This window comes from Triticum aestivum, chromosome 1D (assembly GCF_018294505.1).
Source record: "Triticum aestivum cultivar Chinese Spring chromosome 1D, IWGSC CS RefSeq v2.1, whole genome shotgun sequence".
Classification (NCBI taxonomy): Eukaryota; Viridiplantae; Streptophyta; class Magnoliopsida; order Poales; family Poaceae; genus Triticum; species Triticum aestivum.
In genome coordinates this window covers 26241535-26295958 of record NC_057796.1, presented here as the reverse complement: position 1 = coordinate 26295958, position 54424 = coordinate 26241535, and the positions used below count along the sequence as shown (strand labels likewise).

At 44.9% G+C, this 54424-nt stretch overlaps 1 protein-coding gene, 4 non-coding genes and 1 pseudogene across 5 annotated transcripts; 5 read left to right on the top strand and 1 right to left on the bottom strand.

Moving 5' to 3' along the window:
* The first annotated feature begins 10242 nt into the window (after positions 1-10242).
* On the top strand, positions 10243-10352 carry LOC123183763 (small nucleolar RNA Z118/Z121/Z120). The gene has a single exon (XR_006492790.1). It is a non-coding gene; the product is annotated as a small nucleolar RNA Z118/Z121/Z120 (small nucleolar RNA).
* Positions 10353-10521: 169 nt separating this feature from the next.
* On the top strand, positions 10522-10627 carry LOC123183762 (small nucleolar RNA Z118/Z121/Z120). Its single transcript, XR_006492789.1, has one exon. It is a non-coding gene; the product is annotated as a small nucleolar RNA Z118/Z121/Z120 (small nucleolar RNA).
* A 169-nt stretch (positions 10628-10796) lies between these two features.
* On the top strand, positions 10797-10902 carry LOC123183764 (small nucleolar RNA Z118/Z121/Z120). The gene has a single exon (XR_006492791.1). It is a non-coding gene; the product is annotated as a small nucleolar RNA Z118/Z121/Z120 (small nucleolar RNA).
* Positions 10903-10924: 22 nt separating this feature from the next.
* On the top strand, positions 10925-11027 carry LOC123183765 (small nucleolar RNA Z118/Z121/Z120). Its single transcript, XR_006492792.1, has one exon. It is a non-coding gene; the product is annotated as a small nucleolar RNA Z118/Z121/Z120 (small nucleolar RNA).
* An 11695-nt stretch (positions 11028-22722) lies between these two features.
* On the bottom strand, positions 22723-23535 carry LOC123163912 (citrate-binding protein). Its single transcript, XM_044581319.1, has 2 exons — positions 23257-23535; positions 22723-23154 (listed from the first exon to the last, which is right to left on the bottom strand). Exons 1-2 carry the CDS (start codon positions 23518-23520, stop codon positions 22771-22773), a joined length of 648 nt encoding a protein of 215 aa, XP_044437254.1. The 5' UTR covers positions 23521-23535; the 3' UTR covers positions 22723-22770.
* A 10204-nt stretch (positions 23536-33739) lies between these two features.
* Positions 33740-37412, top strand: LOC123180054 (protein transport protein SEC13 homolog B-like; annotated as a pseudogene).
* The last annotated feature ends 17012 nt before the right edge of the window (positions 37413-54424 follow it).

The following is a 54424-nucleotide window of genomic DNA, read 5'->3' as shown; positions in this document are numbered from 1 at the left end:
AATCATACATACAGATGTATGTGGTCCGATGAATATTGAGGCTCGTGGCGGATATCGTTATTTTCTCACCTTCACAGATGATTTGAGCAGATATGGGTATATCTACTTAATGAAACATAAGTCTGAAACATTTGAAAAGTTCAAAGAATTTCAGAGTGAAGTTGAAAATCATCGTAACAAGAAAATTAAATTCCTACGATCTGATCGTGGAGGAGAATATTTGAGTTACGAGTTTGGTCTACATTTGAAACAATGCGGAATAGTTTCGCAACTCACGCCACCCGGAACACCACAGCGTAATGGTGTGTCCGAACGTCGTAATCGTACTTTATTAGATATGGTGCGATCTATGATGTCTCTTACTGATTTACCGCTATCGTTTTGGGGTTATGCTTTAGAGACGGCTGCATTCACTCTAAATAGGACACCATCGAAATCCGTTGAGACGACGCCTTTTGAACTATGGTTTGGCAAGAAACCAAAGTTGTCGTATCTTAAAGTTTGGGGTTGCGATGCTTATGTGAATAAACTTCAACCTGATAAGCTCGAACCTAAATCGGAGAAATGTGTCTTCATAGGATACCCAAAGGAGACTGTTGGGTACACCTTCTATCACAGATCCGAAGGCAAGATATTCGTTGCTAAGAATGGATCCTTTCTAGAGAAGGAGTTTCTCTCGAAAGATGTGAGTGGGAGGAAAGTAGAACTTGATGAGGTAACTGTACCTGCTCCCTTATTGGAAAGTAGATCATCACAGAAATCAGTTTCTGCGACACCTACACCAAATAGTGAGGAAGTTAATGATAATGATCATGAAACTTCAGATCAAGTTATTACTGAACTTCATAGGTCAACTAGATCAAGATCCGCACCAGAGTGGTACGGTAATCCTGTTCTGGAGGTCATGTTACTAGACCATGGCGAACCTACGAACTATGAAGAAGCGATGGTGAGCCCAGATTCCGCAAAATGGCTTGAAGCCATGAAATCCGAGATGGGATCCATGTATGAAAACAAAGTATGGACTTTGGTTGACTTGCCCGATGGTCGGCAAGCCATTGAAAACAAATGGATCTTCAAGAAGAAGACTGACGCTGATGGTAATATTACTGTCTATAAAGCTCGACTTGTTGCGAAAGGTTTTCGACAAGTTCAAGGGATTGACTACGATGAGACCTTCTCACCCGTAGCGATGCTTAAGTCTGTCCGAATTATGTTAGCAGTAGCCGCATTTTATGATTATATGGATGTCAAAACTGCATTCCTGAATGGATTTCTGGAAGAAGAGTTGTATATGATGCAACCAGAAGGTTTTGTCGATCCAAAGGGAGCTAACAAAGTGTGCAAGCTCCAGCGATCCATTTATGGACTGGTGCAAGCCTCTCGGAGTTGGAATAAACGCTTTGATAGTGTGATCAAAGCATTTGGTTTTATACAGACTTTTGGAGAAGCCTGTATTTACAAGAAAGTGAGTGGGAGCTCGATAGCATTTCTGATATTATATGTGGATGACATATTACTGATCAGAAATGATATAGAATTTCTGGATAGCATAAAGGGATACTTGAATAAGAGTTTTTCAATGAAAGACCTCGGTGAAGCTGCATATATATTAGGCATTAAGATCTATAGAGATAGATCAAGACGCTTAATTGGACTTTCACAAAGCACATACCTTGACAAAGTTTTGAAGAAGTTCAAAATGGATCAAGCAAAGAAAGGGTTCTTGCATGTACTACAAGGTGTGAGATTGAGTAAGACTCAATGCCCGACCACTGCAAAAGATAGAGAGAAAATGAAAGATGTTCCCTATGCTTCAGCCATAGGCTCTATCATGTATGCAATGCTGTGTACCAGACCTGATGTGTCCCTTGCTATAAGTTTAGCAGGGAGGTACCAAAGTAATCCAGGAGTGGATCACTGGACAGCGGTCAAGAACATCCTGAAATACCTGAAAAGGACTAAGGATATGTTTCTCGTTTATGGAGGTGACAAAGAGCTCATCGTAAGGGGTTACGTTGATGCAAGCTTTGACACTGATCCGGACGATTCGAAATCGCAAACCGGATACGTATTTACATTGAACGGTGGAGCTGTCAGTTGGTGCAGTTCCAAGCAAAGTGTCGTGGCGGGATCTACGTGTGAAGCGGAATACATAGCTGCTTCGGAAGCAGCGAATGAAAGAGTCTGGATGAAGGAGTTCATATCCGATCTAGGTGTCATACCTAGTACATCGGGACCAATGAAAATCTTTTGTGATAATACTGGTGCAATTGCCTTAGCAAAGGAATCCAGATATCACAAGAGAACCAAGCACATCAGAAGACGCTTCAATTCCATCCGGGATTTAGTCCAGGTGGGAGACATAGAAGTTTGCAAGATACATACGGATCTGAATGTTGCAGACCCGTTGACTAAGCCTCTTCCACGAGCAAAACATGATCAGCACCAAGACTCCATGGGTGTAAGAATCATTACTATGTAATCTAGATTATTGACTCTAGTGCAAGTGGGAGACTGAAGGAAATATGCCCTAGAGGCAATAATAAAGTATTATATATTTCCTTATATCATGATAAATGTTTATTATTCATGCTAGAATTGTATTAACCGGAAACATAATACATGTGTGAATACATAGACAAACAGAGTGTCACTAGTATGCCTCTACTAGACTAGCTCGTTAATCAAAGATGTTTATGTTTCCTAGCCATAGACATGAGTTGTCATTTGATTAAACGGGATCACCTCATTAGGAGAATGACGTGATTGACATGACCCATTACGTTAGCTTAGCACCCGATCGTTTAGTATGTTGCTATTGCTTTCTTCATGACTTATACATGTTCCTATGACTATGAGATTATGCAACTCCCATTTACCGGAGGAACACTTTGTGTGCTACCAACCGTCACAACGTAACTGGGTGATTATAAAGGTGCTCTACAGGTGTCTCCAAAGGTACTTGTTGGGTTGGCGTTTTTCGAGATTAGGATTTGTCACTCCGATTGTCGGAGAGGTATCTCTGGGCCCACTCAGTAATGCACATCACTATAAGCCTTGCAAGCATTGTGACTAATGAGTTAGTTGCGAGATGATGTATTACGGAACGAGTAAAGAGACTTGCCGGTAACGAGATTGAACTAGGTATCGAGATACCGACGATCGAATCTTGGGCAAGTAACATACCGATGACAAAGGGAACAACGTATGTTGTTATGCGGTCTGACCGATAAAGATCTTCGTAGAATATGTGGGAGCCAATATGGGCATCCAGTTCCCTGTATTGGTTATTGACCGGAGAGGTGTCTCGGTCATGTCTACATAGTTCTCGAACCCAAAGGGTCCGCACGCTTAAAGTTACGATGACAGTTATATTACGATGACAGTTATATTACGTATGTTGTTCGGAGTCCCGGATGTGATCACGGACATGACGAAGAGTCTCGAAATGGTCGAGACGTAAAGATTGATATATTGGACGACTATATTCGGACACCGGAAGTGTTCCGGAGAAGTTTCGGATTAAACCGGAGTGCCGGAGGGTTACCGGAACCCCCCGGGGAAGTATTGGGCCTTGGTGGGCCTTGAGGGGAGAGAGAGGGCAGCAGCCATGAGGTGGCGCGCCCCCTCCCAAGGGGAATCCTAGTTGGACTAGGAGAGGGGGGCGCAGCCCCCTTTCCCTCTCCCTCTCTTTCCTTCCCCCCCTTCTTTCCTAGTAGGACTAGGAAAGGGGAGTCCTACTCCTACTAGGAGGAGGACTCCCCCTCTCTCCTTGGCGCGCCTAGGGCAGCCGGCCTCCCCCTTGCTCCTTTATATACGGGGGCAGGGGGGCACCTAAGAACACACTTGATATACGATATTTTAGCCGTGTGCGGTGCCCCCCTTCACCAGATTACACCTCGATAATACCGTCGCGGAGCTTAGGCGAAGCCCTGCGTCGGTGGAACATCATCATCGTCACCACGCCGTCGTGCTGACGAAACTCTCCCTCAACACTCGGCTGGATCGGAGTTCGAGGGACGTCATCGAGCTGAACGTGTGTAGAACTTCGGAGGTGCCGTGCGTTCGGTACTTGATCGGTCGGATCGTGAAGACGTACGACTACATCAACCGCGCTGTGATAACGCTTCCGCTGTCGGTCTACGAGGGTACGTGGACAACACTCTCCCCTCTCGTTGCTATGCATCACCATGATCTTGCATGTGCGTAGGAAACTTTTTGAAATTACTACGTTCCCCAACAGGTTGCGGCCGAGCAGACCCCGCGTAGCCGACCCGTAAAAGAGCATATTCTGCGTATATGCTCTTTTACGGGTCGGCTATGCGGGGTCTGCTCGGCCGCAGCCCGCGTCGACCCGCAAATCAGTTTTTGAACGAACTGTAAACGCATTTTGCAGGTTGGCAATGCTAGAGATGCTCTAAGCCAGCCAGACATTTAGACCTTGTGTATTGCACGCTGCGGGAAGCTGACGGACACACTAACGGACCATAATTCACCCTCCCCCCTTCTCGAGCACGGCCCAGTAGCGAGGAAAGAAATGATTAGAGCACGCACAACCGAATTGTTGTACATAAATTGGCCCATTGTGAATCATAATAGATCAGCGATGCTAAATCTCGTTTATCGCAAGACATACTGTAGCGTCGCCTACATCGATGGAAGTTATGGGTCGGCCCAATTAGCCCAGTTTCAAGAATATTTTATTCCAGTTTGCACGGTCGCGGGGAGTTGTGGGTCGGCCCAGTTTGTGTTGTTCGGGCAAGGTTTCTGGTTGTTTTTTCTTCTAAACGATTATTTGCCGGTTTTCTGTTTTATTTTTATTTTTTTAGGTTTTATACTTTTCTTTTCTTTCATTGTTCATTTTTCTTTTCATGTTTTCCCATTTTCAAATTCATGAATTTGTTTTAATCAGCCAATTTTAGATTTTTCTGAATAATTAACTATTTTATAGAAGAAAAAATAAAATGGGAAAGAAAAGGCAATAAAATATGAAATGGAAAAAGCAGGACACAACGCACCCACATGGGCTGGCCTAAAAGCGGCGCAAGGAGCTAGGGGTGTGCATTCCGCATGCGCATAGATTATATCGGTTATAGCATTTGTAATATATTTACTTAGAATATTTGCAAGTATAAAAAAATAAGAAACAATAGAAAAAAAGTTGAAGAAAAAATAAAAAACCTGAAAAAAACATAAAACCGAGGGTGTGGCCTCCCGGGCGCCTGGGTTGGCCCATTTAGGGAGGCGCCTCTCGCGAGAGCACGCTAGGTCTCGCTATAAGCGAGACATAGCGCTTGTCTTCCGCGTGCTGCACCAAATAGGAAGTCCCTTTACGGATCCACCTCCCTTCCTTCAATTCTTAATGGGCTGGCCCATCGAGCCTTTTATTTGCCTTTTTGTTTCTATTTTTTTTCTAAACTGGGTTTTGTTCTGTTTTATTTTTGCTTTTCCCTTTTTTGTTCTATTTCTTTTTCGTTTGTCTTTTTATGTTCTTTTCAAATGAGTTAAAATTTTCAAAATTCATAAAGTTTTTCAAATTCATGAACTTTTTGCAAATTTGTGAACTTCTCAACTTCATGGTTTTTTTTTAAAATTTCAAGAACCTTTTCAAATCCATGAATTATTTTGAGTTTTTTGCTAACTTTGTAGTCATTTTTTTCCATATTTTGTGAACTTTGCTTTGCAAATTTATGAACCTTTTTTCAAAACCAACTTTTCTCTCATTTTTTTATTTTTGTTTACAAAAGTCAATTGGATCAACAGTCAATGGTTGACTAGTCAACGGTTGAATGGTCAACAACTGACTAGTAAACCATCACTAAGCGAACGAATGGAGAGTACAACTAAGTGGTCTCTTTGTTTTATCAGGCGCTTCAGAGAGTGAGACCCAAGCGAACAAAGGGAGAGTGTGACCCAAGTGCCTTTAGCGAATGAAGGGACAATGCTTGTAGGGCCAGGCACAGCCGACTAGTGTTTGAGCACTAGAGAAGGGAAGTGGCGCTAAAGGCGCTGGGAGGAGCTCCCATGTGCGTCATATAGGGAATTCCGACCCCTTAAAAAACAGGGAATTCCATGGGTGACGAGCGCTAACATGTATCACTAAGTGCGATACACATCAAGTGGGCGTCTACACACGTTGGCACTGGCGTGGTGGCGTGGGCCTGCCCATCAGCGCACATATGGGTCGATAGTTCCCAGCATACATGCAGTTTGGGTTTGGTTTGTCTAAAAAAATATTTTTTTTTACTTTTTACCCAATACATATATTTTGAAAAAGTTAGGAATCGAATAAATGCTAGGGAATTTTAAAAAATGTTCCTCGATTAAAGTAATATTCATGAAAACTTGAAAAATAGTTGTGAACACAACTATTCATGAATTAAAAAAATGTTCGCGAATTTGGGAAAAATAATGAATTTGAAAAAATTCTAGTGAACTAAAAAGTGTTCAAAGATTTGGAAACAATGTTCACAAATTAGAAAATTGTTCCCGAATTTGGAAAAAATGTTCATGAATTCTCAAAATGTTAATGAATAAAATGCTCATGAATTAAAATTGTTTATGAATTCATAAAGTGTTAATGGATATGAAAAAATGTTAGTAGATTAAAAATGTTCAACTATTTGGAAAACATGTTTGTGGTTTTGGAAAAAGTACATGAATTTTAAAAATATTTATGAATTCATGTAAAATGTTCATGGATTAATAAAATCATTAATTTTTAGAAATTTTGACAAAATTGAAAATGGTTTGCAAATTAAAAAATTTGATGGATTTGTGAGAAATATTCATGAATTCAAAATTTCTTCCTGGATTTGAAAAAACTCCCATGAATTTGAGGAATGTTTGTACTAAAAGTTCACCAATTTGGGGAAAAGTCATGAATTCAAAAAATATTAACGGATTTAAAAATTATTTACAAAATTTAAGAAAATGTTCATGAATTAGAATTTCGAAAAAATCATGAATTTTATAAAAGTACATGGATTTAATATATTTTTATTAATTTTAAAAGGGAAAGGAAACAATAATAAAGAAAAAGCAAAAACGGGAAATAAAAAAGGAAAAGGGAAAAGGGAAAGACAGAAAAACGATGAGAAGGCTAGAAAAACAGGAAAGAGAAACACATAAAAAGATAAAACGTCTGGAAGCTTTCCAAAACTGGGTGGAAACTTCCCAAACCAATGACAGAAGTTTCATAAAACTGCTCCAGCGCTTCCACTATGGGCTACCTCACCAAAAGCGTTGCCTAAGCGATCACTCTGTTATTTCTCCCAGTGGGCGATCCTTAGCATTTGTGTTGCCGGTCTCTTCTCGACTAGATAGTATGGCAGCTGTCTCACTGTCTGATCATGATTTGACAGTGTTGACAATTTATACATCAAGCTTAGTATTCACTTCTCTGATCAAGCTCTACTATCCATCGTCTTAATCCCCTTAAAAATGCATCATCTCAATCTCGAGTGCCACTGACAGAGGTTGTTTAAGTAAACATGAATGCCAATTGGTGGACTAGCTAGCTGGGAAAATGACTGCATTTGTCTTGATCAATATGGGTGTTGTGCCATGTATGCTAGCTACTTTACTAGTATCTGTTCTAAGATACCAAAAAGGGTATTTGTTCTAAACTTATTACAATCCTGAAAGCAAACGTGCATGTTGTGCCGAGTAAGTAGGAGGAAACAACATAAGCTACTTATTTGAAAAAGCTTTTCACAATTTTCTCCTTGGAATTCATAACTCACTTATTAAGGATGGTTTTGTTTTTTGACAGTGCTAACACTTTGAACTTAGAAGAAGGATTAGTTTGTCAAATACTATTTGGTGAACAAATCGATAAGCTAGCTGCAGATATGTCAAATATTCAGAACCTTCTGAGGTCTGAGTATCAGCTGGCAACGCAAGGGAAAACTGAATTTGTGTTACATAATTAATTGCAAGGAGAGATTCTTTGGTCAACTCACATCACTGACCATCTTGAAAAAGAAGGGAAGAGAAAACACATTACTCTGCTTTGATCATAGGCCAGGGCATGGCGTCTGGAAGTTTCGATTCTCTGATGATTTTTCTCATGTATAACCTTTAGTATGTGTAATCTCATGTGCTACGATGTAAATATTGGTTTTTTAGGGAACGATGTAAATATTGTTTGATGATCAATAAAGCTAACAATGATGCATTCCCGCCACACATAACTGTGATGCACCCTAGTTCTTTTTCAGACCTCGATGACATGATCTACCTGGCATGCACCTTGATGTCATGAAGAACATCCAATTCCAAGGTGCATACATAAGCCAAACTATGCTCGTTCTACTTAAAATATACTAGTATCGGCCAGTTTGCAGGGAGTGATGAATATTTTATGTGTGGTGTTGATGTGCTCGCCTTTTTGATTCTGTATGGCTCAGGTTATATGCCTGAGAAGCTCGGCGTCGATAAGAGTGGAGCTCTACAACCTCCCTCCTCTACAAGTACAGAACCATCATGGCCGGGCTGCCAAGCAGTGTTGTTGTCGGGCATGCCTTTGGCAACCATGGTGTGGAGACGACACTGTCTGGCATGAGTTTGGTCAGCGAAGCAGCTTTGCCTATGTCGGGGCTCACTCCCCCATGGCGCCTCTGGCGGTTGCATCTTCTTACACTCCGTCATAGGTAAGCCACTTTGGTTCCTCTCCCCTGTTTTTTCTTATGCTCTGGGTGCCCCCACAACTAGTGGCGGAGCTTGGTGTAGTCCAACAGGAGCAATCCCCCCCCCCTTAATTTTTCCAAGTCTAAAGAATATGCTCTATTTTAGGCCTAACCAGTGTTTAAACTAGAGATTAGCCCCTTCCTTCCTATTAATTTGCTTCCCTTCAACTAATGGCCCCCTCTTGGATTATGCTCAAGCTCCGCCACTGCCCACAACCATCTAGTCGTGGTAGCTGTTCGACATTGGTTGAGTTCTGTGACCATAGAAGTTTCACATTGCATGTTGTTTAGTGCAACACTTGTATTTGAGTTAGTGCTCAGTAATTACACTTGGCACCTGAACCACTAATAATGGAGAAAGTGTTTAGGTAGTTAAGTGACGTATGAGGTGTAGCTTTCATAATTTGAATAGATCTTTGTGATGAATCAGGTATAGTGGAGTATGCATTCCGGATATTTGCTCTTTTAGAAAATGATGTACTCCCTCTGTAAAGAAATATAAGACTTTTTAAGATCACTAAAAGTCTTATATTTCATTACAGCGGGAGTACTATTTGTCATCTTTATCTGTCAACCTATGGTGTTCTATTCTATTTTTCTCCTGTTCAGAGTAGACCGTTTGAGCTATCTCTTTACTGACGGCTGGACCGCATCATAGTGCCTAGCTCATTGTTCATTGTGGGGTTTCTCTGACTCATTTCAAAGCTTAGTTGGATCAGATTGACATCCTGTCATCTGAAACAAAAGACTGGCAATCTCTTTAGTTCAGACAAAGAGATATTTCTTTAACTTAAAATTTCTAGTCTGTGTATGTCATAACTTGTAGAGGAACATGATTTTGTTTTTTGAAATAATTTTTTGGCATGGCATTTTGGTTTCACTAGTTATTACCTTGAACAATAGTATTAGCTAACTCTGGATTCTTGGTCTTAACATAATTTATCGTATTGTGGTAGGTTGCAATCATGTTGCTTTACATAATATATTGTTTAGTGACGCTGGTGTTGATGTGCTCATTGTGTATGGCCCAGATCATATGGCTGAGAAGTTCGGCGTACACGCAGCACAGAACCACCATGGCTGCACTGCCGAGCAAAGTTGTTTCCGGGCGTGCTTTCATGGATGATGGCGTGGTCCCGTGGAGACAATGTTGTCCAACATGAGTTTGATCGCCAAAGCAGCGCTGCTTGTGCTGACGCTCATTCCCGCGCGGCACCCCCGGTGGCTAGTTCTTCAAATCTGGAATAGGTAAGCCAATTCGGTTGCTCTTTCCTGCTTTCTTGTATGTATTGTGTGCCCATGGCCATCGAGCCTTGGTAGCAGTTAGGCATTTTGATGATAGCAAGGCATGTTTGGTGTAGGTGTTGTGTATTTCTTAGATGGTCAGGGATGTCTCTTATTGAATTCAAACACAATCTGCAATGTCTTCAGTTGGTTTTCTTTACAATGTTCGTTTTTTTGGTGTGCATCCTTTCTTGCTTGAAATGTAAACCATGTACTTCACTTGGTTTCACAGGTAGCATTAGCGTTGCTAGTTTTCCTGCCTTTTTGTATGCATTAATGTGAATCACGGGGGCGGTATATGTGTAAGTTGGCTCTTGAAAAAGGCCTCCTTCCTTGATTATACAACCTAAACTGATCATATAGTCTGAGCAAACATAATACATACATGAATTCAACAGCCATCTGCAATTGCTTCAGTGGTTCATTTTACAATGTCTTCCGATCTTTTGTTGCATCCTTTATTGCTTGATAGTAAACCATGTACTTGACTGGGTTTACGGGTAGCATGAGCATGACTAGTTTCCATACCTTTTGTGTGCTTGTTTGTTTGCTGTGACGAATCACAAGGACGGCATCTGAGTAAGGTTGCTCTTGGAAAGGCCTCCTTCCTTGATTAACACCCTAAACTGATCATATATTCTGAGAAAGCATGCGAAAATCTAAATTCAACATCAATCCACAATGTCCTTCAGTGGGTCTCTACAATGTCATTTCATCTTTCGCTGTGAATCCTTTCCTTCTTGAAATGTAAACCATGCATTTCGTGGGTTCATGGGTTGCATAAGTATGACTACTTTTTCTTACCTTTGTCTGTTTGTGTGTCTGTTGTGATGAACCACAACGGTATGTCACTAAGGTTAGCTTTTTAAAAAGGCCTCCTTCCTTGATTACACATCCTAAACTGATCATATATTCTGAGCAAACACCCTTCCATGGTTTCCATTATAGTTTTTTTTACTTGCAAGGACGGTATCTGAGTAAGGTGGCTCTTGGAAAAGGCCAACCTCCTTGATTATAAATCCTAAACTGATCATAAACTCTGAGCAAAACATATTCATTGTTCCATTTTCCTGTTGCATGGCTATGCGTTGATTAGTCTAATATATTTTTATGCTATCATGTTGTGTCGTGTCCATTTGCGAGAGATTTGACTTGCTTCTTTGAATATTACAGGAGAGCATTGGTAGACAAAGAAGAACCATGGAAGTCATGGTTGTTACAGTCTGAGGGGATTTGATATGCTCAAGGACCACGTGGAGTTGGTTGTCAAGTTGAAGATGCTTGACACCAAGACCATCCAGCATCCCGTAGACGGTGTGATGATTCAGGCTCCCATGACTGCCTTCTTGGCTACAACTAGTTAGGTGAGTCCCTGGTCTCTCTTTCCTCCCGTGTCTGCTGTAGGAACTAGCTTTCGAGCTATGGCCATTGAGCCGGTGATGTAGCTGGTGTTCTTTGGTGGTGGTCTTCTTGCCACTACGATCTTGCTATTGTGGTCATCTTATGTATGCTGATGCAACACAAGTCATAAGTTTAACACTTGTATCAATTTGTGAGATATGTTTTGTTATGCTCCTTTCATGATAAAATATGGATCTTTTCCTCTAACTTAATTTAATCTCACCTGGAACATATCAATCTCACTACTCAATAAGTTAGTAGTATCCTATTCATCTAGCTCGGAGTCCACTAGACTTTTTTTGTCCTCGTCAGTAACTAATTCGGGGAACTAACTCCTCGATCGCAGTTGTGCTTATTGCTGGTTTTCATTTGATTGCTGCAGTATTATTGACTGGTACGAGACGAATGTTAAACTGATGGGAACTTGGCGAGTCTGTGAGTGATGAATGCTCACAATAGAACTTCGTATCTTGTTAATTTGGAGAGAAAGAAAGCTTCCAACTATGTTGTGACTGTTGTTTTGTGGGAAGAAGGCAAATTTGTATGCTCCCATGTGCACAACAAACATGTATGCTCCTACTGGCTGCCTCCCGCCTCTGCCCGATGCGTGTAGAGAAGAAGGTTAGTTGATGATGCGTACCTTCTTCTGCCCATTGATGTTAATGTTTGCGGAGCATCTGTAAAATTATAACATGTTTCATCCTATTCCCATTTTCAGAAATGTAGTCAATTCTTTGAGGTCATCTAACCTTCTGCAGCCCTGGCTTCTGTTGGGAATCGTAGCATAATTTAAAATTTTCCTACGCTCACCAAGATGCATCTATGGAGTCTACTAGCAACGAGGGGAAAGGAGTGGATCTACATACCCTTGTAGATCGCGAGCGGAAGCGTTCCAATGAACGTGGATGACGGAGTCGTACTCGCCGTGATCCAAATCACCGATGACCGAGTGCCGAACGTACGGCACCTCTGCGTTCAACACACGTACGGTGCAGCGACGTCTCCTCCTTCTTGATCCAGCAAGGGGGAGGAGAGGTTGATGGAGATCCAACAGCACGACGGCGTGGTGATGGATGTAGCGGGTCTCCGGCAGGGCTTCGCCGAGCTTCTGCGAGAGAGAGAGAGGTGTTGCAGGGGAGGAGGGAGGCGCCCAAGGCTGTAGGTTGCTGCCCTCCCTCCCCCCACTATATATAGGGCCAAGGGAGAGGAGGGGGGCGCAGCCTTGCCCCTTCCTCCAAGGAAGGGTGCGGCCAGGGGGGAGTCCTTCCCCCCCAAGGCACCTCGGAGGTGCCTTCCCCCTTTAGGACTCTCCCTTCTTTCTTATCTCTTGCGCATGGGCCTCTTGGGGCTGGTGCCCTTGGCCCATATAGGCCAAGGCGCACCCCTTACATCCCATGTGGCCCCCCGGGGCTGGAGGACCCCCTTGGTGGACCCCCGGACCCCTTTCGGCACTCCCGGTACAATACCGATAAAGCGCGAAACTTTTCCGGCGACCAAAATAAGACTTCCCATATATAAATCTTTACCTCCGGACCATTCCGGAACCTCTTGTGACGTCCGGGATCTCATCCGGGACTCTGAACAACTTTCGGGTTTCCGCATACATATATCTCTACAACCCTAGCGTCACCGGACCTTAAGTGTGTAGACCCTACGGGTTCGGGAGACATGCAGACATGACCGAGACGCCTCTCCGGCCAATAACCAACAGCGGGATCTGGATACCCATGTTGGCTCCCACATGCTCCACGATGATCTCATCGGATGAACCACGGTGTCGAGGATTCAATCAATCTGTATGCAATTCCCTTTGTCAATCGGTATGTTACTTGCCCGAGACTCGATCGTCGGTATCCCAATACCTTGTTCAATCTCGTTACCGGCAAGTCTCTTTACTCGTACCGCAATGCATGATCCCGTGACTAACGCCTTAGTCACATTGAGCTCATTATGATGATGCATTACCGAGTGGGCCCAGAGATACCTCTCCGTCACACGGAGTGACAAATCCCAGTCTCGATCCGTGCCAACCCAACAGACACTTTCGGAGATACCCGTAATGCACCTTTATAGTCACCCAGTTACGTTGTGACGTTTGGCACACCCAAAGCACTCCTACGGTATCCGGGAGTTGCACGATCTCATGGTCTAAGGAAAAGATACTTGACATTGGAAAAGCTCTAGCAAACGAAACTACACGATCTTTTATGCTATGCTTAAGTTGGGTCTTGTCCATCACATCATTCTCCTAATGATGTGATCCCGTTATCAATGACATCCAATGTCCATAGTCAGGAAACCATGACTATCTGTTGATCAACGAGCTAGTCAACTAGAGGCTTACTAGGGACAGGTTGTGGTCTATGTATTCACACATGTATTACGATTTCCGGACAATACAATTATAGCATGAATAATAGACAATTACCATGAACAAAGAAATATAATAATAACCATTTATTATTGCCTCTAGGGCATATTTCCAACAGTCTCCCACTTGCACTAGAGTCAATAATCTAGTTCACATCACCATGTGATTAACATGCACTGGTCACATCACCATGTGACCAACATCTATAGAGTTTACTAGAGTCAACAATCTAGTTCACATCACTATGTGATTATCACTCAATGTGTTCTGGTTTGGTCATGTTATGCTTGTGAGAGAGGTTATTAGTCAACGGGTCTGAACCTTTCAGATCCGTGTGTGCTTTACGAATATTATGTCATCTTGTGGATGCTACCACGCGCTACTTGGAGCCATTTCAAATAACTGCTCTACTATACGAATCCGGTTTACTACTCAGAGTCATCCGGATTAGTGTCAAAGTTCGCATCGACGTAACCCTTTACGACGAACTCCTTTTCACCTCCATAATCGAGAAAATTCCTTAGTCCACTAGATACTAAGGATAAGTTCGACCGCTGTCATGTGATCCATTCCCGGATCACTATTGTACCCCTTGACCAACTCATGGCAAGGCACACTTCAAGTGCGGTACACAGCATAGCATACTGTAGAGCCTACGTCTAAAGCATAGGGGACGACCTTCGTCCTTTCTCTCTCTTCTGCTGTGGTCAGGTCTTGAGTCTTACTCAATACTCACACCTTGTAACACAGCCAAGAACTCCTTCTTTGCTGATCTATTTTGAACTCTTTCAAAATCATGTCAAGGTGTGCGGTTTTTGAAAGTATCATCAGGCGTCTTGATCTATCTCTATAGATCTTGATGCCCAATATGTAAGCAGCTTTATCCAGGTCTTCCTTTGAAAAACTCCTTTTTTGCAACCCTTTATGCTTTCCAGAAATTTTACATCATTTCGGATCAACAATATGTCATTCACATATACTTATCAGAAATGTTGTAGCGCTCCCACTCACTTTATTGTAAATACAAGTTTCTAACAAACTTTGTATAAACCCAAAAACTTTGATCACCCCATCAAAGCGTATATTCTGACTCCGAGATGCTTGCTCTAATCCATGGAAGGATCGCTGGAGCTAGCATACCTTTTAGCATCCTTAGGATCGACAAAACCTTTCTGATTGTATCATATACAACCTTTCCTTACGAAAACTGGTAAGGAAACTTGTTTTGACATCCATCTGCCAGATTTCATAAAAGTAGCTAATGCTAACATGATTCCGACGGACTTAAGCATCGCTACGGATGAGAAAATCTCATCGTAGTCAACTCCTTGAACTTGTGGAAATACTCTTTGCCACAAGTCGAGCTTCATAGACGGTAACATTACCGTCCACGTCCGTCTTCTTCTCAAAGATCCATTTATCTCGGATTTCATGGCTTCTAACCATTTGTCGGAATATGGGCCCACCATCACTTCTCCATAGCTCGTAGGTTCATTGTTGTCTAACAACATGACTTTCAAGACAGGATCACGTACTACTCTGAAGTATTACGCATCCTCGTTGTCCTACGAGGTTTGGTAGTGACTTGATCCGAAGTTTCATGATCACTATCATAAGCTTCCACTTCAATTGGTGTAGGTGCCACAGGAAACAACTTCTTGTGCCCTGCTATACACTAGTCGAAGTGACGGTTCAATAACCTTATCAAGTCTCCACCATCCTCCCACTCAATTCTTTCGAGAGAAACTCTTCCTCGAGAAAGGACCCGTTCTTAGAAGCAATTACTTTTGCTTCCAGATCTGAAATAGGAGGTATACCCAACTGTTTTGGGTATTCTATGAAGATGCATTTGTCCGCTTTGGGTTCGAGCTTATCAGCCTGAAACCTTTTCACATAAGCTTCGCAGCCCCAAACTTTTAAGAAACGACAACTTAGGTTTCTCTAAACGGTGTCGTCTTAACGGAATTGCATGGTGCCCCCTTTTAAAGTGAATGCGGTTGTCTCTAATGCCTAACCCATAAACGATAGTGGTAATTTGATAAGAGACATCATGGTATGCACCATATCCAATAGGGTGCAGTTATGATGTTCGGACACACCATCACACTATGGTGTTCCAGGCGGTATTAATTGTGAAACACTTTCCACAATGTCTTAATTGTGTGCCAAACTTGTAACTCAGATACTCATCTCTATGATCATATCACAGACATTTTATCCTCTTGTCACGACGATCTTCAACTTCACTCTGAAATTACTTGAACCTTTCAATAATTCAGACTTGTGTTTCATTAAGTAAATACACTCAGCATCTACTCAAACCATCTGTGAAGTAAGAACATAACGATATCCACTGCATGCCTCAGCACTCATTGGACTGCATACATCAAAATGTATTACTTCCAATAAGTTGCTCTCTTGTTCCATTTTACTGAAAACGAGGCTTTTCAGTCATCTTGCCCACGTGGTATGATTTGCATGTCTCAAGTGATTCAAAATCAAGTGAGTCCAAACGATCCATCTGCATGGAGTTTCTTCATGCATATATACCAATAGACATGGTTCGCATGTCTCAGTCTTTTAAAAAACGACTGAGTCCAAAGATCCATCTACATGGAGCTTCTTCATGCGTTCCATACCAATATGACTCAAATGGCAGTGCCACAAGTATGTGGAACTATCATTACTATTTTATAGCTTTTGGCACGAACATGTGTATCACTACGATCGAGATTCATTTTAGGTGCAAGACCATTGAAGGTATTATTCAAATAAACAGAGTAACCATTATTCTCCTTAAATGAATAACCGTATTGTGATAAACATAATCCAATCATGCTCAACGCAAACACCAAATCTCGATGGTAGAGGGAGCATGCGATGCTTGATCACATCAACCTTGGAAACACTTCCAACACATATCGTCATCTCACCTTTAGCTAGTCTCCGTTTATTCCGCAGCTTTTATTTCAAGTTACTAACACTTAGCAACCGAACCGGTATCTAATACCCTAGTGCTGCTAGGAGTACTAGTAAAGTACACATTCATATAACGTATATCCAATATACTTCTGTCGACCTTGCCTGCCTTCTCATCTACCAAGTATCTACGGTAGTACTGCTTCAGTGACCGTTCCTCTCATTACAGAAGCACTTAGTCTCGGGTTTGGGTTCAACCTTGGGATTCTTCACTAGAGCAGCAAACGACTTGCTGTTTCATGAAGTATCCCTTTTTTCCCTTGCCCTTCTAGAAACTAGTGGTTTTACTAACCATCAACAATTGATGCTCCTTCTTGATTTCTACTTTCGCGGTGTCAAACATCGCGAATAGCTCAAGGATCATCATAACTATCCCTGATATGTTATAGTTCATCACGAAGCTCAACTAGCTTGGTGGCAGTGACTATGGAGAACCATCACTATCTCATCTGGGAGATTAACTCCCACTTGATTCAAGCGATTGTGGTACTCAGACAATCTGAGCACATGCTCAACGATTGAGCTTTTCTCCCTTAGTTTGCAGGCTTAAGAAACTTGTCAGAGGTCTCATACCTCTTGACGTGGGCGCTAATCTGAAATCCCAATTTTAGTCTTCGGAACATCTCATATGTTCTGCGACGTTTCAAAAACGTCTTTGGTGCCACAATTCTAAACCGTTAGCATTACGCACTGAACTATCACGTAGTCATCAAAACGTGTATGCCAGATGTTTCGCAACATCTACAGACGACGCTGAGGTTCAGCACACCGAGCGGTGCATTAAGGACATAAGCCTTCTGTGCAGCAATGAGGACAATCCTCATTTTACGAACCCAGTCCGCATAATTGCTACTACCAACTTTCAACTAAATTTTCTCTAGGAACATATCTTAAACAGTAGAACTAAAGCGTATGACATAATTTGTAAAGACTTTTGACTATGTTCATGATAATGAAGTTCATCTGATTATGAACTCCCACTCAGATAGACATCCCTCTAGTCATCTAAGTGAAACATGATCCGAGTTCAACTAGGCCGTGTCCGATCATCACGTGAGACGGACTAGTCAAGATCGGTGAACATCTCCATGTTGATCGTATCTTCTATACGACTCATGCTCGACCTTTCGGTCCTCCGTGTTCCGAGGCCATGTCTGTACATGCTAGGCTCGTCAAGTCAACCTAAGTGTATTGCGTGTGTTCCGAGGCCATGTCTGTACATGCTAGGCTCGTCAACACCCGTTGTATTCGAACGTAAGAATCTATCACACCCGATCATCATGTGGTGCTTCGAAACGACGAACCTTCGCAACGGTGCACAGTTAGGGTGAACACTTTCTTGAAATTATTATAAGGGATCATCCTACTTGCTACCGTCGTTCTAAGCAAATAAGATGCAGAAACATGATAAACATCACATGCAATCAAATAGTGACATGATATGGCCAATATTATCATGCTCCTTTGATCTCCATCTTCGGGGCACCATGATCATCTTTGTCACCGGCATGACACCATGATCTCCATCATCATGATCTCCATCATTGTGTCTTCATGAAGTCGTCACGCCAACGATTACTTCTACTTCTATGGCTAACACGTTTAGCAACAAAGTAAAGTAATTTACATGGCGTTATTCAATGACACGCAGGTCATATAAAATAATAAAGACAACTCCTATGGCTCTTGCCGGTTGTCATACTCATCGACATGCAAGTCGTGATTCCTATTACAAGAATATGATCAATCTCATACATCACATATATCATTCATCACATCTTCTGGCCATATCACATCACATAGCACTTGCTGCAAAAACAAGTTAGACGTCCTCTAATTGTTGTTGCAAGTTTTTACGTGGTTTGTAGGTTTCTAGCAAGAACGTTTCTTACCTACGTATGACCACAACGTGATTTGCCAATTTCTATTTACCCTTCATAAGGACCCTTTTCATCGAATCCGTTCCGACTAAAGTAGGAGAGACAGACACCCGCTAGCCACCTTATGCAACTTGTGCATGTCAGTCGGTGGAACCTGTCTCACGTAAGTGTACGTGTAAGGTCGGTCCGGGCCGCTTCATCCTACAATGCCGCCGCAACAAGAAAAGACTAGTAGCGGCAAGAAGAATTGGCAAACTCAACGCCCACAACTTCTTTGTGTTCTACTCGTGCATAGTAACTACGCATAGACCTGGCTCATGATGCCACTGTTGGGAATCGTAGCATAATTTAAAATTTTCCTACGCTCACCAAGATGCATCTATGGAGTCTACTAGCAACGAGGGGAAAGGAGTGGATCTACATACCCTTGTAGATCGCGAGCGGAAGCGTTCCAATGAACGTGGATGACGGAGTCGTACTCGCCGTGATCCAAATCACCGATGACCGAGTGCCGAACGTACGGCACCTCCGCGTTCAACACACGTACGGTGCAGCAACGTCTCCTCCTTCTTGATCCAGCAAGGGGGGAGGAGAGGTTGATGGAGATCCAACAGCACGACGGCGTGGTGATGGATGTAGCGGGTCTCCGGCAGGGCTTCGCCGAGTTTCTGCGAGAGAGAGAGAGGTGTTGCAGGGGAGGAGGGAGGCGCCCAAGGCTGTAGGTTGCTGCCCTCCCCCCCCCCACTATATATAGGGCCAAGGGAGAGGGGGGGCGCAGCCTTGCCCCTTCCTCCAAGGAAGGGTGCGGCCAGGGGGGGAGTCCTTCCCCCCCAAGGCACCTCGGAGGTGCCTTCCCCCTTTAGGACTCTCCCTTCTTTCTTATCTCTTGCGCATGGGCCTCTTGGGGCTGGTGCCCTTGGCCCATATAGGCCAAGGCGCACCCCTTACATCCCATGTGGCCCCCCGGGGCTGGAGGACCCCCTTGGTGGACCCCCGGACCCCTTTCGGCACTCCCGGTACAATACCGATAAAGCGCGAAACTTTTCCGGCGACCAAAATAAGACTTCCCATATATAAATCTTTACCTCCGGACCATTCCGGAACCTCTCGTGACGTCCGGGATCTCATCCGGGACTCTGAACAACTTTCGGGTTTCCGCATACATATATCTCTACAACCCTAGCGTCACCGGACCTTAAGTGTGTAGACCCTACGGGTTCGGGAGACATGCAGACATGACCGAGACGCCTCTCCGGCCAATAACCAACAGCGGGATCTGGATACCCATGTTGGCTCCCACATGCTCCACGATGATCTCATCGGATGAACCACGGTGTCGAGGATTCAATCAATCTGTATGCAATTCCCTTTGTCAATCGGTATGTTACTTGCCCGAGACTCGATCGTCGGTATCCCAATACCTTGTTCAATCTCGTTACCGGCAAGTCTCTTTACTCGTACCGCAATGCATGATCCCGTGACTAACGCCTTAGTCACATTGAGCTCATTATGATGATGCATTACCGAGTGGGCCCAGAGATACCTCTCCGTCACACGGAGTGACAAATCCCAGTCTCGATCCGTGCCAACCCAACAGACACTTTCGGAGATACCCGTAATGCACCTTTATAGTCACCCAGTTACGTTGTGACGTTTGGCACACCCAAAGCACTCCTACGGTATCCGGGAGTTGCACGATCTCATGGTCTAAGGAAAAGATACTTGACATTGGAAAAGCTCTAGCAAACGAAACTACACGATCTTTTATGCTATGCTTAAGTTGGGTCTTGTCCATCACATCATTCTCCTAATGATGTGATCCCGTTATCAATGACATCCAATGTCCATAGTCAGGAAACCATGACTATCTGTTGATCAACGAGCTAGTCAACTAGAGGCTTACTAGGGACAGGTTGTGGTCTATGTATTCACACATGTATTACGATTTCCGGACAATACAATTATAGCATGAATAATAGACAATTACCATGAACAAAGAAATATAATAATAACCATTTATTATTGCCTCTAGGGCATATTTCCAACACGCAACCACGACAATCCTGGTCGTACCTTCCTCGGTTTAGCTGAGCCATTGGTCTCCCTCTCTGTCTCTCTAAGATGGTCCGGCCATCGAGCTGATGATTTGGTGTTCGGATCTGTGGGGGTGTCTTCCGGCCACCACAATCTTGTGGCTGATGAATCTTTCTTGTCGATGAAATTGGTCTCTTGTAAATCTGTGCTGGTTAGGCTCTTTTTCTACTACACGGTACTGTTGATACATATGGTTTGGTATTGGTCCATGTCTAGTTTAATAGGATCACTATGCTCGGTTTTTTACACTTTAATGGCTATCAAGTACTAGAAGAAACTGCTTGCGTATTTTGTGGTGCTGTTGTGTATTGTAGAACTTGCTATCTAATATCAGTTTTTAGGATTTGAAATTTAGTGGACTTGCCAACTTAAGGCAAGTGCACCTGCACACTATGATAAGTGCATCATGTCTTAATCAACTGTGGCAGTGCAAAACTGTGGACTTCTTGTGATAAAAACCTTTGGACTTGCAGGGTTCAGTTTGTGTTTATATTAATAATCGAGGCCCAGTTTGCTCTTTTCCCCTGAGGTAGTCTCCTCACCAGTGAGTTCTTCGGCCTGTTCGCATGAGATCTACTTCAGCTGCTAAAGGTGACCGAACGGTTACTGCCGTGCCCCTTTGTTTTGGGCTCCATCACTGACGGGATGGCGCCGGCTGCGTCATAGCCTCCGTGTTCGGCTACTACGGCTTTGGTGGACTACCTCCTTCTCGGCCACTACTCTGACTTCCCCCGCAACACGATGAGGTGGTGGTTGTCAAGTCCTCGGTTCTGGTGAGTTTGTGGTGTCCTCCCTCTCTCTCTTGTGCCCCTGAGATTGTCCGGCCGTCGAGCCGTGGCTGATTGTGGTGTAGACCATCAAGCCATTGATTGAGGGCTTGGTTACGTGGTCATGGTGCATGTGCCTGTGGTGGTGGTCTTCTGACCATCTTATCTCTTGGTCCCTGTTAAGTAGCAATGAGAACCTTGTGTTTTGAATTATTAATTATTAATCAACAAGGAACAATCTTATTTCGTTAAAAGTTGTGTTGCAGTAGCAGTTCCTTCATGGATTAGAGTCATCCAAATATGCTGTCATTTTCACTGTTTTAGTTAGTAGTATGCATTCCTGAAAGTTGCACATTAGTGCTTTCATGTTTGTTTGGGTCGAGTGTTGCTAAATGTACAAGGACTCCACATGATATATATTTTTCATTCACTGATTTATGATATTGTTTGGACTTTTGGATAAGACATACTTGAGCAAATTTATGTTTTGATTTATTTAGTGGTTGTCAAAAGGATGTGATCCATCATCACTAGTTGAGTTGGCTGATGTTGGACTTGTTCGGTCAGATTTTGAAAATCTAGGCCTTAGTCTTTTAAGGCAAGTGGTGTCGGAATGAAATTGTTGGCCCCGAGGTCCTCGCTTATTAGCATCCTCCTTTCTTTTGCAATGCAATCCCAGTGATTATGCAGCAGCGGCGGTTCTTTGGCTTCATCTCATTGGTTGTTCAACACATTAGTTGATTTTGCTATTTGAGAGCAAGTCGGGAGCACAGAAAACGATGAGTGGCACTTTCTCTTTGATGAGATGGCTATTTTTTTTAGAAGGGAAGATCCCGGCAGGCCGGAGCGTGCGTGCTCGATCGACATTGCAATGGAGGGGAAAAAGGAAAAACAAAAAGATTGATGAGGAGAGGAAGGAGACGAGGACGCCGGCAGGCGGCGGCGGCCGACGTGCACGCGCTGTGGGAACTAGGAGACGGCCGTGATTGCAGAAGGAAGAATAATAAATAATCGCCTGCACGTCATGCCGACGTCACGGAGCTAAGAGAAGCCACGTAGGACTAGTACTTCCTTCCTGCCGGTGCTGGTAGCAGCGAAAGAGAAACGAGTACTGGGTACGTACGTCGTCAAGGCGCGATTGCGTACACCCCACCCGGCGACGTAGAGAGACACCTCAACTATGGTTCCTCACGACTGACTGTGCGAGTACACGCGCTCGGGCTTGAAACAACCAGCACGATGGATACACGACAGAGAGAGAAACAAATAGATATAAGCTGCTGTGAGAGCGATTGGACATATCAGTTTTTCTTGAGGATCCTGACGTTCTTCCAGCGCGACTCCATGCGGCTGGACGCGTCCCTCTGCGTGTAGACGCCGAATTTGAAGTAGTGCGAGTTGCCGCCGCGTCCGCCGACGCTCAGTTTATTTTCGCCATCGATGAACACGGTGAATCTCGACGCGCCGACATCGTGGATCACGTTCACCCGAAGCCACCGGTCGTAGACGTTGTCCTCGACGGGCTTCTGGTTGTAGTACCTCAGCGCGCCATTGTAGACGTGCAGCATCAACGTGGTGGCCGTCTCGCTGCCGCCAAACACCTGCATGATGGACACTCCCGACGTGCTCGATGGCACGTACACGGAGCCCTCGAATTGCCACACGCCGGAAGAGTAGTCGTATCCCTAAATCACAAGAAATGCCAAGACATTTATGTGTGAATATCATGGTCATTTATGACTATGTGATGCATGAGTGATTGTTGATCATGTTAATGGAGTACTCACAGCCATCCTCATCTCTGTTCTTGGCTTAGTGTCGCTCTGTGGAGAAAAGGGCTCGTCGGAGGACAGCACCCAGATCCGCCGCACCGTGCCGTCGAAGCTATACCGCGCGCTGCTCGGCATGTTGTACGGCTTCTGAAGCTGGAAGTTGCTCTCGCTGAGGCTCACGGCCGTGAACCCGGCCGTCGGGTCTTGAGCGCTCGCCGGCGCTAGGAGGACAGCCAGCAGATGCAAAGCAATCCAAGAAAATGTCGTGTGAGACGCCATTGTCTGTGTGCTGCGTGTGGCTTCTGCTTTGCCTCTCTGCGTGTTGCTCTGCTGTTTATATAGACATACAAATGGAGCTGGTCCGCTCGACTTGATGCTATTATCCATATTGTTTTCAGTTCAAAAAAATACGTGACCCCATACACTGGTCTGTTTCAGCAAAAACCAACAAAACAGTCATCTCTGTTCATATCCTTAACTTAATGTGCACGGGGGGCGGCTAGGGAATAAATGCTACACGGGTTGTGGGGACGCATGATCGAGACACAGAATTGCAGCAGTCTGCCGACGTCCCGATGCGCACGGTGTCGATTTCTTCCACATGGTTGGCCATGCATCACGGAAATTCCTATTCGCCTCTTTCTGGCAGATTGATGAAAAAACACACAGTGGTGATGTCTTTTTCCGAAAGAGGCCTCAGCACCTCTTTATAAATAAAGCATAAACCAAAGTAAACGGCTGAACGATACATGTAATGAGGAAGCCTTTTACAACATTCCTTTTTGAGGGAATTTTACAACATTATATTCCGGAGTAATAAACACATACAACTACGTTGCCTAGAAATATCATAGAAAGACCCTAAATACGACGACGCCCTAGGGCACCTAAACTCCATGACGACGCTCTCAAGTTACTCGCACGCTAGAGCGTCAGAAAAGGTAAGTGGCGCTAAAGGCACTGGGAGGAGCTCCCATGTGCGTCATATAGGGAATTCTGACCCCTCAAAAAAATATAAGGAATTCCATGTGTGACGGGGGCTAATATGTATCACTAAGTGCGATACACATCAAGTGGTCGTCCACACATGTTGTCACTTTGCATGGTGGGGTGGGCCTGCCCATCAGCGCACACATGGGTCGATAGTTCCCAGCATACATACCGTTTGGGTTTGGTTTGTCTCACAAAAAATATTTTTTTAACTTTTTACCCAATATGTATTATTTGAAAATTTTAGTGAATCGAATGAATGCTCGTGAATTTTAAAAATTATTCCTGGATTAGAGCAATCTTCGTAAAAACTTGAAAAAAAAGCTGTGAACACAAATGTTCATGAATTCAAAAAATGTTCACAAATTCAAAAAATGTTCACGAATTCGGGAAAACCATGAATTTGGAAACTTCTTGTGGACTAAAAAGTGTTCAACGATCTATAAACAATGTTCAAAAATTTGAAAATTATTCCCGAATTTGGAAAAAATGTTCGTGAATTCACAAAATGTTAACGAATTTTCAAAAATGTTCATGAATTAAAATTGTTTGTGAATTCATCAAGTGTTCATGGATATGAAAAGATGTTAGTGAATTAAAAATGTTCAAGAATTTGGAAAAGATGTTTGTGGATTTGAAAAAAGTTCATGAATTTGAAAAGTAGGTTGAGATTGTGTCTTGTGCATTCTTGTATCACCTTAGTTCACGGCTTTGTGAATGCACCCACCATTAGATCTACGGAGTAGACAAACTTGCCATCAAGTGCAACTTTCTCATGCGTGAAGTGGAAATCAACTTCAATATGTTTTTCTACGAGCATGAAAAATTAGATTAGTTGTGAGATGTGTAGCCCCCAAATTATTGCAACAAAGGACAGGTGGCTGCAGTTGTGGAACCCTCAACTCCTTAAGTAAGGAATGAATCTATATAACTTCAGTCATAAGGTACACCTCACATCGCAACATGGCAGCTGGAGGTGAAGGGAACTTGTGAAATCTATGGCGGCTAAGCCTATGGAACCCTATCTGAGGGCGGAGCTCTATCTAGTCGGAGGAGCTAAGCCAGCCAAACATTTTAACCCCGTGGAAAGCTGGCAGAGATACTGACGAACCATAATTCAACCGCTGCCCCCCCCCCCCCCCCCCCCGGTGCGCGCTTCTCGAGCATGATCCAGTAGCGAGGAAAAGAAAGGATTAGAGCATGCACAACCGAATTGTGGTACATAAATTGGCCCATTGTGAATCATAATAGACCAGTTATGCTAAATCTCATTTATTGCAAGACATATTTTAGAGTCGCCTACATCGATGGGAGTTATGGGTCGGCCCAATTAGCTCAGTTTCAAGAATATTTTATTCCAGTTTGCACGGTCGCTGGGGGTTGTGGGTCGGCCCATTTAGCTGAGCTTTGACAATCTTCTATCCAGTTTGTATTGTTTGGGCAAGATTTCCGGTTGCTTTTTATTCTAAATGATTCTTCGCCAATTTTCTGTTTTCTTTTTATTTTTTAGGTTTTATACTTTTCTTTTCTTTCATTTTTATTTCTTCCTTTCATTTTTTTATTTTCAAATCCATTAATTTTTTTAATATGCCAATTTTAGATTTTTTTAATAATTACTTATTTTACAGAAGAAAAAATAGAAAAGAAATGGCAAAAAAATATGAAACGGAAAAAGCAGGGCGCGTCCCACCCACATGGGCTCGCCCAAAAGGGGCGCAAGGAGCTAGGGTTGTGCATTCCGTTTGCGCATATGTTATATCTCGGTTATAGCGTTTGCAATATACTCCCTCCGTTCCTTGATATAAGGTGTATAGATTTTTGGGAAAAAGTCCGAAATATAAGGTGTATTGCGTTGCACCACTCGTTTGAATATTTTTTTAAGAAATTTGATTACATTTCCTTATATAGGGCAAGCTCCTCTATTTTCTCATGTCAATTAGTCAGGTGTAATCTCTCCCAAAACTTGTGAAATTTTCCCTCCACATGCGTTCTTTAATTTCCGTGCCAAAAACTATACACCCTATATTTAGGAACAGAGGGAGTATTTATTTAGAGTATTTGGAAGTATAAAAAAGTACATAAAAAGAGAAAAGAAATAAAACAAAAAATCAGAAGAAAAAAACAGAGGGTGTGGCCTCCCGCGCGTCTGGATCGGCCCATTTAGGGAGGCGCCGCTCGCGAGAGCACGCTAGGTCTCGCTATAAGCGAGACATAGCGCTGCTCTTCCGCGTATGTCCGGCGCACACTGCGCCAAATAGGAAGTCCCTTGGCGCATCCCCCTCCCTTCCTTCGATTCTTAATGGCTGGCGCATCGAGCCATATATGTGCTTTTTTGTTTCTGGTTTTTTCTAAACTGGGTTTTGTTATATTTTATTTCGCCGTTTCCATTTTCTTTGCTCTTTTTATTTTTTGTCTGTATTTTTTCTATTCTGAAATTTTTTATGATCTTTTCAAACGTGTGAACTTTCAAAAAACTCATAAAGTTTTTCAAATTCATGAATTTTTTTGCAAATTTGTAAACATTTTAAACTTCATGTTTTATTTTTGAAATTTCATGAACCATTTCAAGTCCGCGAATTATTTTGAGTTTTTGTAACGTTTTAGTGAATTTTTTTCATATTTTGTAACCTTTGTTTTGCAAATTTATGAGCTTTTTTCATATCGAAGTTTTCTTCATTTTTTTTACAAAATTTTTAAATTCATTTTTTTCAAAAGTCAATTGGATCAACGGTCAATGGTTGACCAATTAACAGTTGAACAGTCAAGAGATGATCGGTCAACCATCACTGAACGAACGAAGGGAGAGCGCGACTAAGTGATCTCTTTGTTTTTCAGGCACTTCGGAGCATGCGGCCCAAGCAAACAAAGGCAGAGTGCGACCACAAGCGCCTTTAGCAAACGAAGGGACGGTGCTTTTTGGGCCAGGCCCAGGCGACTCGCGCTGGAGCGCCAGAAAAGGTAAGTGGCGCTAAAGGCATTGGGAGGAGCTCCCACGTGCATCATATAGGGAATTCTGTGTGAGACAGGCGCTAATATGTATCACTAAGTGCGATACACATCAAGTGGTCATCTACACACGTGTCACTTGCATGGTGGGGTGGGCCTACCCATCAGCGCACGCATGGGTCGATAGTTCCCAGCATACATGTCGTGTGGGTTTGGTTTGTCTCAGAAAAAACATACATTTTTTTTTACTTTTTACCCAATATGTATGATTTGAAAAAGTTCGTGAATCAAATAAATGCTCGTGGATTTTAAAAATTGTTCCTGGATTAAAGGAATCTTCGTAAAAACTTGAAAACGAGTTGTGAACACAAATGTTCATGAATTCAAAGGTGTTCACGAATTTGAAAAAAAAAATCATTAATTTGAAAATTCTAGTGGACTAAAAATTGTTCAATTATTTGGAAACTATGTTCACAAATTTGAAAATTGTTCCCGTATTTGGAAATAATGTTCCTGAATTCAAAAAATGTTATTGAATTTTTAAAAATGTTCATGAATTAAAATTGTTTGTGAATTCATCAAGTGTTCATGCATATGAAAAAATGTTAGTGAATTCAAAATGTTCAAGAATTTGGAAAAGATGTTCATGGATTTGAAAAGAGTTCAAGAATTTGAAAAATGTACCAAATTAAAAAATGTTCATGAATTTGTGTAAAATGTTCATGGTTTAAAAAAATCATGAATATTCAGAAATTTGACAAATTTGAAAATGGTTTGTGAATTAAAAATTGTTGATGAATTTGGGAAAAATATTCATGAATTCAAAATTTCTTTGTGGATTTGAAAAAGTTCTCATGAATTTGAAGAATGTTCGTTAACTAAAACGTTCAGCAATTTGGGGAAAGGTCGTGAATTCAAAAAATAATCACGGATTTGAAAAGAGTATTGAATTAAAAAAATGATCGTGAGTCTGAAAAATATTCATGGATTTCGAAAATGTTAACAAAATTTAAAAAAATCCTGAATTAGAATTTGGAAAAGATTCATGTATTTTATTAAATTACATGGATTTAATTTTTTTCATCAATTTTAAAAAGGAAAAAGGAAGAAAGAAAAGGTAAAAAAAGGAAATAAAAAAGGAAAAGGGAAAAGTGAAAAAAAATGGTAGAAGGCTAGAAAAACAGGAAAGGGAAACACAGAAAAGAAATAAAACGTCCGGAAGTTTCCCAAAACTGGGTGGAAACTTCCCAAACCAGTGACAAAAATTCCGTAAAACTGCTCCAGCGCTTCTACAATGGGCTACCTCACCAAAGGCATTGCGTGACCGATCACTCTGTTATTGCTCGCAATGGGCGATCCTTGGCATTTGGGTTGCCGACCTCTTCCCGACTAGATATAGGACAGCAAGTGTCTCACGGTCTGATCATGATTTGACAGAGTTGACAATTTATACATCAAGCTTAGTATTCACTTCTCTGATCAAGCTCTAGTATCCGTCATCTTAATCCCCTTAAAAATGCGTCATCTCAATCTTGAGTGCCACTAACAGAGGTTGTTTAAGTAAACATGAATTTCAATTGGTGGACTAGCTAGCTGGGAAAATGACTGCAGTTATCTTGATCAGTAAGGGTGGTTGTGCCATGTATGCTACTTTACTAGCATCTGCTCTAAGATACCAAAAAAGGGTATCTGTTCTAAACTTGTTACAATCCTGAAAGCAAACGTGCATGTTGTGTCGACTAAGCAGGAAGAAACAACATATAAGCTACTTGTTTGAAAAAGCTTTTCACAATTTTCTATTTGGAATTCATAACTCACTTATTAAGGATGGTTTTGTTTTTGACAATGCTAACACTTTGAACTCAGAAGAAGGATTAGTTCATCAGATACTATTTGGTGAACAAATCGATAAGCTAGATGCAGTGTCAAATATTCAGAAGCTTCTGAGGTCTGAGTATCAGCTGGCAACACAAGGGGAAACTGAATTTTTGTTACAGAATTAATTGGAAGGAGAGCTTCTTGTGCCAGCCCAGAGAAGGGAAGAGAAAACAGATTACTCTGCTTTGATCACAGGCCAGGGCATGGCGTCTGAAAGTTTTGATTCTCTGATGATTTTTCTCATGTACTCCCTCCGTCCCATAATGTAGGATGTTTTTTAACACTACAATAGTGTCAAAATATAGGCCTTTTTATGTCATTATTCATTTTATTAGGTTTAGAATTAATTGACTAGATTTAATCATAGGAAACATGGCTAGCAACGATGAAGGACAGGGTTCTGGTGATTGCAACGTCTACGTGGCAGCAGACGATTATTTGAACCTTCTCGTCGAGCAATGGTTGTTGCAGGGCCCACCTGTCACATCCGAGACCGACATCGAGACCGACGCCAACACTGGCGTTGAGACCCAGCCCGACACCGAGACCGGCACCGAGACTGGCGAAGCCGGTATAGAACCGAAACCGAAGAGGAGACGTCGGCGCCCAAACCAGCTCATCACTACTAGACTGGTGGTCACGGGGGTGGACGATGGCAATTTTGAGCCAAAACAGCCTCTGGAAGGTATACTAATCCAGATATTCTTGTTCCCAGACTGGGATGAAAAGAAATATACTAATCCAGATAAAGACCCGGCAATGAAGAAGATAAACAAACGCGACATGACCAAGTTTAGAGACGCGTTGGCCGCCTGGAAAGTAAGGGTGAAAGTAAGGATTGTCGACAAAAAGGAACCCTACTCCGAGATTGTAAAGGATAATTCGACAATTACGGAAGCGCAGTTTGAAATATTCAAGGCGGCTTGCGTTGCCGAAGCTGCCAAAGAAAAGTCGAACTACATGAAGGGGCTTCAAGAGAGGAACATGGGGTGCCACCACCTCGAAAGTCGTGGTTACACGGGGAAGAGGTCCATATGGGCCAAGGAGGACGCGGAACGCGAAAGTCTGGGCATCCAAGACCCCTTGGCGGAGTTCACCGTCCCACAGGAGCGTGACGTCCTCAGGGCCCGGTACCGTTGGGACCCAGTGAAGAAGGTTTTCGAGACAGACGCGGTCACGACGGAGTTCATGAGACTGCTGGTAATTTTAGATTCTGATCAATTTTAGTCATATTTGTAAACGATGCTTGTTTCTTTTGCAGAGAGAGCAGCACAGGATTGCGGCCGAAAGCGACTCGCCATCTGAGGTGTTGGCGAGGCCCAAGTGGGATACCCCATTCAACCGGGCCTTGAACATATTGAAAGGACTCCCGGTGGACACTCGGCCGTCGTATGGACGCGTGCACGGTGTTGGAGACGGGGCCGCGTGGAAGAAGTACTACCGTGAGACCATGAAGGAGAGAAAGGAAAGATGGAGGTTGAATGAAGAAAATATCGACAAGAAGGTTGCGATTGTGGTTGATAAGAAATCTGCTGAGATAATCGCAGCAGCGGTAGCTGCCGCAAAACAGGAGTTGCAGCTTCGTATGGTGTCTTGGTCCCGACTGTCGTCAGTTCGAGCAAGCAAAATCCAAATTTGGTGCAGCGGACTTTCCCCTTTCGAACTTCTTGGGGAGCAGCTCGACTAGCGTTGAACCAGCACCTGCACCCGCACCTGCTCCTGCACGGGCTCCCGCACCTGCTCCTGCACCGGCTCCCGTACCTGCTCATAGCAGCCCGTCCTCCGTCCCGGACGTGCTTGGCGATGCTTCGTCTTTGGCTGAGCTCGACGCCCTCATGGTACCTGTCACACCGGCCCTCTTCAATAAATTTATAATCTCCCGTTTCCGTTGCCTTTCGTATGTCTCACGTCGCAGACATGTCTTTGCAAGCCGACGTAACCCCGTGCACCATATTGTACACCATCAGCGGTCAGAAGGTGGACGTGGGGAAGGCGACGATAGTGAAGCCGAAGGAACAATTGTTCCACAGCCGGCTGATCCCCCCTGACGTCTTCAAGGTTTCTGTGGCCGGTGTCAAACCGGGCCACGAGAATTTGACTCCTCCGGTACTAGGGGGAGATTACGACGAGACCCCGCGGCGGCTTGGCGATTGCAAGAGGTGGGTCATGTTGTGGCCAAAGAGTCTACTTCATCTGGAGGCGGCCGGGAGCACACCCACGACCATGCAGCCTCAGCAAGGTATGAACATCAACACCCCACCTACCCAATTAGCGTCGCCTGTCATGCCGGATGATAGCGGGCGGGGTGAGGAAGAGGCTCTAGTAGTCGTTGATGACGTCGCGTCGAAGAAGCAATGCATGATATCGATGTCATCGATGAGGATGAGGATGGCACTCTACAGTATCTCAATACTGGCGCCTATGACGATGGAGGATTGATGGCTCAGCAGTATGAGTACTCAGGGTTTGAGCGTCATGAGTCGGTGTCTGAATTGCCAGAGGATGAACGTATTATAGACAATCTTCCAGTACCAAAGAAGCATAGGAAGAGATCGAGGAAAGGCAACAAAGCTGCTTCTATGATCCAGCCGCCTCAGCAGCCTAGGGTTTAAGACCGTATAGCTATCCCCGGTGCAGAAAATGTCATATCCCCGGTCATTCGATCCTACCTAAGGCATCGGTAGAGGACATATACGGCGATCTAAGGAGACTTCATGACAATGTGCTGCGGAGAGAGAAAAGCCTAATCGCCTCAGAAAATCCAGGATACCCACTCTACGTGGTTAACGTGCCGCGGCAAAGGTTATACGTCGACACATTCCCCACGGAGAAGTTCTTCCTTTGATTCGATTACATCTTCGACATGTTTCACTTGAAAAAGCTGGATTTTACGTTTGTCCGTCTTTTTGCCTTGTACATGAACTACATCATCGTGATTGAGCAGATACCTTATATCTGTGTCACTGACCCGTACTTCATGCACAAGGGCTTCTTGGCAGTCTGCTCAGAGCACCGTGAATACGCGAGGGACTACATCGCCGATTTCATGGTCGCCAATATGGACAAGGAGACGATTCTCGCGACTTATCATCCCATGTAAGTCATCCGCGCGGATATCCTTCCTTCGATTTCAATCATTCATTTGCACGATGGAGGCTAATTTGAGGTGTACTTATTTTGCGCAGCCACGGGCGTGCCGTCCTCATCATCCTTTACCCCCGGTTCTCCCACGCTCTTGGACTCGTCGAAGAACATGAACAAAAAGGATTACACCCACATCAAGTCTGTTCTCGACAGTGCTATCTTTATCTACGGCACACGGGGTGGAGAGATAAAGACCAGGAAGACAAGGAACGGCAGGCCCGCCTTCGGCCATAAGACCGACTTCTGCTGCATCCAGCAACCGAGTGGTACTCTTAGTGATGGATTCTATGCTGTACACCACATGCTGGAGTACAGACGGGATCAGCAGGACCTTCGCATGTCACCTACATCCTGCGATGCCCATATTCTGCAATGGGCAAAGAACCTAGGAGATATTCCGGATCATCGACTTCGAGCTGAGTTCTATCACATCCAGCGTGAACTTGCTCAAATCATCATGAAGGAGGTCCTCGAAAAAATAGGGATGTTCTACGAAGAAGGGCAAATGGCACGGGAAGACGTCCGAACACGCGTAGCCGCTCAGCGTCTCGACCTGAAGCCTTTCACTAAGCTCGGGGACTATCTCCCTAACTTGGATTGATGGCACGACATGTTGGAGTGATTGACGATATATGACAATGTGTCCGTTTAGTCCATACTTTGAGTTATGCACGACGAAACTTTATTTGTGATGTAATTAAACCTTCCTCCTCAACTAGCGAAGATCACTCTAGTTAGGGTACGATGAACTTTGTTATTTATGCTTATGATATGTTGCTTCTAATTTTGCCAAGTCTGTCTTTCTGTTGCTCAACTATATATGTTGCATATCATCGACTCGTGTGACGATGCAGGTGCATAGATCATCGATGGCGAAGAAGTGCTACGCCAGGAGTATACGACGAGTGGCCGGAGTGTCAGGCCCAGGTGTACCGGTTTCCGGTTTCCGAGCGACAACCAGTAGTTAGTTTAGGTTCATGCTAGTGCGAGAGAGGGATACGAACCGACGCCTAAAGAAATACTACATTATGTATGATGAGATAACTTGTATAGCTATATCGTGATTATGATGTGACGACATGATTTGTGTTGGATGATATGATGAGACTATTATGTGTATGATATGATGAGCATATTGCATGTTTATGATCTAATTAGAATACTGTATAAAACCTTTATAAAAACATCGCAAATACGCAGCAAAAAAAAAGAAAATATAGTAGTAGCGTATTTAGCGCTGGAAAGGAAAACGCTACTGCTAAAGTACTTAGCAGTAGCGCTGGTATGGAAGGCGCTACTGCTAAGTAGGTATAGCAATAACGCGTGTCAAACAGCGCTACTGATAAACGTTAGCTGTAGCGGCCCGCGCTACTGATAGCCCTTAGACCCGCGCTACTGCTAGCCTTTTCCCTAATAATGAAAGGTTAGAGTGGATGTTACATTTCCTATGAAATGTAGTACAAAAGATTCCATTAGAATTTTTTTTATAAGATTCAATCCTATGAATCAGGACAAACATAGAAAGAATTTCAAAGGATTTCAATCCTCCAAAAATCCTATAGAATTCCCATCAAAACAGCCCTTATTCATCTGTTCTCGAGATTGTCTCAAAAGAAAAAAAATCTGTTCTCGAGAGAAAACCTAAACCAGATCCAGATCCGGGTCTGACACCGGACCCCCCTCCCCGATCGAGCACGCGCCACCCCCTGCCGTCGATTCTCTGTGGCCGCCGAGCAAGCCCCTCCCCGACTCGTCGCCGTCGGCCTCCCAGCTCGCGCCTCCCGCTCCTGCCCCCTTTGCGCCTCCCCGACCCCTGCCGCCGACCTCCGGCGGCTGCGGCTGACACCGTCGACAACTCATCCCCAACTCTGCAGCCTTCAGCCTCCCGCAGGAAGATCGAGGTAACTGCATGGTCTTTTTTGTGAGAGATGTTTGTGAGGCCTTTTGTTTGAATTGTCACCGGGGGTAGAGATTCCCCACCTGAATTTTCATCATATTAAAAAGCCCAAAACGGCAGAGTTACAACAGACAGAGGGGGTGGGGGGGTCCAAGCCAGCAGTAACAATGGCATGGCAGCCGAACTAGTCGGCGAGACGAATGAGCCAGGCAGTGGTGTGATCCTGAAGATCTTGTGAGGCCTTTTTCGCTCGATGGTCGATGCAATTAACAAATCGGTTGAGTCCCCCACGAGAAATTAAAAGGTTCATACTACCAACACTAGAGTGCTAGTTACTTATCTGTTCTTGCTCTGACAAAAGTTATTGGGAAGGAATGAACTATTACTCTGTTCTCAAATTTAAGACGATTTGGCAGTTTAATCCTTGAGAATGCATTTGGAGCTTTAATCCAAATGTGTAGCCTAGAAGCTGCTTGCCTGACCCATGTAGACACTAACCTGCGATTGAGGACCTCTGAGGGTGTAGTATTTTGCAGGTTAGTGAGAGGTGTTACACCAGAGCTCCTCAATTGCCACTCTGTTTCAGCCTTTCATGTGTGGACATGCATCAGTTTGTTACAGCTCAATCTTGCAAATTTCTGCACCAAACTGTTAATTCTGAGAGTATCATGGATCGTGAATATGTTGATTTAACAGTAATAGGAGAGGGTTCTGTGGCTGGGATAAGAAAACATTTCAGAATTTACTTTTAGACTTTAACATGTCCTTTCTTCTATTCTGCGAATCGGGCTTAGTCATGCTTTAGTTATTATATGTGTTTTAGACTTTTAGTTTATGTATGGACAATAGCTCATGTGTATGCTGGTTGTTCATTTCCTTGATGCCTGTTCTATTTAATGTTCTCTTGGTATTATGTATGAACTGTTTAATCTATGCTAGCTGTTAGGGCCTTGTTGAATGGTTCATTTATGCTTTCTGTGCACGTATAGTCACCCCAGAGAATACATATGCAGTAGCTCTACATGGATCAGGCAAGCAGCTTTTAAGCTCCAAATGCATTCTCTAGGATGACTATTTTTAAGTTCATAGGTACTCACTAAAGTTTGAAAATATGAAGTCATGTTGTTGCTGCCATAACATAATCATCAAGCCTCAAGACAGCAGCTACATATTGGAAAATTAATTTATTTGCTTGTTTGGACCAACAAAAACCTAGTCAGTAAGGGCCTACACACTATATGACATTATTAATGCCGTGAGGGTACATTTTGGGTTGATTGGCACCATTTGCATGTAAGTTTGTTTGGTTCAACTGATTATGCTTCTTTGAATTTTCAACTCGAGCCGTCTTATTTTTGGTGTGTTTGATGGATATTTTAGCCTATTGTGGTATCTTTAAATTTGACTAAACATCGGTTGTTTGACGGTTGCAAATGTTATATTTATACTTAATGCACCATTTGAATGCATCTCCAAATAGTGCATGATACTTTCTAAGAAATTGTGATGTTGATGATACTGTCTTCTGAATTCTTAATTACTGTGAAGTGTCGATTTCTGTGAAGCAAAAGATGTTGTAGTTCTCGTGACATGGCCTTATTGCTGTCTTGTCCTTTGTTATAAGATGTTCAAAGTGAACAATATTTAGTTCTATTATTGTCAACTAGCTGGACACTGTTTTGTTGCCAATCACAATTTCCCTGAGCATGTTATTAAATAAAACCATCTCATGCCATGCCATGCATTATACTATGGGAGAAGAGAAACAAGTTAAAAACTTGAAAGACATTTTTGTCTTCTAGGAATGTCTAAGTTTCTTCCTTGGATTTCCCAGTAGTATCTTTGTATATTGTTGCCTAGAATTCCTTGTTTATTAGGCTAATTTTGTCACAGGATATCTAAATATTAGTCAGACAGGTTTATACTTGCGATCACCATGATTGTAATAAGCAGTCAGATTTCATTTTGTTATTTTACAGAAAAAAGTGTATTGACATGCTGGTAGCAAGGTAGTGTATGTATCTTGTGTACCAAAATTGTTATGAATTATAATTGTAATATCATAATTTTTATAACTTCTAACTGTAACAACTCAGCTCCTTATGTTGTGAAATGCAACTATGTTACTTGTATCAGTGAATTGTATACTGCATTTTTTTCTTTATTCTTTAACTCGATGTCCTCTAAATGTTAGTTTTCTATTACTGGCAGATAGGAGCCTGAGGTGGTCAGGACAGAACAGTTGGGTACTACTTTAAAGCTGACACATACCTGGAACAATGCCGCCTCATAAGATAGAGACTGGCCACCAAGATGTGGTGCATGACATCGCAATGGATTACTATGGGAAGCGTATTGCCACTGCCTCCTCTGATAACACAATCAAGATCATTGGCGTAAGTGGCACCTCGCACCAGCAACTTGCTACTTTGAGCGGACACGAGGGCCCAGTCTGGCAAATCGCATGGGCTCATCCCAACTATGGTTCAATGCTTGCATCCTGCAGCTACGATGGTCGGGTCATCATATGGAAAGAAGGGAGTAAGCCCGATGAGTGGGCACAGGCACACACTTTCAATGAGCACAAGTCTTCTGTAAATTCCATTGCTTGGGCGCCTCACGAGCTCGGCCTCTGCTTGGCTTGCGGTTCGTCTGATGGGAACATTTCCGTGTTCATGGCTCGTTCTGATGGAGGGTGGGAGACGACGCGCATCGATCAGGCACATCCAGTGGGCGTCACCTCTGTTTCCTGGGCTCCGGCAATGGCGCCGGGCGCTCTAATCAGTCCAGGGCCTTCTGGGCAGTTCGAGTATGTTCAGAAATTGCTTCTGGTGGCTGCGACAACACGGTTAAGGTGTGGAAGCTCACGAACGAGAGTTGGAGGATGGACTGCTTTCCGGCCCTTCAGATGCACAGGGACTGGGTGAGGGACGTCGCTTGGGCGCCGAACCTAGGGCTCCCTAAGTCCACGATTGCCAGCGCTTCTCAGGATGGAACCGTCGTTATCTGGACCACACCGAAAGAAGGTGAGCAGTGGGAAGGCAGGGTCCTGAATGTTTTCAGAAACCCTGTTTGGAGGCTGTCGTGGTCGCTGACGGGCAACATCTTGGCGGTCTCCGATGGCAACAACAATGTGACCCTCTGGAAAGAAGCCGTTGACGGTGAATGGCAGCAAGTGACTACCGTCGAGCCATAGATGTCCCGCGTTCTGCCTCTAGCTGCGTTAGTAATTATATCATAATGGCCAATGTAGTTTTGCCATCTTGTTATTTCAGTGGATTTGATTATCATAACAATGCGTCCGGTGCTGCAATTATGTGATGGAATTGTGCCCCCCCCCCCCCCCCCCCCCCCCCCCCCTGTTGAAGCAGGCGATATTTCCAGTACCAAAAGCGCAAACATCTTAGAGGGTTTTGTGGTCTATAATCTTCAAAAGTTGTGTCACTTCCGAATCCATTCAGAGATGATTTGTTGCAACAGCAGCTTGTTTGTTGCCTTGTTCTCCTGCTTTCTTCCTGGGAGGTCATGCTGCTGTTGTATGTTCGTTTGAAAATAAACAAAAACAAATCCAGTTTCCTGCGAATAAGCATATATTCATGAGCAATTGCTGAACATCAGCGGGAATTGACGTCAGATGGAGGGAGGCAAGCAACACAACACACGTGAGATAGCATTCAGGGTGTCCATGGCGTGCAGCTGAGCCAGCAAATTTAGTTTAACTGAACCCAATTGACTCTGAACTTCTGTTGGAGTATTTTCTGCGCCCAATTAACCCACAGTGGTCCACCACTCTGCAGCCAATCCGCGAGACAAGAACAGGCAAACAAAGCTCATCGCCCCAAAGAGATGGCAAGCACATGAGACCATCGACTCAACACCGCCTGAACTACTCTTGAATTGAAACAATGGGAGAAAGTTATTCTGTGGGAGTATACAGTTAAGGTTCTCATTGTTACGGTACGGGCGCTAACAGGAATTCACGATTGCCAACCGGGATTAAGAGGAACAATGCCCGAGAAAAGAATTAGCGAATACGGGACATACTCCGCAGCGGCATGACACACAGCATACGCATATAAGTATGTCTGTTATTTAGGTAGGTGCCTTGCATAACATGAGCATGCTCAGAAACTTGAACAAGAAAACCAGCATTCAAGGTGGCCTTGCCTTTCTATACCACTCATGCCCTCTTCAGCACTTTGAGCAGCATCGATGCCGCTGTACCAAACAGCTTTCTAGGCTGAGAATTAACCGCTGCACCAATCACAATCCTGGGCTGAGAATTAACCGCTGTACTAAACAGCCTTCTGTGTCGCCTCGTGTGTAGATAATCCATTTCTAGAGCTTCCCTGTTTGTGTCACTTTCCACTGATTTTCATCATATCATATCCATCAGAAAATAATTAGGGTTATTTCTTCCCTAATATCTTGAAAGAAATGCTTCAATCAATAAACACATATACATATTTGTTAGGTATATCCTCACTGGACAACACATCTTCATAGGGGCAGCTTCAAGAACAAGTGGAAGAAACAATTAAATAAAGATCATATCAGTTGTGTATGTATACAAAACATAGTCCTTGAACAAAACATACAGGTTTCCAATTTCTGTGCATTCACTAGTAGGACAAAAACCATTATCCTTGAGAATCAAGGAAACACGTTCAATGACCTCTAAATGGGGCACCTGCATGAAATACGGCACCTGCATGACCGTTTTAACTTGTGAGATATATGTCATGGGCACCATGAATCATGATGACTAAGATATGACAGAAAGAATTGTTTGCAGTGGGAACAGTATTAATATAATACAAGTGGAAAGGCAAAAGAAAAACTTAAGGACACTAACAACATTGTAGAATGAATGCATTTTTATGAATCAATACATGTACAGAACACACGTTTTGTCTTAGTTATTTGGGTTAATTAGATATATGGCATTATTTTGTTTTAGTTCCAAATTTTGTTTTGGCTTTTAAAAGAGTAGTGTGATTGTCCACACTATCTAACTGAAAGTAACAAGCCAGCCCAGACAGTTTGTGTAAACTGAACAAGACTTCTTTTTCCCAAGAAACCAGCAGGAGCTCTGCCCCTTCATTACAAAAGGAAGTTGCTATAAACACCTGCACTTAGATGGAATGCAGACTACTCCAAAAAAGGGGGTACATTTATGATTATCTGTCCTTTTTTTGGACAAATGAGCTTTGTAAGCTGCTGTGTGTCCTTGGGAACTTTATTTTCGTAACATATCTCCTACTCCTGTTTGTTTCAACTTTTAGTATATATTGAGTTCAGTCCTCCCCTACTGTTCTTGTTCCAACAGAAATTGAACAAAACCCTATGAAATAGCAAGATGAGCACACAATGATTTATTTGGTCACTATATGTGCGAAGCATCTACAAAGTATATCAGGAGCAATGACACTAGCAGATGTTCTCTACTCATGCACCATCAGCAATAACATTTACCACAATGCAAGGTAACAATTAGGTCCTATGGAAAAAGTGATGCTGATTTTCGTAACTTCGTTGCAATGCTAACAGTAGGTTTCAATGTATTACTAGCATATTCTACAAGAAGGTAGTGGAATATTCTTTCAGTGGTATGGCGTGCATGCCAATAACAAGGCGCCCGTCGCAACTTCCATCAATCTCAAGATCCGCCACCTCAGTGTCTCAGATGTGGTCATAGAGGTAGGGTCTACATGCGTGCGTTCATAGAAATGAGTGTGCGCTTGCATCTCTACTATGTTCTTAAGAAAATATATAACAAACCACATACACCCCTATCAAAGCTGCACAACCGCCTAGACACCGTACCCAAAATACACCCATAATAAACAAAGCTTTAAGAGGAAGTGACCAACTGCGTCAACTACACCTAATGCTAATTTTTTAACCTTACTTCCAAAATGAGAAGTTTTCGTGAAGGAGAGGGAGTCTAAATGAACTTCATAACCGAGGTGGGATTCGACCACTACTTTCCCTATTTTAATAGTCATTTTACAAACTATATTTGCTGCCAATGACCCCAAATAAATCTTACATTCTTGAATGAGCCTATAATAAGTATTAGGTCTATTGCGAATTTTGTTCAGTGTTTCTAAAAATATTATATTGATCAGATAATGTAGGAAACTCCGCCTATGTTGTCTCAACATAGCCGGTCCCAAGCCCGCGTAAAGGAGGATGGTTGTGATAGGCTTGGCGAGCCAACGTAAAAACTCAGCCACTCTTATGGAGATGAAACCCAAAAGATTTTCGTTGGGGCGTAACCCTCTCAGCGACACGCCACATCAGGACCCGGGTGTGGTGGCAAATGGGAAAGGGTCGGGCCGTCACCCCCTGGTGGCGCGTCGTATCTTGATCCGGATACGGTGGCAAGTGAGCGAGGATCGGGTCGTCGCATCCTTAGTGGCGCGCTACATCAGCAATGAGCAATGGTCTTCGCATTTGACTCAACGAGTGCGAAGGGTAAGGAAGCTAGCCGAGCCTAGGAGGATTAGCTTAAGTAGCTGGAACATAGGATCTCTGACAGGGAAGCTTCGGGAGCTAGTTGATGCAGTGGTGAGAAAAGGTGTTGATATCCTGTGCGTCCAAGAAACCAAATGGAGGGGACAGAAGGCGAAGGAGGTGGAGGATACCGGCTTCAAGTTGTGGTACACGGGGACGACTACAAACAGAAATGGAGTAGGCATGTTGATCAACAAGAGCCTCAAGTATGGAGTGGTAGACGTCAAGAGACGCGGGGACCAGATTATCCTGGTCAAGCTGGTAGTTGAGGACTTAGTTCTCAATGTTATCAGCACGTATGCCCCGCAAGTAGGCCATAATGAGAACACCAAGAGGGAGATCTGGGAAGGCCTGGAAGACATGGTTAGGAGTGTACCGATTGGCGAGAAGCTCTTCATAGGAGGAGACCTCAATGGCTACGCGGGTACATCTAACACAGGTTTTGAAGGGGCGCATGGGGGCTTTGGCTATGGCATCATGAATTAAGAAGGAGAAGATGTCTTAAGCTTTGCTCTAGCCTACGACATGATTGTAGCTAACACCCTCTTTAGAAAGAGACAATCACATCTGGTGACTTTTAGTAGTGGCCAACACTCTAGCCAGATCGATTTCATCCTCTCGAGAAGAGAAGATAGGCGTGCGTGCCTAGAATGTAAGGTGATACCTGGAGAGAGTGTTGTACCCCATCATAAGCTTGTGGTTGCTGACTTCCTCTTTTGGATTCGTGTCCAGCGGGATAAGCATGCCAAAGTCGCTAGAACGAAGTGGTGGAAGCTCAAGGGGGGATAGCTCAGGCGTTCAAGGAGAGGGTCGTTAAGGAGGGCCCCTGGGAGGAAGGAGGGGATGCGGACAATGTGTGGATGAAGATGGCGACTTGCGTTCGTAAGGTGGCCTCGAAGGAGTTTGGAGTGTCCAGGGGAAGGAGAAGCGAAGATAAGGATACCTGGTGGTGGAATGATGATGTCCAGAAGGCGATTAAAGAGAAGAAAGATCGCTTCAGACGCCTATACCTGGATAGGAGTGCAGACAACATAGAGAAGTACAAGATGGAGAAGAAGGCCGCAAAGCGAGCCGTCAGTGAAGCAAGGAGTTGGGCATATGAGGACCTCTACCAACGGTTAGGCACGAAGGAAGGCGAATGGGACATCTATAAGATGACCAAGATCCAAGAGAGGAAGACGAGGGATATTGGCCAAGTCAAATGCATCAAGGATGGAGCTGACCAACTCCTGGTGAAGGACGAGGAGATTAAGCATAGATGGCGGGAGTACTTCGACAAGTTGTTCAATGGGGAGAATGAGAGTTCTACCATTGAACTGGACGACTCCTTTGATGAGACCAGCATGCGTTTTGTGCGGCGAATCTAGGAGTATGAGGTCAAGGAGGCTTTAAAAGGGATGAAAGGAGGCAAGGCGATGGGCCCTGATTGTATCCCCATTGAGGTGTGGAAAGGCCTCGGGGACATAGCGATAGTATGGCTAACCAAGCTTTTCAACCTCATTTTTCGGGCAAACAAGATGCCAGAAGAATGGAGACGGAGTATATTAGTACCAATCTTCAAGAACAAGGGGGATGTTCAGAGTTGTACTAATTACCGTGGAATTAAGCTGATGAGCCATACAATGAAGCTATGGGAGAGAGTCATTAAGCACTGCTTAAGAAGAATGCCAAGCGTGACCAAAAATCAGTTTGGTTTCATGCCTGGGAGGTCGACCATGGAAGCCATTTTCTTGGTACGACAACTTATGGAGAGATACAGGGAGCAAAAGAAGGACTTGCATATGGTGTTCATTGACTTGGAGAAGGCCTATGACAAGATACCGCGGAATGTCATGTGGTGGGCCTTGGAGAAACACAAAGTCTGTAGGATCGAAAGTATGTCTAGAGGGGGGGGGTGATTAGACTACTTGACCAAATAAAAATCTAGCCTTTTCCCAATTTTAAGTCTTGGTAGATTTTAGCAACTTAACACAAGTCAAGCAATCAACCTACATATGCAATTCTAAGAGTATAGCAGCGGAATGTAAATCATTGCATATGAAGGTAAATGGGAGGAGTTTGGAGGGAGCAAACGCAATGTAGACACGGAGATTTTTGGCGTGGTTCTGATAGGTGGTGCTATCGTACATCCACGTTGATGGAGACTTCAACCCACGAAGGGTAATGGTTGCGCGAGTCCACGGAGAGCTCCACCCACGAAGGGTCCACGAAGGAGCAACCTTGTCTATCCCACCATGGCCACCGCCCACGAAGGACTTGCCTCACTTGGGTAGATCTTCACGAAGTAGGTGATCTCCTTGCCCTTACAAACTCCTTGGTTCAACTCCACAATCTGGACGGAGGCTCCCAAGTGACACCTAACGAATCTAGGAGACACCACTCTCCAAAAGGTAATAGATGGTGTATTGATGATGAACTCCTTGCTCTTGTGCTTCAAATGATAGTCTCCTCAACACTCAACTCTCTCTCACAGATTTGGATATGGTGGAAAGATGATTTGAGTGGAAAGCAACTTGGGGAAGGCTAGAGATCAAGATTCTTGTGGTAGGATTGGAATATCTTAGTCTCAACACATGAGTAGGTGGTTCTCTCTCAGAAAATGAATGCTGAAAGTGTAGGCACGTTCTGATGGCTCTCTCCTGAATGGAGAAGGGGGTGGAGGGGTATCCATAGCCTCCACACAAAATCTAACCGTTACACACAATTTACCAAACTCGGTGGGACCGAATAGTGAAACTCGGTGAGACCGACCTGGTTCAAAATGTGAACGTTAGGCTTTTCGGTGGGACCGACAAGATCAACTCGATGGGACCGATGTGCTAGGGTTAGGGAAAAACTCCATCTCGGTGAGACCGATGACATGAACTCGGTGAGACCGATTTCAGTAATAAGCAAACAGAGACTTGGTCAGGCAAACTCGGTGGGACCGATCGCTCATTTCGGTGAGACCGAAACGTTACGAAAAGGAAACAGAGAGTTTGCATTGCCAACTCGGTGGGACCGATCGCTCATCTCGGTTAGACTGAAACATTACAAAGGGAAACAGAGAGTTTACAATCCCATCTCGGTGAGACCGAGATCCCTATCGGTGAGATCGGACTGATTAGGGTTTCTGACTATGGCTATGTCAAGTGAACTCGGTGGCGCCGGATAGATCAAATCGGTGGGGCCAAGTTTGACTTTAGGTTTAGGACATATGTGGAAATGAGAAAGTGGTTGAGGGCTTTTGGAGCATATCACTAAGCATTTTGAGCAAGCAAGCCAGTAAGAAACACCTCATCCCCTTTTAATAGTATTGGCTTTTCCTATGGAGTCAATGTGATCTTGGATCACTAAAAAGAAAATGTAGAGTCTTGAGCTTTTGCCAATATGTGTCCTTAGCATTTTAAGGGGTCCACATCTCTAGTCCATGCCATGCCAATCATTGAACTTTCTGAAACATTAATAATGGATATTAGTTCAATGAGCTATATGTTGTTATGAATTACCAAAACCACCAGGGATTAGTTGCACTTTCAAAGTCCCAGCAAACTACATTACCCTCATCAAGGACATGTACGATAATGTTGTGACAAGTGTGCGAACAAGTGATGTCGACACTGATGACTTCCCGATTAAGATAGGACTACATCAGGGGTTAGCTTTGAGCCCTTATCTTTTTGCCTTGGTGATGGATGAGGTCACAAGGGATATACAAGGAGATATCCCATGATGTATGCTCTTTGCGGATGATGTGGTGCTAGTTGACGATAGTCGGATGGGGGTAAATAGGAAGTTAGAGTTATGGAGACAAACCTTGCAATCAAAAGGGTTTAGGCTTAGTAGAACTAAAATCGAGTACATGATGTGCGGTTTCAGTACTACTAGGTGTGAGGAGGAGGATGTTAGCCTTGATGGGCAGGTGGTACCTCAAAAGGACACTTTTCGATATTTAGGGTCAATGTTGCAGGAGGATGGGGGTATTGATGAAGATGTGAACCATCGAATCAAAGCCAGATGGATGAAGTGGCGCCAAGCTTCTGGCATTCTTTGTGAAAAGAGAGTGCCACAAAAGCTAAAAGGCAAGTTCTACAGGACGTCGGTTCGACCCGCAATGATGTATGGCGCTGAATGTTGGCGGACTAAAAGGTGACATGTTCAACAGTTAGGTGTGGCGGAGATGCGTATGTTGAGATGGATGTGTGGCCACACAAGGAAAGATCGAGTCCGGAATGATGATATACGAGATAGAGTTGGGGTAATTCCACAACTCATCCAATAGATTATCTGTGTATTTTGCAATCAGCCGAGTGGTATCCAAGAAGATCTTCTGCAAAAACCACCAACACAGAACAAAAACTAGGCCCTCTTAGAATTTATAGGCAAGAAGGTAGTGCTGACTAACTTAAAACTGTGTTATCACTAACAATCTAAATAAAATCACAATCTTATTTTCTTTGTTAACAGCAAAATAGAGTTTGTTTTCTCTCAACAAAGAGTCAAAGGCTAAAAAATGTCACTACAACACAGAAAACAATTCCGACTATGACAAATGGAGGCATAGGAATTTAAGGTTCCTTGATTATTATTGCAACGTCAGTTATTTAAGATATGTGACCTTGCTATGCTGGAGTAGTAAATTGTTAAGGGGTGGATGTGAGACAAACCATTTCAGGTAGGCACAGAAGATGGATGAGCTTGAAGATAAAGTTGGCATCTGCCTCACTATAATCCCAATGCTCGTGGTTAGGAAATAGATTGTCTTCCAGATACTTATGCATGCACGTGTTCTTGACTACAACATGGAGTGGGAGAAGGCCCTCAATGATCTCAACACCGGCTGTGCATAGATTGGTGGACGCGCCATGGCAGACGAGCAACTGAATCATGTCAACTGAAAAAGATTTAGCACCTCTGTGGAGGGGATAGTACCCATACTGATTCATGCAGTTGGGACCGGCCTGGCACCCATCAAGCTCAGGTGCCTGACCCTCCAAGGCAACTTTCACACATTTCACTGCATTTTGTGAAATCATATGGTTCAAAGCCTCTGGGGTGATAATCGAACCCCATCACATGCCCTGCCCATTCCCCCACATAAAGCGGAGAAAGCACCGGACGCTATCCTTATCCAGGACGGGTGCAAAATTGTGCACTTTATCTTGGAAGAGAAGATTCACTTCCTAAATTGACCCATTCAGAATTAAAAGGGGTGAGGAAATCGGTTATCCGATTATAGCAAAGCAAAATGAAATAAGCAATGCACTATAGGACAACAAAACAAAAATGTTGCGTAAGTAGCACACACACACACAATATTGTAGGAAAAAGTAACCAAATTATTTTTTTCAAATGCAGAGAACCTTAGGGATGCGTCTCAGTGTCAAAACCGGCGGATCTTGGGTAGGGGGTCCCGAACTGTGCGTGTAAGGTCGATGGTAACAGGAGACGGGGGACACGATGTTTACCCAGGTTCGGGCCCTCTCTATGGAGGTAATACCCTACTTCGTGCTGGATTGATCTTGATGTATATGAAGATTACAAGAGTTGATCTACCACGAGATTGTAATGGCTAAACCCTAGATGTCTAGCCTGTATGATTATGATTGCCTCTACGGACTAAACCCTCCAGTTTATATAGACACCGGAGGGGCCTAGGGTTGTACAAAGTTGGTTTGCAGAGGAAGGAATCTTCATATCCGAACGCCAAGCTTGCCATCCACGCAAAGGAGAATCCCATCCGGACACGGGAGGAAGTCTTCTATCTTGTATCTTCATGGCCCATCAGTCCGGCCCATATCACACAGGCCGGACGCCCGAGGACCCCTTAATCCAGGACTCCCCCAGTAGCCCCTGAACCAGGCTTCAATGACGATGTGTCCGGCACGCAGATTGTCTTCGACATTGCAAGGTAGGTTCCTCCTCCGAATACTTCAAAGTAGTCCTCGAACACAGAAAACGTGTCCGGCTCTGCAAAACAAGCTCCACATACAGCCGCAAAGAGTATAATATTAACAAGTCCCATCTACTGACATCTTTTGTAGTGAGACGCCATGTCTTTGCACGGTTATTATTTCGAACCATTTTTTAGCTTCCAGCTCCACGTTTCGAGATGCGGTTTCTATTGGCATGTCTTGTCAAAGCAGAGATCGTGTCCCCTTATCACGGGATTCTCATCAATACGGGAGTGGGTAACCCAACTGTGCCGTCTGCATGGCCCTTGGGGAATAGGCGAGTTTTAAGGCGAATGGGGAGGCGCTTGATATTTGCTGCCTTTATAAAGAGATAAGGATTCACCCTTTCACCCACGCCTTCTTCCACTTCTCCGCCCATCCGCTCTCGAGCTCCAGCGCCCAAGCTTCCATCCTTTCTGCCCCCACAAAGCACTCCAACCATGTCCGGATCTGGAGCACAGGGCAAGTGGATGGCCTCCTCCGTCAAGGAGAAGGACGTCACGAAGCTCCGGGAGGCAGGGTACTTGGCCCGGGAAATCGCCCACCGGCTTCCAACCAAGGGGCAGATCATCCCCACCCTGGAGCCTAACGAGAGGGTGGTATTCATCTCTCACTTCGTCCGCGGGCTAGGATTTCCCCTTCATCCCTTCGTCCGCGGACTCTAAGGATGGCAATTTTACCCATGGGTACGGGTACCCGCGGATACCGTACCCGCATGGGCAGGGTATGGGCATAATTTTATACCCATGGGTAGTACCCATACCCTACCCGCTAAGTCGCGGGTAGGGCACGGGTATAGCCTTGTACCCACAGATATACCCATACCCTACCCGTTTAGCATGACATGTAGACCTTATCCGTGAAGTGTGTCATGAACTTGTGAACATAAAGTTATCACCAATTGTCAATTTGAATTGAGATAATTCACATGTACTCATCTATTTGTTATTGAGTTGAGATAAATTTGTCAAATGTGCTATCAATGAATGTATAATTGTGAATAACTTGTGTACTTTGTGATCTACCCATTGGGTACCCAATGGGTATGGGTACCCGTCGGGTATGGGTATGGGTAAAGTTTCATACCCATGGGTACGGGTATGGGTTGAATTTTGTACCCATTAACTACACGGGTATGGGTATGGTATTGCTCTACCCGCCCCATACCCTACCCATTGCCATCCTTAGCGGACTCATGTTCTACTACGGGCTGGATTTCCATGATCTGGCCCCAAACTACTTCCTCAACATCTTGGCATTTATTGTCGTGTGCGAGGCCTTCCTCCGCATCCCACCCCACTTTGGATTGTGGCTGAAGACCTTCAATGTGAAGCCGAAGGTGGTGGACAGTCAACACGCAGAGTGCGGAGGCGCTATGGTGAGCAAGCTGTCCAACGTCACATGGAAAAAAGGTACCTTTGTGTTGACCGTCAAAGGGTGGCAATAGCAGTGGTTCTACATCACAGAGCCCCGTGACACCACCTGGGCCGCGGCTCCCGAATTTAAGTCCGGGCCCCCGATGCGGCTCACCTCCTGGCTAGAGAAGGGCCTGGATTGGGCTTTGTCAGATGAGCTGACACCGCTGCAGACGCGCATTAAGAGCATGGTGGACAAGAACATCAAGCTCGTCAACGTGATCCAGGCGATGCTTGTTCGCCGGATCCTTCCTTGCCAACGCCGGGCTTGCTATTTGTGGGAATTCGATCCGGCCAAGCACCAGACCTTGCAACGATTCTTCGGTGCCACGCACAAAGATATCTGGAAGGTGCTATTCAAGGCAAATCAGACGTGGCCGGAGATGACCGAGGACCACGGTCATACTCTGACTCATCCAGCTAGTCCGGTAAGTTTTTCGTATTTCCAGGTGTATACTCCACCTGTATATTTAAAGGAAGAGGTCTAAGCTTCTCTACTTGTCTTTTCAGGGCTGGACAAAGAAGGCGGAGCGGATCCAGTGTCTGGCTCCGCTGCCCGAAAACCCAGCTATCCCGCTTCTGACGAAGATGCTGGTTCCGGCGCCCTACCAGGCGCCGGAGAAGAAGGCCAAGGAGACCAGAGTGGCCTCCGTCGTAAAGGATGCGTCCGAAGAAACCGAAACCCACTCCTCCCCCATCGAGAGCGACGAGGGGAGGAGGAAAGCAATTCTCCCCTTGAGGGGGGAAGGAAGAAAAGGGCGGCCTCCTCAAATCTGGAGGCGGAGGCGTCCAAGAGAGGGAAGAAGGTGTCTACTGTGGATAATTCCGCCTTAGACACCAATAGTAGCTCTGAGTGGCGTCCTAGGCCAAAGCCCCTGGCTGAATCGTAAGTACTCCAAGGCACTTATGCACATATATACCCAGCTCCTTTACTTCGTGGTATTTAACATGTTAAACCATGCGCTGCAGTCTGGCTCACACCCACCCCCAGCGATCCTCATCTTTGGGGAATTCGTTGGATCCCAATGTGATGGACAGCGGGTCGCCTCCGCTGGCCTTCTCCCCCAAGGCTACGGACGACACTGAAGTGTTGTCCCGAAGGACCATCCCAAGCCGGGGAGAAGCGCAGGAGACCATCACAATGGCGCCTGGGGGTGATACCTCAGCCGCCGGACACATGGGGGAGCAAACCCCCTGGCAACTGGCGATGGGGGCCACATCCAATTCGCCCCCAGCCGAGTACTATTCTGGAGACCCGTACGTCTCCGGAATCAGGTAAGCAACCTCCTTTGAAAGAAGGAGGTGCGCCTATCCCGCCGGTGACCTCTGTCCATCCAGAGGCACCGGATACTCTACTGGAAGCACTGCAAGGTGCTTCCATTGTGGAGGAACATCATATCCTTATGGGTACGGTGATTGAGAGGGTGCAGTCTGCCAAGAGCGGACTGACCGAAGCCTGCGCCAGCCTTCTAACAGGCTTCGAGGTATGTGACATAATTATACAAAAAGAATGCCATAGTATAGACAGTAGCCCTTGAGACTCTGTCCGGTGTTCGAAAAGAAAAGCCGGACATAGGATCAAATAATTTTCGCAGGAGACTAACCATACATGTCTATGTGAACAGGCAGGCGTCGATGCTAGCTGCGACCTCCCATTCTGCCGAAGTCTCCAAACTGAAGCAGAGTCTGGAGCGGGCTGAGGAAGAGCTCGGCCTTGTGAAAAAACAACTAGAGGACAAGCAAGGTATTCCATGGCCTATTAATATCTAGAAAGATATGAATTGTTCGTGTTGATCATGTTATCATGATATTTTGTAGGAGCTGCGACCGAGGTGGAGTCCCTCAAGAACGCACTGGCCGAGGCCCAGAAGAGGGCGGCGAAGGAACAAGCCGCCCGCAAGAAGCACGAGGCAAGGGTCGTGGAGGTCCAGCAGGAGATCCAGGACGCCGTAAAGAAATGCGAGTCCTTGGAGCGCAAGATTACGGACCAAGAGTCCGAACTTGCGAAGGCCCGCCAAAGCACACAAGAGGCCCGGGTTGAAGCCCAGGGTGCCCTCTAGGAAATCCAGGAGGCCAAGAAGATCGCGGCGGGTCAGGCCTTTATTATGAAGAGCAAATTTGTGAAGAAAAGGTACCTCTTACTGACCCAGATTTGGAGTTCTCCAGGATAGTTTGTGGATCTGCCGCACAGTGTTGCTGATGCTGCGGAGTTCTTCCGAGCTGAAGAGGGGAGCTCAACGGAGAAGCTATTCTGGTTGCAATACCTTGCGCCAGAGCATCCAGTGCCCTTTAGCGATCAGCTGAAACAACTGACCGAACTGCATAGGGTGGCCGAATTGGCCATGAAGGATTTGATAATCCGTCTGTGGCCTGCCGAAGCCATACCCAGCAGCTACTTCGGGCTCGTGAAGTGGCTGGTCAATGCCTGTCCTCGGCTTGAAGCCATCAAGCAGTCGGTCTGCATCAAAGGTGCGCGGATGGCTTTTGCCCGTGTCAAGGTGCAGTGGGCGAAGATGAACGCCGTCAAGCTTGCGACCAAGGGACCGCCCGCGGGCAAGGAGCACCGCAGGCCCGTGCGGTATTTTGACGATGTCCTGAAGGGATCCCGCATTGTGGAGGGCCAGTGTGCGAAAGACATTATCTTTGAATGAATACATTTATGTTATCCAGTCCTGTATTATGGAACAAAGCCTATATGTAATATATTGCTTGTTTGTTATGTGAAACAATCTAACAGGCGTTTTACGACGCGTTAGCTTCCCGCGATACATGCGTGCGTGTAACGCACGTGTGTATGCGCGAGTGGTGCGTGCGGTCTAATCCCGCACGCGTATGTGATCCCCTCCTGTGCGGCCGTTTATTAAGTCTGAGAGTTGGCCAGTCATCGGCTTCAGCCCCCTCGTAGGTAGTACGGGGGTGTTCGGGTTGGAACCTAAACACACTTGACCCAAGAGGTTGGTCCTTGAAGGAGGTGTTTAGCGCGGCGAACCAGGCAATCGGATTATGTGGCTTTATCACCCTCACTTAGCCATAGGAGTTTGACAATAGGAATGTAGGCGCAACCCCTAGTTAGTATTTGTTAATCCGGACTAGGGTGCTGTAGACACCTGATCGGGTGGAGGCCGATCCATCTCATAATGCGGAAAAAATCGCAAGAGATTTTTAGCCTCCGAATAGTTGACCAGCTCTCGCCGCATCATGACAGTCAGTTTTCGGCTTTCTCTACCGAGGTGTTTATTCGGATGAACCAGAAACACAATCGCAGTAGTTCTCCCTTTACTACCCTAGCCGATAGGACAAAACGTAAGGTAGCAAGCACAGGAGCCGGGCAACCCAACTATTGACCAAAGACATGATTCGGAGCTGATGCATATAATGCTATGTTCGGGGCGCCGAACTATACTTGTAAAAAGTGTTCGGACTTGTTGCCATCGTATGGAGCGCAATGAAGCCCCTGGCGAATTAAGTCGTACCAAAATGTACGGGGTGCAATTGATAAGAATAGCGAAATAAAATGAAGTAGTAAGCCAGTGCCACATAAGTTGGGCCGCAAACTGTTTCCATTATAATTTGATTGATACGTCAAAGCGTATTTGTACAAATAGTGCGATAAGCAACAAGGCTATTTAACATGCCGAGGCCAAGGGGGAGCTGCGTGCGGGTCCTGAAAACAGGTACAGTGGTCGTCAAGAAGACCACCTAGATATTCCACCACGCGTCTATGCTGCTTGCCGCCTTGGTACATCCGTCCTTCGAAAGGGTCGATGATCAGGCCATGGTGAGGGGCCTGTGGAAAAGAAACCTGAAAAGGATAAAAAGAAAAAGGTAAAGTATGTGTGTCCAGGTAAGGTCTAGCCGTATGATGGACTACAATCGAGTTATGCCTCCGTCTCTGCCCATGGTATCTTGAGTGCGTAGTTGTGTACGCGCGGTACGTACACCGCCATTTGGTCGGGACGGAGACGGAGGCCGAATTGCTAGTCGAACTCCTGACGAGCTGGACTGTCATGCTGCGGAGTAGTCCAGACTCGTTTGACAGTGTCCGGGAGCTTGGCTGCTAAATTAATATTCTGCTTGATAAGGCCACTCTGTACTTCCGCCGCCAAGGCCGCGGTGTGCTCCTCGATATGGAGGGAGCGTTCCGTATTTCCATTGACTGTTATGACACCGCGTGGTCCGGGCATCTTGAATTTGAGATAAGCATAGTGTGGCACCGCATTGAATCGAGCAAATGCAGTTTGTCCGAGCAGTGCGTGATAGCCACTGCGGAAGGGGACGATATCGAAGATCAAGTCTTCACTTTGGAAGTTGTCCGCCGATCCGAAGACAACTTCCAATGTGATTGAGCCCGTGCATCGGGCCTCTACACCTGGTATTACTCCTTTAAAGGTAGTTTTTGTGGGCTTGATCCTTGACGGATCGATGCCCATCTTGCGGACTGTGTCCTGATCGAGCAGGTTAAGGCTGCTGCCGCCGTCCATGAGGACTCGCGTGAGGTGGAATCCATCAATGATTGGGTCAAGGACCGGTGCGGCGGAACCGCCATGACAGATGCTGGTCGGATGGTCCCTGCGATCGAAAGTGATCGGGCAGGATGACCATGGATTGAATTTTGGGGCGACTCGCTCTATCGCGTAGACGTCCCTGAGCGCTCGTTTGCACTCCCTCTTGGGGATATGAGTAGCGTATATCATGTTCACCATTTTGACTTGGGGGGATTGATTCTGTCCCCTTGTGTTCGGTGGACGGGGCTCCTCATCATCGTCCTCACTTGGCGATCCCTTCTCCTTGTTCTCAGTATTTAACTTGCCAGCCTGTTTAAAGACCCAACAGCTTCTGTCGGTATGATTGGCTGGTTTATCGGGGGTGCCGTGGATCTGACATGGACGATCGAGTATGCGGTCCAAGCTGGATGAGCCCGAATTGTTTCTTTTAAATGGCTTCTTCCGCTGGCCGGACTTGGAGCCACTGAATCCGGCGTTGACCGCCGTGTCATCGGTATTGTCACCGTTGCTTCGATGCTTGTGCCTGTTGCGCCGGGGCTTGCCGTTGCTACTTCTGGCTTCAGAGGTGCCGGGTTCGCTTGCGTTATTATTGCTACGGGCTAGTCAGCTATCTTTGCCCACGCAAAAGTGGGTCATGAGTGCCGTGAGCGGAGACATAGACTTCAGCTTTTCTTGGCCGAGGTGTCGAGCGAGCCATTCATCGTGGATGCTATGCTTATAGGCCGCTAGGGCTTCGGCATCCGGACTGTCGACGATCTGGTTCTTTTTAGTTAGGAACCTAGTCCAGAATTTCCTGGTTGACTCTCCGGGATGTTGGACTATGTGACTTAAGTCATCGGCATCCGGAGGTCGAACATATGTACGTTGGAAGTTGTCGCGGAAGGCATCTTCCAAGTCCTCCCAGCTGCCAATGGAGTTTTCTGGCAGGTTGTTTAACCAGTGCTGAGCTGGTCCCTTGAGTTTTAGCGGGAGGTATTTGATGGCGTGAAGATCATCACCACGGGCCATATGAATATGAAGAAGAAAATCCTCAATCAATACCGCGGGATCTGTTGTTCCATCATATGATTCGATATTCACGGGTTTAAACCCTTCTGGGAATTCATGCTCCATTACTTCATCAGTGAAGCAGAGGGGGTATGCGGCTCCTTTATATCGGGTCAAGTCATGACGTAGCTCGGATGGAGTCCATCTGCGGTTTTCGGCCCGGACGTGGTTATGCTTGTCACGTCCGGCTAAATAGCCTTCGTTGCGCACCGGGGCACGTCCCCGCGATCCGTAGATCGATCTGGTTTGACCTGCTCTATTTTCTAGGTCCTGCCACAGGTCATATGTATATCCCCGAGCTGTTGTGTCTCGACCTTTACGGCGAGGTAGAATTGGCTGGTGTTCGGCTTGAGTTGTCGTTTTATCCCGGCCACGTGGTGGTCGGTCAGCCGCGTTACGTGCTGATGGTACGGGCTCAAGTGCCTCGTCGTCGAATTGAGGTAGCAGTTTACTCTTCGGTTAACTTTTGGTTGGGCGCTCGAGGCCGTATTCCTCGGCTGCCAGGACATTAGTCCACCTGTCGTTGAGTAGATCTTGGTCAGCTTGCAGCTACCGCTGCTTCTTTTTCAGGCTCCTTGCAGTGGCTATTAGCCGGCGCTTAAAGCGCTCCTACTCGAGGGGTTCCTCAGGCACGATAAAGTCTTTGTCGCCGAGTCTCGCCTCCTCCTCGGAGAGTGTAAGATAATTACTGTCCTCCGAGTCTTCGTTTATGGCCTGTTCATCAGGGCTAACTTGCCCATCTTCCCGATCGTCCTGTTCGGAGGTTGGCTCAACGGGGTTTTCTTGGTCTTCGGCGTCGTCCGGAGTATCGTTGTCTCGCATGCCGGTACTGTTGTCTTTTCCACGGCGTGATTTAGAGCGGCGCCGCTGATGTCGGCGTTTTGGTTGTGTCTCGGGAGATATATCCTC

Bases quoted from the DNA above. Each gene is read 5' to 3' on its own strand.
- LOC123163912 (XM_044581319.1), bottom strand. From the start codon at position 23,520: ATGGCGTCTCACACGACATTTTCTTGGATTGCTTTGCATCTGCTGGCT. The intron at 23,155-23,256 runs GTGAGTACTCCA...CTTGTGATTTAG, and splicing joins GAACAGAGATGAGGATGGCT to GGATACGACTACTCTTCCGG.